The 72,089-nt window shown below is 42.9% G+C and overlaps 1 pseudogene; it reads right to left on the reverse strand.

Annotated features, from left to right (window-relative positions):
* Positions 1 to 28,903: 28,903 nt before the first annotated feature.
* On the reverse strand, positions 28,904 to 33,317 carry LOC133779250 (probable LRR receptor-like serine/threonine-protein kinase At5g37450; annotated as a pseudogene).
* Positions 33,318 to 72,089: the final 38,772 nt, after the last annotated feature.

Genomic DNA, 72,089 nt, shown 5'->3' on the forward strand with positions numbered 1-72,089 from the left:
TGATTCATAACACAACCAATATATATATATATGTTGAAGAATTAACATATTATATGGTGTGGATGCCAAAAATCCACAGGGAAAAATATATGATCTCGTATTGAAATAAGTAAGGGTCTGTGAACATGAAAGAATTGACCCAACAAGCAACAGAAGCTAAGTTATAGAGTTCGGGCTAGCCCAGAGCATAAGGCCTTAATGCCCATAGAAGGATAGGCCTAATTCATCAAGATGACCTCCATGCACAAGGTTCGCCTAAAAGGGTGTTCGCTATGAAAGGCCCAAGTATGCTTGTACACCCGCGAACGAAGTCACCTACCGAGGACACACAATGGGTCGATCTCGCTATGCGAGACCCTCACTAGGGCTCCCTTCGCAAAACCCTGTCAAGCATCATGTAAGACTGTCTCATAAGGCCTACGCCGCATGCAGTTGTGACCCCAAGTCACAAGGCCTCCCGCGCGTCTATGTCACCTCATGAAGACACCCAGAAGGGTCGGTCTTGCTATGCAAGACCCTCACTAGGCCTCCCCTTTAGATGCCCATCTCGTGAGGTCCTGGCACACCTCCCCTCTCACGAGGATGAGGTGTCAGGTCGTCTTGTGAAACCTAGGCGCACATATCGCAAAGCCTAGGTGCATTGCCTTCCCGCAAGGTCCACACCTCGCGCGCTTCCTTCTTACCTACATGTATGTGCCTCGCGCACCCAACCTTGCAAGGTTGTGTTGCCTCGCCCGCACACTAGCGCCTTGCATGAAACCATTTCCTCATGAGACCATGCGAGACCATTCATCTCTCGCCCATGTGGATGAGACCATGGGAGAGCCCACACGTCTCGCCCCTATAGGTTGCCTTGCAAGGACCCCTTTGGAAACAAGCACATCGTTGACGAGGCCATGCCTTACTCTCTAAGGTAGGTTTCACTAGCGTAGCGCGTCTCCCATATATAACGTAATCATGGTTGTCTCTTACAAGACATAGGGCCAAGAATATCATAAGTATACAAGACCATTGCTTTGTATTCTTTAAGATAGTTTTATTGAGTTATAGGCAAGCCTAGAAAAATGTTAACCAAGCTAGTATGTAGGAGGCCAAAAGTATGTCTAAGGTACCTTCGATTAAGTATGTGCAAGGTGTAAGCCTGGATACAGAGTACGTCAGGTCAGGTACGTACGAAACTGAGGAGGTCACAGGCATGACCCTGACATCCGTATTAATTAAGTAGTGGTGGTACGAATTAGTGCAAAGTGTGGTGGCATTACTTGCACGTCTTTGACATGTACCAAGGTCGACCACCACAACCCTTTGCACCATAACGCCTTGCTCCACTACCTTAGTAGTGTACCTATCTACTATTTTGTCCCCAGGGACAATCGTGTATCAGAAGCCATTAGAACTGCCCTATAAATAGATCATCACCCCTCAAGGTAAGGGGATGTGAAATTCATTGTAAACTCAGACTATTGAGCAATACAAATGCTTTTCTCCATTTTTACTATGCAATTTTACTTCAAGTTTTCTTCCTAGGGTCATCATTTTCTTATCAACTTTTGAGTTTTCTGACCTAACTTCGTTGACGAGTTCTCACCATCAACTTATGGTAAAAGCTCACTTCCCAAAGTCATTCACTCTTCTATATCTTTATATATTATAAATGTGAGTTTAACGAAAATTGTTGGTCACCGTTAGATTTAACACTTTTTTTATTTTTTATTTTTTAACACCATTAGTCTTAAAGTCATCTAAATAAAGTAAATAAATTAAAAAAAATAAAGTCATCTAAATAAGGTAAATAAATTGAAAATAAAAATAAAAGTAATAAATGAGCCATACTAATTTCTCATCAAATATCTTAAAATTTCATATTAAATTATTTAAATTACTCTATCAATTATATTTTCAAAACTATAACAAAAAGTTATTTATGTGTCTAAATTTATTCTTCTCTTTCTTTTATTAATTATTAATTTTGTCACTTAATGTATTTTTTTATCCAAACATATATGTAATAGTGACATGAGACATAAATATACATTTTTATTATTTTGTCATTTAGTTTTGTTGATGAGAAATTTTTTATTTTAATTTTTCTATCAATTAATTGAATAATATATATTTATATAAAAAAAAATTTATTCACTTTAAATTTTTTTAAATTAAATAATTAAAATTTGATCAAATAAAATTTTTAAATTCATAGTTTTAATTTAGAATTTCTTAATATTTTATTACATTGAATATTTTTTCTAAAAGAAAATTAGAAAAAACAATATTTAATTTTAAAACTAGAATCACCATATATAATATATAAATCAAAACATAAAAAATACCAAAATTTAAATTATGAACACGGTAATGGTAAAAAGCTAAGCACTGTTTCTACAATCATATTAAGCCCATTGATAAGACATACTAGTCAGTGTAGCCCAAAGTGACACGAAGTCCGTGTTACTAGACCACTTAAGGCACAAGGTAGTCAAACAAGCTAACCAGGCCCAAGTCACAAAATAAGCCCACATTCACATAATGGGCCAAAACAAATAACTTAACCTGCAATCGAGCCTAAATATACCCAGTCAGCCAAACGAGTCAAAGAGGAAGAAGTCAAGAGGATTGAGTCAAGAGGGAGGTTATGGAACTGGCGAGATTATAGGACGAGTCCTAGGAACGATTCAAGAGGAACATCACCTAAGAAGTCTCTATAGGAAAAACGAGAAGGCGTCCTCAGAAGGGGGAGATATCGAATAAAAAAATTGACCAATCATACTAAGCGAACTGAACCAGTCTACCGACCCATTCATCATTCTCAAGCTCCGTCGTCATCATTGTTTCTTTTAATTTTCATTTATATTTATTGATTGCTTGATCTACTCTTCTGTCTTATTGCTCTCTAACAATTCGACTGACTTGAGCGTCAGAGTCCCTTTGGCTGACACCCCACTGGTGCTCCCAATTGAACTCTTGTCTCTCTCTTTATTCTTGACAGGTTGCTGGTGCCCATTTAATCAATTGTAGGAAATCACCTCTACAATTTGGCACCCACCATGGGGCCCTAGCAATCAGACGACTGACAAAAGATCCAAGAGTTCGTTTGGAGAACCATGTATGACGTGACTGAGACACCTGATCTGGCCACCCTGCTTGTTGCCCTTATCGCCCAGATGAATGAAGAAAGTGAGAAAATGAGAAGGCTTGAAGCTAAGAATGGTGACCTGCTCATGCAATTGGAGGCCATATCCTCTCAACTACTGAGGTTCAGCCATCCCGCTTCCGAGGCCCAATTAGCTTGATCCAACCTTTGGGTGACCTCACCCCTATCTCTAACATTGATGGACCGAGTCAGATAGTTCCATCATCCTCGGTAAGGAATTATCAAACTCCACCCACCATGCCTAACATACATAATTCTATTGTCAATGCAGGCAAACAGGTAACCATGACTGAACATGGACATTCATCTGGGGCTAGACAACACTAGACTCTAGGAGCCAACCAGCCAGCCAGCCTCTATTGCTGGACAGCAATAGGCACCAAGAATTGGTCAGCCGACCTCTTAGAGCGGACTTCTGCAAACCATGGGAGTTGGTCAGTGTACCTTGGGAGTCGGACGGAGCGCTCCAGAGCAACCAATCATGCTCGGTCAAAGTAAGCCAACTAAGACCGAGCCAACACATCGGCCCATCACCAGTTCCATCCCACCTCCCAACTTTGGATTGGTTGAGATGGAAGCACTTATCCAGCGAATTCCCAGGATACCAGCTCCGATCAAGAAGAGTGCAACAAGTTGCTATGCTGATTCCTCGTTCATTGATGATATAGCAATGGTCGAGATGCCTAAGAAGTTCAGCTTCCCTCACATGAAGATGTTCGATGGGACATCTGACCCTGATGACCACATCGCCTAATACAGACAGAGGATGTTCACGGTGGCCATCCCTCGTGACATGAGGGAATCTTGCATGTGTAAGGGGTTTGGGTCTAGTCTGATTGGACTAGCCCTACAGTCGTACACTAATTTACCTAATAATTCCATTTCTACTTTTGCACAATTAACTGACATATTTGTTGAGCGATTTTCCAGTAGCATGAAACTCGAGATGTAACGCCTTGGATAGCCAAGACCGTTACACTATGTGTTTATAAAGTGCTAGACTTGCTAATCAAGTCATTTAATTAAAAGCGTGTTACTGAAACTATAGAGGAACTAGGGTTAAAATGTTTTGGTCTCAAAAGTCGCATTTTCATAAAGAAATGTTTCCTGTATACATGGGACCCCAGAAATATCAAGTTCAAAGATCGTTTACAAAAGTCATAAGGTCTAGATACAATAACAAGCCATATTAAGGCAAAACAGACAGTTGGGCAATCCCTGTCCTGATCCACTCCTCGACCATGGCGATCGAACAGCTGGCTATGTACATTCAACTCCGCAGCTCTCCATCTCAGGATTGGTCTAGCTTGCCTTTGCCTTTACCTGCACCACGAAGCACCCGTGAGCCAAGGCCCAACAAGAAAACACAACAACAGAGCATAAGCAATCAACAGACAAATCAATATCCCATATTGCATCACATATTCTCAACCATATACTCATACAATATAATCAAGTATCCAACATACTAACATATTAACTCATATCACATAACAATTCACAAATGATAACTAGGGCTAGCGCCCTCAGGCCGCTCCCTCCGTTATCCCACTGACTCCGGCCCGCTTAAACCGAGCTCAGTGAATATTAAGCTGTCCTCGGCTACCAGTGGCCAAGCCGCGCCCTGTGCGCAAATATTGTGTACGACACTCTTAGGCCGCTAACACATGTCCCATGGCATGATACCATCATTGACATAATACAGATATCGGGAGCACTTAGTCCCATCACAAATATATAACTGGGTGCAGTTTTCTTACCTTTCGATTTGCTAGCTTTGATCACTCGACTCCTTGAGCATGATCCCTTTTGAACCTTAGCGCTCACCTATACACAACCATAGGCCAAAGTCATCATCAATCCTCAAGTCCAAAACCTAGCCTCGGGGCTAATCCCGAGCCCCCGGGAAGTCCTAGTTCCACCAAACAAGGTGGTGGAATCAAACCCCAAACCCTTGGTCAAAAACCCTTGCAAACAACCCTAAAATCCCTTTCTGAAAATAGGGCAGTGCTACAGCGCTCTTAGGAGAGCGCTACAGCACTACAAACAGAAGCAAAATCCCCCAGGAAGCTTGGCCTAGCGCTATAGCGCCCAAAGGCTAGCGCTGTAGCGCTAGTCACAGACAGGCAACTTCCAGATTTCCCTTCCTGCGATTTCCTCGAGCCAAACTCAACCAAAACTTCTCCAAACCTTCACCAAAATCAAAAACAACCTTATGAACATACTCCACTCATCCCAAGCACCCCAAATACCCAGAATTCAAGCACATGCATCTCTAATCTCAAAATTCACCATAGCCACTTCTAGACATCAAAACTCAGCAGAAACCAGTTAAACATCAAAGTTAGAAGCTTAGAATTCATACCTTTAATGGGATTTCAATTTCAAGTCAACCTCTACACCTCCTTAGCTTGCTCTTCCTCACCCTTTGGCCTGAATTCCCTAAAGTTCCCATCAAATTCAGCTTATGCACCATAGGTTAAAAACTAAAACCAGAAACTGAAGAAGCTATAAGGTCTTACCTCAGGTGATGGTGTGTTCTTGCTAAACCCCTGTCAATTCTTCAAGCCTAGCTTAGGATCCTTGATGCTCAGCCTAACCCAGCTCTCCTTTGAGCTTTGCTCCAAGAAAACCCAAGAAAAGTGGTGAGAGAACCACAAACCGACCCTAGAGAATACAACTCTGTTTTCCCTTCCTTTTCTCTTTTCTTTCTTTTCCTTCTTTCCTTTCTTTCAGACTTCTATATTTTTCTACAACTTCCACTAACATAAAGCCTCAGTTTTACTTATCTCTATCTGCCAAATGACCACAATACCCTCCCCTTTAATTCCAAGTCCTTTAGTCCACTTAAGGGCATTTTAGTCATTTCACCCCAATTCCCGCTAACTCCTCGAGTGTCTCTAATATTTACCGCTTAATTCCCGATACCTAATTATTCACCAGTAATATTCCTCGATGTCAAAATAGACCCCAATATACTCACTAAATTCCCATTTATACCCCTAGGCTCACCCCGAGCCGGGTATAAATCCCCGCCATGACTTTTTCGCTACTTTGCTCACTAGGATCGTCTCGAGTCACATATCATAGATATATCCACATAATAATGTGGTCTCGACAATTATCACATATATCAATACAGTTATGTCCGTAATGGCCAAAATTACGATTATGCCCTTCTAACCTAATCACGGCCTACATGCATACTAATACACATAGTCATGCATCTCAAATATTCAAATAGTCATATAACATGCTTTAAATCATAATCATGCATTTTACTCATTAAAGTCACACATAATTCTCATTATGCCCTCCAGGCACACTAATCAAGGCCCTTAAGCCTTATTAGCGAATTTGGGTCGTTACACGAAAAGTCTGCAAAAGACTTGTATGTCAAGTCCAATGACGGGGTGAGCCTTTACGAGATTATGTAGGCCGCTTCAATAAAGAGAAGGTGTCTATAATAAATTGCAATCAGGACACAACCATCTGAGCCTTCTGCAACGAACTCTGTTATAACTCGGACCTATACAGAGAACTTACCAAGTACCCTTGCAAGACAATAGAAGACGTCCTTGCCAAGGCCTGGGCACAGATCAAGTGGGAGGAGGACAAAGTCCACTATTATCACTCTTCACCAAGGAAGGACACTTAAAGAGACTCAAGGGTGGATAGACGACAGAGTGACAGACGATTTGAGCCATACCCATATTCTAGCAAACCAGAGAACAGAAGAAAGGAGTACAACCGATAGTCTGAGACACCTCTCCGAGACAGACCAAAGATACCATAATATAATCTTTCGATCTCACCAGCCAAAGTCGTTGGCGTATAAAAAGGACTCAGGGAAAGAGTAAAGTGGCCTGAAAGAATGAGAACTCCAGCTGACCAGTGAGACAAAACGAAATGGTGTGAATTCCACAATGACCATGATCACCGGACAGATGAGTGCATTGCCTTGAGACTCAAAGTATCCAAGCTATTGAAGCGCGGTCACCTGACTGACCTACTCACAGACAATGGCAAGTGAACATTCCAATAGGGAAAAGACAAATCAGCCGGCCGAAGAGAAGTAACCCCACCAAATCCACCTACTCATGAATGGAAAGTGAATGTAATAACAGGTGGCTCTAAAGTTAGCGGAGTCACCCAGTCAATAGCCAAAAGACATATCAGGTAGACTAGTTGGATAAAAGGGGAGTCCAGTGGGACAAAGAAAAATACCACCAACCTACCAACCCAAACTATCAGTTTCTCAAGAACAAAGTCAACTAGACTCCTAAACCCACATCACATGCTCTTGTTATTGCACTTTACATTGCTAATTGTCTTACTAAATGTATACTTATTGATAATGGCAGTTCAACCAACGTTTTGTTTTTAGGTGCTCCCATGGAAATGAGGATAGATGAGTCAAAGATCATAAAGAAGACTACCGTCCTCATCAGTTTCAGTGGAGAGCAAAAGAACACGGTAGGAGAGATTGAGCTACATGTCTATGCTGAAAGAGTCAGCCTGTGTACAAGGTTCCTAGTGGTAGTGTAACGCCCTACTTCCTTAGAGCCGTTACCAAGTGAGTTTTTTTTTAAAAAAACTTTGTGGAATTAACTCGCTAACCAAGGTTTTTTTAAAACAAAAGTGTGACTAAGCAAAAGTTAGGGCTGTAATCTTTTGAAAACGCTTGACTTCATTGAAAACTTCAAGTATCTATTATTTGGGATCCCAAAATAAGGTTTGAAAAATGTTTTACAACTTAAAATAAGTTTACAGTTGATTGACTATCAAATTACAGATTAATACAACCATTTAGAAAATGCCCCCAACCAAAGCAGTCGGGTAGGTCAAACATGTACGCGCCGCTTCATGCTCTCCGTACTCATGGCTGGTTGACTTTATCTTTCCCCTTACCTGCAACACAGAGCACCCGTGAGCCGAAGCCCAGCAAGAAAACTCAAACAGCACATAGCATATGCATAATATATAATCAACCTATCAGATAATCCACAGATAACCAAGTAGTCCATCAGACTAAACAAACACGGCCATGCCGTTCCAGAAGCATTACCCAGGTCTGGTATATCGGTCCTCACCGTAAGGATATCCCATGTATCCATTGGGGTCCCACCCTGACTGTAAGCATTCCACGTGATAAGTATTACTTCCGGCCCTGCTGCCGTTCTTGGCTCATTTGCCGTTCTCGGCACATTTGCCGTTCTCTCTACTATAATCACATATAGTACGATTCAAATAACATTCAAACATATAACAATTCAATCAAAACTATACCATAACATGTAATACAATTTAGGGTCGTGCCCTGTATTAACACTATGGGTCCATGCCCGGTCCTACGGGTGCTACAGTTTTCTTACCTGTATCCCGAGCTTCACAATGCACCAAAGTCACGAGCACGGTCCTCTATCTCGAGCCTCTCCAAAAACCTAGTCACAACACATATAAAACACTCTTTAATATTAACCAATCCAAAACCATTTCCCGGGACCATTCCCGCACTCTCGGGACCTCTAATTCCTTAAAACAATACCTAGGAACCATCCCCCGAGTCCCCGGGCAAAAGCCCTAAAAACCCAATTTTTGGCTGTCAAAATTGGCCTAGGGCTGCGGCACTCCCTTCAAGGGCCGCGGCGCCCAGCGGATTGCCCTCCTCCTGATGCAACCTCACGCCGCGGCGCCCAAGAACAGGGCCGCGACGCTCCTACGCGAACCCAGAAATCTGGGTTTTTCCTTTGCATTTCCTCGAGCCAAAACACTCCCAAATCATCCCAAACTCACACCTAAGCCCCAAAACCAACTCAAAACTCCAAATAGACCATTCAACAACCCATAAACATCATAACCCAGCTCAATAACACAATCACACTCAAAATCCACCCATTTGATTTCAACTTCAGAAATTTAAACCCATAAACCAAAGCTTGAAAAACTTAAACCATGCTTCAAATTTCCTAAACCACAACAGAAACAAATCTTAAAATTGCATAGAATCCTTACCTTAAGTGGAGAATTCACCCTTTGCTTCCTTGATTCATCTCCAAGTCTCCAAATTTCAGCTCCTTCTCCTCTTCTTCTTCTTCTTGCCCTAGCTTTTCTTCTTCTAGTTTTTCTTTTCTTCCCTTCTAATTTTATCAAAACCAAACAATGACAAGCCTAAACCGAGTACCCCATATAACCCAGCTGCAATTTGTCTAAACCCCTTGCCAAATGACCATTTTACCCCTCCTTACCTATCCTTTCCTAACTAAACCTCAAGGGCTCACTTGTCATTTCCTATCCATTACAATTCTACCATTTCTCCATCTAAACCTGTTACTCTCTATGGTTACTAACAGTTACATAAGTTACCATATTACCAGTTACCATAATCTCTCAAGAACTAAGTTACAAAATCCCCGAAATACCCTTAGGCTCCTCCCGAGCCGGGTATAAAATCCCGTTGTGACTTTTGAGTTAACTAGCTCTCCAGGACCGTCTCGGCACGTGCATCACAATAATAACACCACTCTCACGTGGTACAAATCACATAATACAATTATCACATGTATGCCCTCAGCGGGCTAAAAGTACCAATTTACCCCTATCATACAAACGGGGTCCACATGCATATTTATTTCACCTAAACATGCATACTAACCACATATTCATTTAAATTCACATAAATTAATGCAATATAACAATTATTGCCCTCCGGCACACTAATCAAGGCTCCAAGCCTTAATAGCAAATTTTAGGTCGTTACAGGTAGACTCACCCTCAACCTACAACGTTATATTAGGCCGACCATGGATACATGAGATGGAAGTCGTACCATCAACCTACCACCAATTTTTGAGGTTCCCAAGTAAGTGGGGAATAAAGGAAATCAGGGGACAATAGATGGACTCAAGGGTGTGTTACCAGACCACCATGAAGGCCAACCTACCCAATTATAGCAACTACAGTAGAAAATACTTACTGACTCCGAGCCAGACCAACAAGACATGGAGGAGCTGGACGAAGTTCAGATCCATCCAGACTTCCCGGACCACAAAGTCCAAATCAGATCACAATTGGACCCTGACATCAGAACTAAACTCATCGATTTTCTTTTTTCCCATTATGATTGTTTTGCTTGGTCCCATGCGAACACGACTAGAATTGACCTCGAGATTATTGTTCATAAACTACAGGTTGACCCAGACTACCCCCCAAGGAAACAAAAAAGAAGAAAATTTTCCCCTGAAAGGAACAAGGCCATCAATGAAGAAGTGTAGAAGCTCATTGATAACGGGATCATGAGGGAGCTGCATTACCCTGACTAGCTTACCAATGTTGTCATTGTGAAGAAAAAGAATGGAAAATGGTGAGTCTGCATCGACTTCACAGACCTCAACAAGGCATGTCCTAAGGATTCATTCCCATTACCACTCATAGACATGTTGGTAGATGCCACAGCCGGTCATGAACTCCTTAGCTTCATGGACGCATACTCAGAATACAACCAGATCCTGATGCACCCAAACGACCAAGAGAAAACAACCTTCATGACCAACTTGGACATATTTTGCTACAAAGTTATGTCGTTTAGATTGAGGAATGCAGAGGCAACTTACCAATGATTGGTGAAAAAGATGTTTGCTGACTTGTTGAGGATGGAATTCAACATTGACGACATGCTCGTCAAATCCCTCATTGCAGAGGACCACATCAATCATTTAATATTCATAGAAAGTATAACATGAAATTGCATCCAACTAAATGCTCATTTGGTGTAACTGCAGGAAAGTTCCTTAGATACCTGGTAACTCAGAGGGGAATCAAGGCTAACCCAGCACAAATAGAATCAATCCAAATGATTCCCTCTCCAACATGCATAAAAGACGTACAAAAGTTAACTGGACGTATCACTGCACTCAGCCGATTCATCTCGAAGTCTTCGGAACGATGTCACCTATTTTTTAACAGATTGAGGAAGTCAAAAACCTTTGAGTGGACGACGGAGTTTGAAGAAGCGCTGACCAAATTGAAGCAATACTTAACCAGTGTGCCTCTATTATCCAAACCAAAAGATCATGAGATGTTGTTCGTCTATTTTGGGTGTATCTAAAATTACATTCATCGTAGTATTGATTAGAGAAGATAAAGGTAAACAACTCCCAATTTATTATGTAAGTAAATCTTTGCTTGATGCAGAAACACTATACAATCAGCTAGAAAAATTGGCATTGACATTCATCCACACAGCAAGAAATTTACGCCCATACTTTCAGTCCCACCCGATAATAGTACTGACTACATTCCCTCTCAAGACCATTTTGCACAACCCGGAGCCATCAGGTAGACTAACCCAGTGGGAAATAAAGCTTAGCGAGTATGGCATATCTTACCGACCATGAACCTCATTGAAGTTTCAGGTATTAGTTGATTTCCTTGCCATTTTAGACCTAGCAATCACATGCAGGCAGAAAAAGAGCTCTACTGCCTAACCGAGGGACAATCAGCAACCATTTGGAAACTCCTTGTAGAAGGATCAAGTAACATAAGAGGAAGCGGGATCAGACTTGTCTTGATCTCCCCTCAAGGCGAATCAATCGAGCAGGCAGTTAGATGAGGATTCAAAGCTACAAATAATGAAGCAAAGTACGAAGCGATGATTGCTGGACTCGGGCTAGCCAAAGCAATTGGAGTCGGACAGATAATTGTATTTAGCGACTCACAACTTAGTAGTTAACCAGATGCAAAGTAGCTACCAAGCTCGAGATGACAAGATGAAAACATACCTCAATAAAACCAAGGAGCTACAATCAGGCTTTGACGAGTTCACCATCTGCCATGTACCAAGGGGGGAGAACAATCATGTAGATGCACTAGCCAACCTTGGATCATCCATCCAGACAACCAACCACAAGGAAATACCAATAGTTTATATTTAGTGGCCAGCCGTCTGGAAGGGCAAAGAGGAGCTGATTAATGACATCTGAACTGATCTAACATAGATGACTCCAATACTAGAGTACCTGGAACAAGACGCGCTACTGCAAGACAAGAATGAGTTGCGGCGAGTCAAGGCTCAATCAACCTGCTTCACCATCATACAAGGTAAACTCTATAAATGGTCATTTTTTGGTCATTATTTAGATAAATTAACCCTGAAAATTCAAAATTGGTTGAGTTACATGAAGGTGAGTGCGGAAAGCATTCCAGAGGGCAAAGCTTGGCACACTGAGCCCTAACACAAGGGTACTACTGGTCGACCATGAGAGCTAACTCCTCTGACTATGCAAGACGTTGTGATAAGTGCTAGAGGTTCGCTCAAGTGTCTCATCATCCTCTGGAATGCTTAGTGGCAATCACTTCCCCATGGCCTTTCATGAAATAAGGAATGGACATAGTTGGCAAGCTCCCAACTGGACCAGGAAAGAAAGTCTACATGCTCGCTGTAACAGACTACTTCAGTAAGTGGATCGAGGTAGAATCATACCATCAAGTGAGGGACAAAGAAGTGAAAAGATTCATTTGGAAAAACGTGATATGCCGATTCGGGGTACCTAAGTAGATCACAATAGACAACGAATCTTAATTCATTAGCTCTGACTTCCAAGACATCTGCAAATTTTGGAACATCAAACTCAGGTTCTCAACACCAAGGTATCCCTAAGAAAACGGACAAGCAAGGTCATCCAACAAGACAATCACGAACACTATCAAGATGTGCCTTGAGAAAGCTAAGGGAAGATGGGCTGATGAGCTTCCAGGAGTCCTATGGTCTTAACGAACCACTGCAAGGACTTCAACAGGAGAAACACCATTTTCACTGGCTTACAGAATGGAAGCATTCATCCCTACCAAGAGTGAAGTTCCAACAACAAGATATGAGTTGACAACCAACATAAAAAACTGGGAGAATAAGTGCCATGAACTAGACATCGTTGACGAAAAAAGGGAAAAAACACTCTTGAGAATCTCATCCTACGAACAAAGTGTTGCTAGACATTACAAAAAAAACATCCGTACTCGAACATTCAAAGCGGGAGACTGGGTATTACGAAGAGTGTTCCAAAAACACTAGGGAAGCAGGAGAAGGTAAGCCCGCCCCAACTTGGGAAGGTCCCTACCTAGTAACTAAGGTAGTCGGGCATGGGGCATACAAGCTACAAACACAAGATTGCCGAGACATCATCAACAGCTGGAATGTTGTCCACCCAAAATAGTATCACCTCTAACTATACTTGGTCTTCTTTTATCTACATTGTTCAACGCTCTTACGAGACCATCATTCAAGCTACATACTGACACTATCATGCAAGAAGTGTCAGAACTAAATTCGAGCTTGATCCTTGAATAAGGTATTTAGGCAGATCTACGAAGTGCAGACCAAATTATATCCAATTTCTTTTTTAACCAGTCATCAAGCAACGTGGTCAAGATGATGAGCTAGCATGACCATACATTTGTCTAAGGACGAGAACAAGCATGTTAAAAATCTAAATCTAAGTCTAACATAATTTGCATATTATACTTAGACTATGGGACAAAGATAGAGTAAATAACAAGTCAGTCAACCATCCAGAATGAAAGGAAAGGATGAGCTAAGTCATTCATCCATCCGGAAAAACCGAACAGCTATCCAAACAGTCATCCGGACAAGGTAAAATACAAAAAATTAAGATAATAAAATTAGTCAACTAATAATCTAAAAAGAAAAATACACGAGTACAAGATTGTTTTGAAGCAAAACATAAAAAAGCTTACAAAGCATCAAGACTTTGAACTACTCAGAATTGTTAAAACTACTACCAACATATGTAAAGATAAAAGATACGACGAATCATACAGAAGTTCATACAGTCATCCAACAAAATTCCTCTACAAAACAGTCATAATAAGAAATTAGTCATCCACAAGTAAATAATTAGTAGACAGATGGTCGAGAGAGGCAGCCAGCCCGTCATCTTGAGCTGCCTCAGCAGCCTTCATCCACTCAAACTCCTCATAATCTAAGATGGACTTGGAGATATTCCATTCCTCAGCCTTCCCATTGCGATACTCCATGGCCATGTGCCCACGAAGCTAGGTCTCAGTTTCCAGAGATGAGACCTCCAAATGGTCATCCAACATGGCGACCCTCGCCTTAGCCCCCTCAAGCTCAGCTAAGGTAGCATTCAGGCGGACAACATCAGTTGCGTTAGTATCAAGATGAGTCTGCAGCTATTCTTGAACGCATTTAACTTGGTCCTAGGATGCCTCTAATTTGGTGCAGAATTCATGACGTTCACCTGTCACCATCTTCAACCACTTTTGAATCCCTGTCAACCCAACCTTGGAATACATCAGCCCTTGAAGGCCCTATCATACACACAAACAAACAAACCAAATCAAGTTAGCAAGTGAGCCAAGACTTACAATCATAGTAGAAGATTTGAACAGAAGTGTGAAAACCAATCATACCTGAAATGAGTGGGCGATAACCGAGTCTAGCGATCCCTCTAACCCAACCGCATCCATCCTACTCCTATCCTCAGGCCACAACATCTTCCCTAACTCCCCAATGTGAGGCCCCATGTCAGAGTAAGCCGCAAAAAATGAGGGGAAGTTAGTAAGCCTCAAAATTCAAGACATTTCTTGAGGAGCACAATATGGGAGTGGACTCCATTCTTAGGAAAAGGAATACCATCAGGAAATGGGGGAACGAAATGCCACAAAGATGATGAATGTAACACTGGTTCAGACAGAAGGTACCTCCACTTATGATCTAAGTCGGAAAGATAGCACACCTGAGCGACTCAGTCAGCTGTCCCCCTTGAATCCCAAAGGTACCCAACGGAAATCTACCTGCAAAATGTAAAGAGCAAGTCTATGAGACAAAGAATAAAACTTTTTCACAATCATAAGCAAAATAAAACAACTACTCACATCCAGGAGTCCAAGCAAATGGAATCTCCAAGTCAGCTGGTAACCCCAACTGGTCGAGAGAAACAAAGAAATAATGTTGCTTCCATCTCTTATCACCAGTCTTAATGTGGGGAATTAACTGCCCTTTATCCCCCCTATAAGTCAACTGGTACCTACCCTTATCATGAACACGCTCTTTCAAATAGTAAGCTTCCAACAATTCTGCCACCCCCAAAAGTGATATTATGCCTTTCACAAGTCACTTCAAGTGCCATTTTCACCCTCCAAGTGTTAGACATCAGCTGGCTAGGGGAAATCTTATGATAAGAACATAACTCTAATACTAGCCTAGGGATAGGGAGTCGAAAGCCCTCCTTAAAAGGGAGTTCATATAGTCAAACTAAGCCTGCCAAGCTTCAGTCAGCCCACTCACAAGGGTCAGGAGTATGAAGATCAAAATAAGGAGGGATGTTAAAACGTTGATGAATAATTGGTAGCTCATCTAAATGAACTAAAGAATGAGGATTGGAACTTGTAAGAAGAAAGCTAGGTTTGCCACCATCTATAGGCTCACCAATGTCACACCCTACCCTATTATAGTTTTCTCTAAAAGTATCATCGCCATAGCCTGCAAAGTTCATGGGGCTAACCTCACTCTCTAACTGGTCTCTAAGGTCTTCATCACTAGATCAGTAAAACAGTCAACTCGAGATGCTAGCACAACTATCATGATTGCTGAAAGACATAGCGATGATCACCTAAAACAAAATCTTAACTAAGTTCTGGGAATTCACGAATAATACATAAACAAACTTAATCAAGCACATCAAGACTTAGATAATTTTACAAAAACAAGATAGGAACTATCCAGTCAGTCAACAATGCACATTTTCAAGAATGAAAAATGATTCATGTAGTTAATCAGACCCGCTTCTAGCAAAATATACCAATGAAAATAACATGTATATTTAACAAGTCAATTAGACAAGCATGGCATCCAGAGAAGCAAAAAAGACATACCATCTAGAAACAACCCCTAATTCCCTAATTGTATTTTGAAGATACTGGGTCGTTAGTTTTTTTGATTTAATTTCTATTTTATATATTATATTTTATTAGCTTAAAAACATTATAGTTATAATTTAGAAGTAACACACGTTAATAGAATAGTATACATAACTAATAGAAGTATGACTTTTTTTTATTAATTTTTATCTTAAAAGTATTATTAAATAATTTAACAGCTAATATAAATAACTCTTTTAAATTTAAATTTAAATTTGAATTATTAATTATTATTTCTTTTTTATAAATATATTTGCATAATACATTAAGTAAATTTATTAATTCATATTAAAATAAATACAAATTTAATTAATGCCAAAAAAATTTGGGTTGTATTAAGACAACGTTTCTATTAGAATTGTCTTCTAGTGTTAAAGGTAGATACGTGACAACAGTCTCTATAGAACAATCATCTCATGTAATCTTTGGTTTGAATGGCACGATGGTTCTAGAGAGTCTGTCGTCTCATCTCTACTTTTAACATGAGGCGACTATTCTACTAAAAACGTCATCTCACGTGCGTCATCTAAGTACAGTTTTTAGTAGTGCAAAACAACAAAGTTCACATATTTTACTACCTACTCGGATCAAATATAAACAAAACAGAAGGCGAATCGAATAAAAACTACAACCTCAAATCATAAATCCTATCATGCAGACTAACAAGAATGCAAAGAACGAACGAAGAATATTTGAAGGAAGAAAACATACCTCTTGGAACTCTCTTCGACCTCTCTTAAGCTCCACTCTCCCAATGCCTCCAAAGAATGACCAAAGGTGAAAACAACATCCTTATTTATAGAAAGAAAAATACAGCGATGAGTGACAAGTGTCATTCATCAAAATCACTCATATTTACAATATGCAAAAAATTTCAAAGGCAAGTTCGGTCTTATCGGGGCGCCAGGTCAGTCGACCAAGGCTTCCATCAGTACGACGTAGAGCACACACACTTCTTTTAAGGAGATAAAAATCCCTCAAAACCCTATTTGGATAAGGCAAATATTAGGTATTTAGTACCTTATAAAATCCTACTTAGGATGTCATAGAGTCAACCGACCTTTTACATAATGCATGGACTAAGTAAGCCACTCGGCCAATTGACAAGCTGAAGGCCACAAATGTCTGACAACACACAAGCATGCATCATAAGTGCCTGACATACGCATGTGCGCATAGGCACGCTCTGCACATAGCTGGCCACCCTTCGTGCACTCCACTCAGCCCAGGCAAACTCCACTCAGCCAGCCGAACAATTGTGCGTGGGCCATTCAACCCAGGCGCGCCCCCTTGCGTGCGCCACTCAACCCCGAGTGCGCGATAGCTTGTGAGTGCACCATAGGGCCTCGAGGAGTCAGACGGCCTATCGCACAACCTCTCGAGCACCATTAGGCACACACGCCCTACAAGCATGCCATTAGGCACCACACAACAAGGAAGCAAACCAGTCGCTCAGAAGGCCATGGACGTGTATAGGCAGGCCACACACCACACGCCCCGCGCACCTATAACGCCCTAGGTAACCAAGACCGTTACACTATGTATTTGAAATAGTGCACGACTTGCTAATCAAGTCATTTGAATAAAAATGTGATCCTAAAGTCAATATTAGGTTAGGGTTAAAAGATTTTGATCGTAAACGGTTAATTTTCATTAAAATAGATGTTTGGAACATGGGATCCCAAAAATAGGGTATAAAAGTTAAATTTACAATTTTCAAAAGTGATATACAACCAGTGGCCACTCTAATGGCAAAATACAAGTTTCTGGCTTCTGTCCTTGTACTTCTCCTCGGTCGTGGTGATCGAGCGACTGACTATGTACACTCCACCCCAAGAGCTCTCCAACTCATGGTTGATACAGTTTCCCTTTGTCTTTACCTACACCACGTAGCACCCATGAGCCAAGGCCGAGCAAGAAAACCAAGAATAGCAAACACATGTAGCAATAAGAATATTCAATCAAGCTTATCTCATTTATACATAAAACACAGTATGAATATTCAATTAATCAATAAAAAGCACATAATCTCAAGTTCTCAAACAATCAACGTTGGCACACTTAGGCCAAGCCCCTACTGATCTAGCTGGCCCCGAATCGCTTAGGCCGGGCTGTACTCAGTACGCTTACCATTAACCTCGGCTCCCTTAGGCCAGTCATTCTTGTATATCATATGAATTTTACAAACACATAGTACAAGCAATCAATAATTGGGAATCTCAGTCTCATTCACAACCACACAAGGGTGCAGTTTTCTTACCTTGAATACTGAGCGAGAGATACAGAACGGTCCCGAGCACGATCCTCAGTCCTGAGCCTTGGAAATAAACCTAGTCATAGTGGCCAATGGGTAATAATCAATTTCTAATTCAAATAAATACTTAGGAGACAAAATCTATCCTCTGAGACCTCAATTTCTACTAAACCGGGTAGTAGAATTTATCTCGAGCGCTTAGGTTCGAACCCCCGAGCCTCACCAATTCAAGAAACTAACCTAAGGCAAAAATCCCCAAGCGGGCCGCGACCTGACCCTAAAAGTCGCGGTGCACCCCCAGGCAAGAGGCTCCAACTTCAAGCACCAAGGGGAGGCGGGCCGCGACTTACCCCCTAAGGTCGCGGCGCACCCTCAAGAAAGAGAGCCACCTAGGGTGTTCTGGGTTTCCTCTTCATTCTTCCCAGCCAAATTTCCCAGAATTTTAATCCTAACAATCCACCCAACTCAAACCAAGTTTAGCTACAAATTTAAGACTTTTAATCACCCAATTTAAACACCAAAATCTTAACAATCTTACAGAAATACTATCCCAAATCAGTCAAAATTCATCACTAAAGGTCCCAAACCAATTGATCATAACACCCATATTTCTAACAGAAACCCAACAAAATTCTTACCTTAGTGGTTGCTAAACCCTCAGCTTCATGCCTTCAATTCCAAAGCTTAATTTCCAAGGTTTCCCAACTGAATCCCCCTAGTTTCCAAGCTTCAGCTCAGCCTTTCCCTTCAATCCCCCTCCAAAAATTCTCAGCTTAGGGCCTTAATTCCTTTTGTTTTCTTTCTTCCTTAGCTTCAAAGCACAAGTGAGAGAGAAAGGGAGAAATCATGAGATGGGGAAAGAGATGAGAGTTTGATAAGCTTTCCTTAAGTTTCTGGTTACTTCCTACTCCCCTATGCATAACTCTTAGCCCCTAAAAACATTATAATGCCCCTTGAGGCTTATTAATCCTCTAAGGGTACTAAGGGGTAAAATGGTCATTCGCCTCCCAGTTCCCGCTAATTCCTCAAGTGTTCCTACTATTAATTAATTAACCAGTCATGTCCAATTTATTAATAATATACTTATTCAATATCTATAAGTCCCCAAAATATTCTCTAAATTCTAAAAAATACCCCTAGGCTCCCTCCGAGCCAGGTATTAAACCTCGTTGTGACTATTTCGCTAATCTGCTCACTAGGACTGTCTCGAACCATATACTGCAAATATATCCACATAATAATGTGGTATCAACAATTTATCACATATAATCACATTTATGCCCTCAACGGGCCAAAATTACAAATATGCCCTTATAAGCTAGAAAGGGCCCACATGAATATTTAATCTCATAAACATGCATATAATATATCCATACAGTCATATTAATCATGCATGCCACATAATCATGCATTCAACCATTTAAACACACATATACCAATTATGCCCTCCCAGCACACTAATCAAGGCCCTTAAGTTTTATTAGCGATTTTGGATCGTTACAGCACCCTACTCGCAACCGACCAGGCCCGCTAGTACCGCGCTCAGCTGGCCAAGCGGCCAGCAGGCACGCGTCCGCCCAGGCGCACTCAACATGTAGCTGGCAAGGCCCATGCATGTGCATAGGTGTGCATCACGTGCACCCAGTGACTCAGCCAGCGGGCCCATGCGTGCACAATCTGTATTAAGCTTTCAGATTCAATTCTCTATCAGTTTTTGACCAATTGAGTTGAGTAAATTCTGATAGAATTTATTTTTCCCTACTCTTTGATTACAATGAATTCTATACCAAAGAGTAAGGGACAAACTATAATTGTAAAAAACTATGCACTAATTCTACAAGAATATTATGCCCATTGATATAGACAGACTAGTCAGTCTGGCCCAAAGTGACATGAAGCCCGTGTTACTGGACCACTTAAGGCCTAAACTAGTCAGACAAGCTAACCAAACCCATGTCACAAAATAAGCCCACATTCACATAACGGGCCAAAACAAATAACTTAACCCGCACCTGTGCCTAAATATACCCAGTCAGCCAAACAGGTCAAAGAGGAAGAAGTCAAGAGGAATGAGTCAAGAGGGACGTTATGGAACTGTCGAGATTCTAGGACGAGACCTAGGAACGAGTCAGGAGGAACATCACCTAAGACGTCTCTGTAGGAAAAACGAGAAAGAGTCCTCAGAAGGGGGAGATATCGAATACAAAAATTGATCACTCATAATAAGCAAATTGAACTAGTCTACCGTCCCATTCATCATTCTCAAGCTCCATCGTCATCATTGTTTCTTTTACTTTTTTTTTATCTTTATTGAAAACTTGATTTACTCTTTTGTCTTGTTGCTCTCTAACAATCCATCTGACTTGAGAATTAGAGTCTCTTTGGCTGACACCCCATCGGTGCTCCCAATTGAACTCTTGTCTCTCTCTTTATTCTTGACAGGTTGCTGGTGCTCATTTAATCAATTGTAGGAAATCACCTCTACAAACACTAAATTTTAAACTAATAAAAAAAATCAAATAACTTACTATAAAACTAGAATGTATCATATTTTTATATGTAAAAATTTGTATCTAATGGATTCTTGGTTTAATGATTTTTTTAAATAAAAAATAAAAATTAACATATATATTTTTTAAATTATAGACAATGTTTTGGTTTAATTTTTTTAATACGTTTGTGTCATTCTTTTGTAATAGATGATATTTTACTTATTTAAAATTAAAATGATAATTAAAAAATATAAAAAAATAAATTAATACATTTTCTAAATAAAATTAAACAAACTTGCATTGCACATTATTTTAGTGGTTATTTTATAGGTATGTTAACTTCCAAAATTAAAAGGAAAACAAAATCATTTGGATACCATTTTTTAGCTAAGTTTTTCCCATTTTGATTAAAATGACAATTAAAGAAATGTGAGGTTGAAGATTACGTTAGCGTGGCAGTGGGGAGGAAATATTAGTGACTAATAAATGTATAGTTCAATCTGTTGACCCTGATTCTGGCCAACTGACACGGAGTCAAATTTGATTGATGTGGACAAACACGTTGGAAAGAATGTGATGATGAAATAATAAAGAACACAAGAGTTTATAGTGGTTCGGCCCCAGAATCTGGTAATAACCTACGTCCACTTGAATTGTTATTGATATAGAATTCAAATGAGTGATCAAAGAACTAGGGTTCAATGAGTTTCACCAACCTCTAAAGAACAAGACAATATATCAAATGATCAGAAAGTGAAAAAGAAGAAGAAGATAGGGTTATTTCTGGCTGACTATGAACGAAGATTCAATGGAGTTTGTGCGAAAGTGAGATAAGTGTCAGAGATTTTCTAAAATCCCATGCGCAGCTCCAAACGAGTTAAAGCAGATGCAGAGTCCTTGGCCTTTCGCAGTATGGGGTATAGACTTAATTGGATCCCTGCCAACAGGAAAAGGCGGAGTGAAGTACGCAGTTGTAGCAGTCGACTACTTCACCAAATGGGCCGAAGCTGAACCCCTCGCTACCATATCGACCAAGAAAGTTCTTGACTTTGTCATCAAGAACATTGTTTGTCGATATGGTTTGCCTCGAAAGATTGTCTCAAACAACGGAACCCAGTTTGACAATGACTTATTCACAGACTTCTGCGAAAGGCATGGGATTATTAAAAGCTTTTCTTCAGTCGCGCATCCACAAGAAAACGAGCAGGTCGAAGCAGTGAATAAAACGCTTAAGGACACCCTGAAGAAAAGGCTTGAAGATGCTAAAGGAACATGGCCAGAACAGCTGACTGAAGTCCTCTGGTCGTATAGAACTTCTCATCGAATAGCGACAGGTCATTCCCCGTTTTCCTTAGCATACAAATATGAAGCTATGTTACCTGTCGAGTTAGATCCCCCCACACATCGACGCATTACATACGACCAGAGCCAGAATATCCAACTAATGATGGAGTCCCTAGACTCAATTGAAGAAATTCGAGAATGAGCCCAACTTCGAGTTGCTGCGTACCAGCAAAAGGTCGCCCGGTATTTTAACTCAAAAGTAAAAGAAAGGAAATTCAACGTCGGTGACCTAGTGCTACGATGAGTTTTCTTGAATACCCGCGACCCCACTGCTGGAGTGCTCGGACCAAACTGGGAAGGACCTTACCAAATTGAAGAAGTCCTTCATCCGGGCACCTACAAACTTGCACGCTTAAATGGAGATCTCGTTCCACGCTATAGGAACGGTGAACACCTGTGCAAGTACTACCAATAAACAGTCCTTCTTAAAGGACTGGCTTGTATTAATTTTTACTTTTTACAAGTTTCGAAAAAGGGTTAGCCACGTTGTATGGCTAATCGCTTATAAGTGTAAGATCTTTTTCAAGATCACTCGTACAGACATGTTTAGTCCATTTTTAATACGAGATTATAAGGGACTGTGCGCAGCCAGTCATTCTTGCCAACCATTGTAAATTTATTTTTACAAGTATTTGTTCATTACGTGTGTTGTTTTGCTGTATTATAAGTGTTACGTTTCCTACCGAGCAGCAATGTTCACACAGGTCGTGGTCAAGGCAAGTGACCAAGGACCTAAAGCTCCTCGATCACTTGAGGGGCACATAAGGTACATCGATAGCAAAGCATACCAAAGGGTATGTAAACACATGAACAAAATGAGTGAAAGCATGCTACGATACTTAGAGTATTTTTCAAAATTTATGTTTTGTTAAATCAAGCCAAAGTACTATGCTAAGTTCGGTCATCCGAATAGATATTATAATAAAAGAAACATTATAATATCAATAAGGCAATCTTTTACACCGCGAGCAGTATTGCTCGGATGTAATTGTTCAGTTATAAGTAAAAAAGCTGCCCTTACAGCAATAAAAATAAATTGTCTTTACAAACAGACCCGTGGTCCATAAAAACAAAATAAAAGAAATTTTTTTACTGAGCAGGATGGTCTTGAGGATTAGGGGGAGTGCCCTGGTCGGCAGGAGGACCAGCTTCAGCATCAGCAGCAGGAGCCTTAGCCTTAGCCTTCTCCTCTGCCTCCAACCGGGTGGCGCACTGCGCCATCAGAGTTCTCTTCAACCGCTCGGAAAGATAGTTGAAGTTGGCCTCCTAGTTGTGCTTCCAGAAGTCGTAAAAGCAGAGGAGGGTGTCCTCCTTATACTTCTTCAAGTTCATGGCCCCTTCCTCCTCAAGCTCCTGCACTCGCCCCTCGAGCTCCCGCACCCGCTCTTTGAGCTTCTTCGTCTCATCCCTGCTGGCGGTCAGATCAAGTCCAAGCTGCTTACACTCTTGGGTGACAAGTACAGAACTTTCCCTCCATTTCCCCCGTTCCTCGTTGGCTTTCTTCAAGGCATCTTGGGCGTCCTAAAGCTCCTTGGTGAGAGTGGCTTGGTCATCGCACAATTGTTCATTCAGCTTGGACAGCTCCTTGTTCTCCTCGAGCAGCTTGTTGTTCTCATCCTCAAGTGCTTGCTTAGCCTGGGCAAGCCTGGAGTCGAAGTTCTTTCCACGAGAAACCAACGTCCCAGCACGGCACCAACTAGCAGTTAAAGACAGCAGCCCCTGAAGACAAAGAATGAGATAAAGTAAGGAAAAGAAGTCAGACATAAATGATGAAGTAGCAGGAGATGACTTACGCTGACTATCTCATTCAACCCTCTGTTGATGATTTGGTCGACCTCCATTGAGGCAGTTTCAGTGATGGCGGCCTGGCTGCGTCTGTGCTTCGAGAGCTTATATATCCTCTCCCTGGCCGAGCCAACCATGAGGCTGGACAGGGAGCCTTCGGGCAAGTTGTCCAAAGTCTCCTTGTCAGCAGCCTTAGAAGAAGGCTGTGGATTAACAGTTGAGGGAGTCGACTGCTCGGTGGGGGGCGGAGGTGTCGTGTTCTCCTTGGAAGGTGCGGTGGCAGGAGCATCTTCTGTTCGAGCCTTCTTCAAGGGGGTCTTGCTACTTTCCCCTCAAACCCTCTTGCTATCCTTCTTCGGGACAGAAGAGGCGGCGGCAGCCTGATAGTGCGCAAAGACGTCCTCGGAGTCCATACCTGCACCAAAGGAAACAACTTGAACAGTAAGATTAAATGGTCATAGGGGGAACAGAGATAAAAGTAAAAGGATTACAAGTAAAGTATTCGGGCTACAACTACTGGTCATAGCATTATTTACTGAACTACCTAGTTCCTGGAAGAAATCTGAGTTTAAAGAGAGAGCATTCCTAAATTTTCCGTCCCCATCAAATAGATGAGAAGGAATCGACAAATTATTTAAAAGCGAGATTATTGTACCGTTTACATCCGACGAATCGTCAGAAAGTTCGGTAGGCTCGACAGCCTTTTGTTTTCCCTTGCCCTTGGGGACTGAAGGTTTCTCCGCTTGGGGGGGGGGGGACGGCAGGTTCCCTGATCGTAACCCCAGTTGGCCGCCTCCGAGGAGGAGGTGCCTGAGGTTGCTGCTCGGGTTCCTGCTCAGGTTCCACGTCAGCTTGGACACCGCCCGCCGAGGGTTCATTCGTCGCAGATTGGGAGCCCCAAAGGCCGACCAGCCTAAGGTTAGCCTCGTTGACTAAGTTTTTTACACTCTTATCAGCATTCAGCATGCTGGCTAAGAGTGTTTCCCTTGACTCCATCCCTGGAGTAGGGACTGGACGTAACCAGGGGCCTGGAACACAATGGATGTCAAGATATTATGACAGAAAAGCACTAAGTAAAGAAGCTACTCGCGTAAGAATTTTTACCTCCTCGGGTGAAGGCCAGGTTGTCCGCAGCAAGGTCAGGAGTGAGGAAGTATTCATGGTGATACTTCCCCACATTAGAGATATGGGTGGTGTCGGACAAAAAAGTGCGTCCGGATTCCTGATGGCAGAAGTATAAAAACCCCATACCATCTTGGTTGGGGTTGGACTTAAGGTCAAAAAGAAAATTGACCTTGTGGGGGGAAGGTACTGGCCATTTTTTGAGCTTATAAAGGATATAGAGTGTGGCCAACATTCTATATCCGTTCGGGGTGATTTGAAAGGGGGCTACTCCGAAGTAATTAGCCATCCCCTGAAAAAATGAGTGGAAAGGCAGGGTGGCACCTGCCTCAATGTGGAACCTCGACCAGGCGCTGTAAGCCCCGCCTGGCAGGTTGGCTCGCTGGTCGATAGATGGTTTAACTAAGGTCACACCCGTCAGATTGTATCTGTTTAAATAGTTGGCAATCATCCGCAGTGTCACCGTACTTTGAGGGACGACGTGCCACGCAACGGCTGGCTGGTCAACATGGCGAGGGCAGGCACGCCCTTGGACATTGGTCTCTGGAGCGAATTCGCCTCGACCACTGGTCGAGGGGGCATCAACAGAAGGCTGGCCTGAGGAGTTAGGGTTTTCCCTTTTTCGAGCTTTTGTTTTTGTTCGGGCCATTCTTTGATTGGGGACTGGAGGACGGTTTGAGCTAGGGCGAGAAAAAGGGATTTCTGGTATCAAAGTAGATGGGTTCTCTTCGCCTTCAAGTAGTTGGGCCAAGAGGTCGTCTTCAATAGGTCTTTCTCCCCCCCAAGGGTCTTGCATATGAACTGCAAACAGACAATGGAGGAGATAAGACACAGTCTGCGAAGTAGTGTGGAAGATTGGGATAACGTTGCTCATGTCTAAATAACTAGCAGCATCCTACTCCTACGCTAATTTTGGCATTAATAGTTTGAAAAACGGATCAAAGAGGAAAAAAACTGTTTTCTGAAAGAGAACTGTTTCGATTCCTAAAGGGCGGGAAAATACCCAGTTTTTTCACCTAGCTAAAAGATTGAACTTTTACGTCGATCTTACGCCCTAAGCCTATGATCCTAACTATCAAACTAAGTCTTAACCTATACAAAGCATAAACACGCTCTCTTACCGAGCAATGGAAGGTTTATACAAAAAAATCCTCATAAAACCCTATTCAGGAACACAGAAATTACAGAACCTAGAAACGGCATGCATGGTATAATGAAAAATTTAAAAAGACAAAGTGATTACCTGGGCGAAGATGGAGATTCGGAAGAGAATGAAAAAGTTCGAGTCGGAAAGATCCTCGGCTAGGCGATTGACTGGTTTCGAAGCTCTGTATTCTGAAGGCAAGGTTCTTGAAGTTCTTGACAAAGATGGTAAGAAAAAAATTTATAAAGAAGAAAAAGAAGGTATTTATGGGGACCGAGGTATGGCCAAAAAGTAGCAATCATTATTTTTAATTCTCGAAATGTGGGGAAGTGTATAAGTCGTCAATTTGTTTCTTGAAAACTGAAAAGGCTTGATTAGACATAATTATGTCACGATTTTAAAAAATGCACGGGGATCCTGACAGACATCGTGGGGATATGAACGGTTGTTTCCTTAAAGTTTCTTTATTGCTGGTTGAACTAAACAAACTTGGGGGGCAAATGTTATCCAAAAAACAAGCATGGATGACATGGCAAACATTTAGTACACGTGGCTAACATCTGGCAGAATTCGTGCTCGACCATCGACCAGGAAGACATCTACTGTCACGACGTCCAATCTCTTCATACGACCAGACTGGTCGTACGCATGCTATACACGGAAAAGATCCTATGCAGTTATGATAGTATCCGAAATTATCTCCCATGATTTCCTGAGTATTCGATTATTTAGGAAATAATATCTGTCACAAATTAATGTAAATCCTCCTTGAGCCTATAAATAGAAAAGGAGGGCTCAAGGGAAAGGGATCTTCTTCTTCTTTTTCGCTTTCTGATCATTTGATATATTGTCTTGTTCTTCAGAGGTTGGTGAAACTCATTGAACCCTAGTTCTTTGATCACTCCTTTGAATTCTATATCAATAACAATTCAAGTGGACGTAGGTTATTACCAGATTCTGGGGCCGAACCACTATAAACTCTTGTGTTCTTTATTATTTCGTCATTACATTCTTTCCAACGTGTTTGTCCACATCAAGCAAATTTGACTCCGTGTCAGTTGGCCAAAATCAGGGTCAACACAATCCAATTGTCAAAGAGAAATTTGAGTTTTTATGCTTAATGAGGGGTTCTAAGTAAAAAAAATACAAGGAATTTAAATCATTTTAAAAAAATGACAATTCTTTTGACAATATCCAAAATACCCATTCCATAATTTTTCCCATCCACTTTCTCTTCTCTCTCCCTCAACCTATTCCTCTCAACTCTATCTCTAGAAAAAAAATCCATGCGTAACGTAAAATATAAGATAACTCCATGTAATAGAAAGTATTCCTCACTTAGGACACTAAAATACTGCATTTCGAACTGATCTGGACATGATTTTTTAGGTTTTTTTGCGATTTTTTTTCAGTTATGAAATTTATAGAAAATCGACGTGGTTCGATGGTGCTTGATGTCAGCTCGATAGGGCCTTCAAAATCAATATTTTCATGAAAAAACCGATGTTTCTCGATTGTAATTCGATGATGGTTTGATGGTGCTCAATACGATTCCTGCAAGTTACGTAATTTTTTACTCGGGTGTTTGTTTGGGGTATTTTTTTTTTTTATATTGAGTATTTTTCAAGATCTACACGTTTGAGATGTGTATATATACATTTGGGAAATGTAAATTTTGAAAAAAAAAATACAAAATGCAAAACATATCTCATGTTCAAGAAATGTTTTGGTATGTTTTTAAGTTCCAAACTTTGAAAATTATGTATGTGAACATCTAAAACGTGTTGATCTAAAAAAAAAATACCTAAAATAAAAAAAATACCCAAAATGGAATCCGAAGTGAAAAATTATGTCTTTTACAAGAATTACATTGAACCACCATCGAGCAACGTCGATTTTTTCATGAAAATCTTGATTTTGAAGACCCCATCGAGCACCCTCGAGCAAAAATCAAGCAAAGTCAATTTTCTACAGATTTTAGAGTTTCAGATCTGAAAAATAACTCAAAAATCATGCCCAACTCAATGGTGCTCGATGCCAACTCGATGGGGTCTTCAAAATCAAGATTTTCATGAAAAAATCGACGTTGCTTGATGGTGGTTCGATGCAATTCTTGGAAGAGACATAATTTTTCACTCGGGTGTCCGTTTGTGGTGATTTTTTTTTTGATTTTGGGTATTTTTTTGAGATCTACACGTTTTAGATGTTCACATACACATTTTCATAGTTTAGCACTTGAGAACATACCAAAACATATTTTGAACATGAGGTATGTTTTGCATTTTGCATTTTTTATCAAGATTTACATTTCCCAAATGTGTATATACACATCTCAAACGTGTAGATCTTGAAAAATACCAAAAATAAAAAAAATCACCCCAAACGGACACCCGAGTGAAAAATTACGTATCTTGCAAGAATCACATCGAATCACCATCGAGCAACATCGATTTTTTTCATGAAAATCTTGATTTTGAAGGTCCCATCGAGCTAGCATCGAGCACCATCGAACCATGTCGATTTTCTGCAGAATTCAAAGTTCAAATCTGAAAAAAATTACAAAAAAACCCAAAAATCATGCCCAGATCTGTTCGAAATGTAATATTTTAGTTTCCTAAGTCGGGAATACTTGCCATTAATTGAGTTATCTTATATTTTACCTTACCCATTGATTTTTTTTTTCTAGAGAGAGAGTTGAGAGGAATGGGTTGAGAGAGAGAGCGGGAAGAGAGAAGAAGAAGTAGATGTAAAAAATTATGAGAGAGATATTTTGGGTATTGTCAAAAGATTTGACATTTTTTTTTTAAATGATTAGAATGTCTAATATTTTTTTTATTTAGAATACCTCATTAATCATAAACTTCTCAAATACCCTCCAAAGGACCAAATGATAGAGAGGTATAATTTCTGTAAGTTAAGATGAAGCCATTATAAGTAAAGATATACAAGTAAATAGTTAGGATGACCATTCTTTTTAACTAGACAAGCAATATCGATGCCACTTTAAATCAAGAATTATACAGAGAACTAAAATGCTCAAGTTTATGTATCTCCCCATCGGTCCCGCTTAACTACATAAACAATGAAAAATTCACTAAATATTGTACAGGACCAAAAGATAAAAAGGAAGAAGAAAGAAAGAAAGTAGGACTTAAATATAGATGTTTCTTTACTGAAGAGCAACTTATTTCATGGCCAGTTAGCGAGGGCTGATGTCTGGGAAAACACCACTCACAAGGTTACTTACATCATAATCAGTTAAAACATACATATTCCTGTCATAATAGAGTGATGATGTTTGTCCAAATCCAGCTAATGCTTATGAAGAGGAGGCATTCAAGTCCGAATGGTTGGTCTCAGATTGCGAAAGCATTGAACATAAGTTCTCCAACTCTCGAACAACCTCCAACATTGTTGGTCTCCCCTTTGCTTCCTCTTCACAACACTTGAGAGCTAACAGTATGAATTTCTTCACACACTCAAAATTGTAAGAACCCATGTCCTTGTCTATCATGGATGTCATATTCGCGGATTGACATGCTGAGTTCACCTATATATAATTAACAATTACATCAAAGAAAAATAGTACATTATATTTTGATTTAATGACAAGAATGCAATTCAACAACATTATCATCTAATCTTATTTCGTCCCAGCCTATGGAAAGATGCACGAGCTGGATTTAGACTGGTTTATTTTTCTAAACAATCATGGTTTTACTTCAACATAATCATAAACGAAAAAGTAGATTCTCTCACTCAGAACAACTAAAAAAGTGCAATAGTGGTTGTGGAAAGTATCATAGCATAATTGACCCAACAATACCCTAGCTGCATTAGTTTATGTGAAAAGTGAAAATGATGCTGCTAATTTAACCCCAGAAAAAGGTCTCAATAGAGATATAAATCTTATGCCACAATTCCCACCTACATCTATAAGCCAACCATATAGTGCTTGTTATTATTATATCATTTGAATTGTTTGGCCTCCAATGCATACAAGGGACTTCAACTTCAACTTACATAAGAAAAAGAAAAAAGACATTTCAAGAAATTCAATTGTACCTCTCGAACAATGTTTCTTCCATAAGAAATGGGCAGCATCCCTGTTAAAAGTTCAAGAAATACAATTCTGATGCTGTACACATCACTCTTCTCGATTAATTTGTGAGTTAAGAAGTAATCAGGATCAAGGTAACCCTGTCAAGAAAGAAAAGTTTAGAAAGGTTTTAATGATCTGATTCACTTGTAGTAAAACAAATGGAAAGGAAACTAGCACCAAACAGATAATTTCCACTCTTATATAGTAATCTATAAATCATTTACAAATTTCACTCAATGTGTAGACTTTATATGCTAGTGAGTTGAACAAGGCAATCTCAATTGCATAAAACTAAATCATGGAATTTAAAGGTTCTTAAACTATAATGACTCGAGTATGGAAACAAATTTCTTTCGAAGGATAGTTGATTATTTAGCTACAACACTGTTAAGAGGTTCTGGCAGTACTACTTACGGGTGTGCCCTTCACAACTGTGGATACATGACCACTTGTCTCCCCTTTGCCATCGAGCACCAGTGCAAGCTTTGAGATTCCAAAGTCAGAAACTTTTGCTAGTAAATTTGGAATCCAACAATATGTTGTTTGAATATATGTCACGGTGGATTATTGGTTGATCTGATTCAGAATGAAGATAAAGAATTCCCTTTGCAGAGTCCAATGCAATTTGCATTCTCTTAGCAAAAGTAAGAGAACTTCGGAACCTAGCTATTGTGGCAAAATAAACAAAACCGATAGTATAATAAGATACATGTAGTTAGAGCAGACGAATTAATTAATCCTACCTATGTATGTATGTAAGTTGAGTACCAAAGTTTCGCAATAAATCAGATAATTAAACTAAGGATTTCTGTTAGACCACCAATTCGCCATTGAGGATTCCAATCAACTGTACTTAATTTCAATTAATTGTTAATATTTTTAAACTATTCCTAGATAATGAAAATGCTTATCATCTTCAGAAGAATATGTTATCTCCATTTTGTAACAGAAAATAAAATTTATATCAAGAATCTGAGAACCCTTGTACTAAGTATTGGAAATGATGGATAAAAGATGAACTTAGTTCAAGAGTGATACAAGATTTACTAGAGAGAAGACTGTAAAGAGAGCCATTGGCCATAAACTCATATACTAACATCTGCAAGAGAGAACAGTTAGAGTAATAACATGACTGTCATAATAAGCACACATGAAGAAATAGTACTCGTGAGATAACACATGAATAACATAGAGAAGTCATTTAATCATAAAAAAAAACAAAACACTAATTAGAGAAAGATCTTTATCAATATTAGTAGCACAATGAAGTTTGATAGACTTAGTGATGTTATTTAAAGCTAGCATGTTAATTACATTTTTATCTAGTGAACACGTATTGGTAGTATGAAAATCATAAAGTTATGGTATTATATCAATTGAAGTTTTACCTACTCCTCCTCTTCTTCACAAAAGCCAACCAATGAAACCAAATTTCGATGATGTACTCGGGAGAGCAATTCTATTTTTGTGAATAATTCTCTCTCACCCTGTAAGGATCCTTGTTGAGCTCGTTTGACTGCCACGTCTGTACCATCTGCCAAAATGCCTTTGTAAACTTTTCCATACCCTCCTTGCCCAACTTGAGAAGTTATATTTAAGTTGTCTGTGGCAATTTCAAGTTCAACATAATTGAATCCTTTTACACCATCAAAATGGCAAGAGCTTTTTGAGTTGCAGAAAGAAATAAGATTAATCATCTACAAATCGTTTACCCAAATTCCCTGCAAATAATTATGAGCCATTAAAATTGACTTACTATATTGTATTTTCACAACTTTATCTTCATTATTTCTAGAAACAACATATGCAATTGCCCCAAGTACAGTCATTCCACAAGATATAGCTCCTAAAACAATTCCGACCACAAGTCCTTTTCTAATACCTGATTTTGACTGTGTGACAATGATAACTGAAACAACAAGAGCTAAGATCATGACAACATACATCACAAAAAAGTGACTCAATTCACTCAATTATTGTATCCAATTATTCTTCTGTGCAACAATGATTCAATACCATTGTCACTTAAGCCTCTTAGCTATTTAGGACGTAATCAATTATTGCATGCACATGTTCTGTGTAAGATCAGAAGAGAACGATTTGAAGATCATATTACTACCTTATGTTTCGTTATAATTTATTTGGGATTAGGAATAGTCCTTGACTTGGAAATACTAGATTATGATTCCTTTATATCGTGAGATTTTTCCACAATACCTATTTTTTTTTACACAATCCATCCTAGCAAAATATGTAAAATCTGCCCACAAACCAGCCCAATGAAGTAGAAGATAAAAGAGCAAAATATAGTTTAACTTGATTGAAAACAGGGTAAGAAAGAATGTGAAAGAAAATAAATATGCTCATCTTTGATGAATTAATTATATATTGAAATTAACTGTCAAAGACAATATTTTCTAGACATACCATCTTTATAAGGTCCAAGGAGAGTAAAACCTAGGAGATCATACGGGCCAAAGATATCACTTGAAGGAACTGCAAATGTAGCAAACTGGTTCATAACATGTTGAAGCTTACTTATATTCAACTCATTAGAAGTATTGCTATACTGAGGGAAAACTTTTAGAAGCATCTGTAGCCTAGGACCTTCTTGCCATATGAATGGACCTATATCAAGTTGATAAGGATCCACCAAAAGCTTATCAGCTATGTATTTCTTAAATAGACCAATATATGGTCGAAAATTCGATATGCTAGGACTTCTCAATCGTATCCCAACTCCCATTGGTGCAGCACAAAAGCAAGGAGTAGGAGATCCTAGAACATACTCATAAAACTTTTTTGGACACGATTGAGGTCTGCAGCCATCAATCAAGGGAACTACTAGAGTTTCTTGGAGGCTCCTCAAGTTCTTTTTCTTCTTGCCCACAGAATCGAACTATGTCTAGTTCATCTGCTCTTGTACAAAGGGGATTACCTTGAATCCTACAAAAACGAATATTCATATTCTAGTTAGTTGTTGCAGTTGACAAGTATAAAAATAATAATTACTTGATATCATTAAAATACAAGAGCTAATAAAACTTATCAATGCCTGAAGGAAACCATCTCAATCACAAAAACCATGTGTTAATAAAATGTTTTAAACCAATCATATAAGCACTTGGGCTTGTGATGGAACTTAAACATTATAATAAATATATGAATATAGTCACTTCTTTTTCTCTCTGTTCATAAAAAAGTGAAACTACAGTCTACTACATAAAAATAGAACTACTAGGAACTCACTATATCTATTTTGGTAGTGATCACTTGTGAAACTTGATATATAATAGGATTGAGGTAATTGTAAACCATAAGCAACATATTTTATCTTTATCTATTATGAATAGCAGAAGCAATAATTTAAGATTTATGGTTAGTATTGTTAATAAAACTAGCTCTGAGTACTTATTTTCTTTCTATTGATTCAAATTTATTTTATGAGTTTGACCGTATATAATGTTAGAGTTATTATGTGAAGTTTATTTTAGTCTTTTATGTTATTATATTATCTTTTGTCTTTTATAAGGTTTGGCTGATTATTTTATTGTAAGAGAACATTTTTATCTTCTTTTGCAATATACTTAGCTCTTCCCTTTCTCTTTTCATCTATCTCTTTATCTTTTTGCTTTCTCTTTGAGTTCTATAGATTGTGTAATCTTTGCATAATTATCATGGTATCAGGGCATAGTGTATAGAGTTGAATTTCTTAAGCGTAACCATAGGTACCCATTGCCACGATTTGGGTCGGAGCATCATTGCAACAACCTGCTATGTGATTTTTGTGTTCGTCTATAATTTTAGGGTTTCATCAGATTGTGAAATTTGGGAATATATTGACTGAGTTGGTTGTTGGAAGTTTTTTTTGTGTCTATAATGGCTAGTAATAGAGATGATTTCCTTCAGCCAATTAGTGTGAGGTTAGATGGAAATAATTACTCTTATTGGAACTATGCGATGAAAAAAAATTGGAAGGGAAAAAGATGTGGGGTTGTGTTTCTGGAACTGTGATTAAACCTACAAATGACAAAGCAAATTATGCAACTTTGCTAGAAAATTGGGAAGTGGATAATTAAAAAATTATCACCTGGATAAACAAGTCTGTGGAACACTCAATAGGTACCCAATTAGCTAAGTCTGAAACAACAAAAGAAGTTTGGGATCATCTTACAAGATTTTCTATACATAGTCTAACTTTGCAAAACAATATCAGTTAGAATAAGATATTAGAGCTATTGAACAGAAATATATGAGTATTCAAGAGTTCTACTCAGTTATGATAGATCTTTGGGATGAATTAGCTCTTACCGAATCTGAAGAGCTACGAGCTCTTGCACCTTATATTGCTCGTAGGGAGGAGCAACGACTGGTTCAATTTTTAATTGCACTTCATGATGACTTTGAGGGGCTGCGTGGCTCTATTTTGCATCGTACTCCACTTCCTTCGGTTGACTCAGTAGTCAGTGAGTTGCTGGCTGATGAAATTCGTCTCATGTCTCAAGCAGGAAAATGCATCCTCCTAGTACCTAGTCCTTCTGTTTTGGCAGTTCCTCTTAGACCTTTTACTCACCATGAGAATAAATCTCACACAAAGGTTGGGGTTGATGAATGCAGTTTTTGTAAACAAAAGGGTCACTGGAAGGCTCAGTGTCCTAAACTAGTGAATCGTGCACCACAGTAGTAGAGAAATCAGTTCAAACCACCTCATCATGCTAACCAACCAAAATTCGGTAATCAGCCGCCTCATTATAGTAGCCAACAACATTTGGCAACCACCCATAATCTCGACCATACCGTCCTCTGCAATTTAATGCCACTGCTACTGTACCTCCATCTGACTCATATGATTTTGGGGCCTCATCTTCCAATCCTGCTCTTGCTGCCCTCTCAGAACAATTTCAGAAGTTTCTTAGCATGCAGCCACATGCCACGTCAGTCACTTCTTTGGTAGGTCAACCCCCTACTAGTCACCAAATTTTTGCCTTAAATGACTAAAATGCTCCTAGGGCCAACCTTCTCTCTCAAAGCCCCTAAGGGCAGGTTTGTCATTTGCCACATACCCCATTAATCAGAAATAATGTCTCTCAATTCTCGTTACTCCCAATGTCCTCAAATAATTACCAAATAATTTCCCATTACCTGCTCAATCCAAGTAATGTAAATAGTACCAAATTACCCCTAGGCTCACCTGGACCTGGTATTTGATCCCGTTATGACTAAACCGCCAACTTGCTTTCTAAGATCGCCTCGTGCTGAGTATCTCCAATATATCCACATAATAATGTGGTCTCACACACATATCACATATATGGGCATATATACAAATATGCCATCAATGGGCCACAACTACGAAAATGCTCTTCTAATAAGAAATGGGCCCACATGCATGCAAATACATCCATATAATAATATTACTCACATAATCTTGCATATAATCACATAATAATATAATAAACCAATTATTGCCCTCCTGGCCCCCTAAGCAAGGCACTAAGCCACATTAGGGAATTTGGGACGTTACAACTATCCTCTCCTTACAGAAATTTCGTTTACCTGAACAATTCGGGATACTAACTCTGCATATCTGACTCCAGCTCCCAGGTTGCTTGCTCGACCTTGCTGTTCCTCCGTAATACCTTAACGAAAGGTATATTTTTGTTTCTCAGGACCTTGTCCTTCTTGACTAGTATCTGGACTGGTTGTTCCTCTTGGGAGAGACCTGCCTCAAGTTCCAGATCCTTGAAACTCAACACATGATTCACATCTGATACATACTTCCGAAGGGCTGAAATATGAAATACATTGTGTACGGCCGACAGTGTCGGTGTTAAGGCCAACCTATAGGCCACCTGAACAATCCTCTCAAGGATCTCAAATGGTCCTACAAATCTAGGGCTCAGCTTGCCCTTCTTCTCAAATCTCCTCACCCCTTTCCATGGTGAAACATTAAGGAAAACATAGTCTCCCACTTGGAACTCCACGTTCCTGCATTTGGGATCAACATAACTTTTCTGCCTGCTTTGAGAAGCGAGCATCCGAGCTCTGATCTTCTCAATAGCCTCATTGGTCCTCTGAACTGACTCAGGACCCAAGTATCTCCTTTCTCCTATCTCATCCCAATGAATGAGAGATTTGCATTTCCTACCATACAACATCTCATAAGGAGCCACTCCAATGGTCGACTGATAGCTGTTATTGTAGGAAAACTCTATCAAAGGCAGATACTTACTCTAGGACCCAGCAAAGTCCAGCACACATGCTCGCAACATGTCCTCTAATATCTGAATCATCCTCTCAGATTGTCCAACTGTCTGAGGATGATAAGCAGTATCGAACTTAAACAGTGTACCCATGGCCCTCTGCAAACTTCCCCAAAACATGGAAGTAAATGTGGGGTCCTGATCTAACACGATCGACCTCGGAGCCCCATGAAGTCGCACTATCTCTTTCACATAGAGATATGCATACTAGTCAACTGTATACGTTGTCCTCATTGGTAAGAAGTGAGATGATTTGGTGTATCGATCAACAATAACCCACATCGAATCATGTTGAACCACTGTCCTTGGTAACCCCACCACGAAATCCATTGTGATGTCCTCCCATTTCCACTCTGGGATGTCCAGATGCTGTAATAGCCCTGCTGGTCTCGGATGCTCAGCCTTGACTTGCTGTCATGTCAAGCACTTAGCCACATATTCTGTCACATCCCTCTTCATCCCAGGCCACCAACACAACGATCTCACATCCTCATACATCTTCGTGGTGTCTGGATGCAAAGAGTAAGGAGTAATATGAGATTCATCCAGAATCTCCTGTCTAATAACAGTGTGCATCGGAATACAGATCCAACCCTTGTATCTCAACAAACCCATATCTAACATTGTATAGTCCCTAGACACTCCGGCTAGGACACCCTCTCTGATCTTTGTCAGTTGTGAATCACCCAACTTACCTTCCTTTATCCTTTCTAACAGCGTAGACTGTAGCGTAATGTTGGTCAACCGGCCCACCAGTAACTTTATACCAGCTCTGGTCATATCATCTGCCAACTCTCTGGATATCAGTCTCGCACTATATATCTTTCCCAGACCCTTCCAACTTAAGGCATCTGCCACCACGTTGGCCTTCCCTGGGTGATACAATATTTCACAATCATAATCCTTCACCAATTCCAGCCAACACCTCTGTCTCATGTTCAGGTCTTTTTGTATGAAAAAGTATGTCAGACTCTTGTGGTCAGTGTATATCTCACACTTTTCCTCATAAAGGTAATGCCTCCATACCTTTAATGTAAAGACCACTTTTCCCAACTCTAAATCATGAGTGGGGTATCTCTGTTCATATTTTGTCAATTGATGTGATGCATAGGCAATCACCTTCCCCGACTACATAAGAACACAAACCAAACCCTGATGTGAGACATCACAGTATATCACAAACTTCTCCAGTTCTGTTAGGAGACTCAAAACTAGACTTCTAATCAATCTCTGCTTCAATTCTTGGAAGTTATTCTCACACTTGTCTGACCAAACAAATTTTTGATTCTTGCATGTCAGTTCAGTCAATGAAGTAGCAATCCTTGAGAACCCTTCCACTAAACGCATGTAATAATCTACCAATCCAAGGAAGCTCCTAATCGCTGAGGCATTCCCTTGGCTCGGTCAACCTTGTTCCCATCCCTGCTGACATGCTGACAACATGACCAAGGAAAGTCACCTGAGGTAACCAGAACTCACATTCTTGAATTTAACAAACAACCTATGTTCCTCCTGTCTCTGTAGAACCAACATTAGATGTTGCTCATGTTCTGCCTCTGACTGAGAATAAACCAGAACATCGTCGATAAAGGCGATCACAAACTGGTCCAAGTAATATTTGAACACCCAGTTCATCAGATCCATAAAAGCAGCTGGGACATTAGTCAACCCAAAGGACATGAATAATAACTCATAATGACCATATCTGGTGTGAAAAGCAGTCTTCGGTATATCTCCCTCCTTGATCCTCAGTAGGTGATAACCAGATCGAAAATCTATCTTTGAGAATACCATCTTACCCTACAATTGATCAAATAAGTCATCTATCCTTGACAGAGGATACTTATTCTTGATTGTTAACTTATATAGTTCCCTGTAGTTAATACACATTCTCAGAGAACCAACCTTCTTCTTTACAAACAGGATTGGTGCACCCTATGGTGAGAAACTGGGTCTAATAAAACCTAAGTCTAACAGCTTCTGCAGCTGTACCTTTACTTCTTTTAACTTTGTTGGGGTCATTCTGTAAGGTGCCCTAGACATTGGCTCTATCCCTGATGCTATCTCAATAACAAATTCAATCTCTCTATGTGGCGGAAACCCTAGTAATTCCTCTGGAAATACATCCAGAAATTCACAGAACATTCTAGTCTCCTCTGGTCCCACTGGCACGACCTGAGTGGTATCTACCACACTGACTAAGAATCCTATGCAACCACCTTGCAATAGATCTCTAGCCCTCAATACAGATATCATAGGTACACGGGTTCCATGCACAGTGCCAACAAATACAAAAGGATCATCACCTTCAGGCTCAAAGGTTACCATCTTCCTTCTGCAATCTATGGTTGCCCCATACTTCACTAACTAGTCCATACCCAAAATCATATTGAAGTTGGTCATAACCAACTCTATCAAATCAACTCTCTGCCCTCCACTATCACTGGCAATGATCTGACCCATCTCCTAGATACTACTAACTCCCCAGTGGGTAATAAGGTCCCGAACCCCACAACATAATAAATACATGGTCTACACAATCTATCATTAACTCTACTAGCAACAAAAGAATGTGTAGCACCAGAATAAATCAAAACAATATAAGGGGTTCCAACACTAAAAAACTGACCTGTGACAACTGAGGGACACGCCTCAGCTTCTGCTTGTGTCCACGCGAACACTCGAGCTGGGGTCAAGTTGTTCGCTTTTCGTGGTTCTTTCTTTCTTGCCTTCGGGCAATATTTCTTTAGGTGTCCCATTACCCTGCAAAAAAAGCAGGCCTTTGTCTGACACTCCCATATATGGCGCCTCTTGCATCTGGCACACTCTGGAAAAGTTCTCCAACCTCACTGCTGCCCTAGTGGCCTGTTATAATACCACGTGGTCTCCTGTCAGGGCCTGGAGTTGGAAAGGCATAAGGAGCCTTTCTTTTCTGATCACTAGGGCCCCCGCCCCTACTTGAACTCACAAATGGAGGTCCTGCCCTCCTACTATCTCTCCTGGCCGCGTTCTCTCTCTAGATTTTGTTTTCTGTGCTCTCAGCTGTGAGCACCTTTTCAACAATCTGTGCATAGGTAGTCACTCCTGACATAGTAGTGATGCGAATGTCCCGATCTATCATAGGTTGTAGCCCCTGGAGAAACCTCTCCCTTTTGGTCCCATCAGTGGGAACCAGTTCCCTGGCAAACTTTGCCAGTCTATCAAATTTCAGAGCATATTCAGTCACTGATGAGTTTCCCTTAAAGTAATATGCTGAACTCTTCAGCCTTTGCTACCTTGATGACATCATTATAGTACTTTTCATTAAACAGAGTCTGAAACCCTTCCCAATCTAGAGCATTAACATTTCTAGTTTGGGATATCACTTCCCACAAAATTCGAGCATCCTCTCGAAACATATATGTGGAACAAGCCACCCTCTCATTACCAACCACTCTCATAAAATCTAGGATGGTGGTAACCATGCTCATCCACTATTCATCCTTAGCCGGATCTGCACTACCCTCAAAGACTGGAGGGTGCTGTTTCCTGAATCTTTCATAAAGAGGTTCCCATTTATTCCCAGCCTTTGGCGGCTGATGAACTATTGGCATCGTCACAGGTGTTGCCTCTGGTAAAATGTTCTCTACAGGAACTAGTTGTTGTCTCAGGAGGAAGATTTCTTCTTCCTGCCTCAATACCCTAGTTTGCAAACCAGCAAGCACCTGCTGCCAATTCTCAGGAGCTGGCGGTGGGGTCTGACCCTGGTCATTATCCTAACCCTGTCTATCATTCTGGCCTTGATCTTCCTGGCCAGTTGATGATTCAATTTGACTTGGAAGCATACTTCCAAGCTTATACCTTGTTGCAATAATCAATTCGGCCAGTTAGGTAGTGATAACTAAACCTCTTGCTGCCTCAAGATCCAAGATCAAGGATATAACCATTCATATTCAACAGTCATGCTAATAAGAATGTCAATTTATATTCATAGTTAGGTATGGTGCTAATAAGCACGTTCTGATATTCATAACAATTAACGATGCTATTAAGCATTTTTTGGCATACATGTATCTATGACAGCGCTAATGAATGTGTCCTGACCTACATATCCATATTACAATGCTAATAAGCGGTTCATTTGCATTCACAAGCAATGTCAGTGCTAATGAGCACATCCTTTTATATCATGTAGCAGTCAAGGGCCAGACCCTATCAGTATATCTTATGCTACCTAATAAAGCATGCAGATAAGGCATTTATATCCTATTTAAGTAGTTAAACACTTAACCACATAAATAGTTACCACACCCTGAGTCGAGTATGTCTTCAGTGCCGAGTGTACATGCCCAACATGTCTTCAAGAACACCTAACCTTGGCATGCTTTGATACCAAGTTGTAATGCCCTGGTTAGCCAAGACCGTTACATTGCGTGTTTTAAATAGTGCTTAACCCGCTAAACGAGTCATTAGGCTTTAAGCATGCATCTAAATGTGATTAATTGTCCAAGGTTAAAATTTCAGTTAAAAGAAATGGATAATTTCATTAAAAACATTAAACTGTACATGGGATCCCATAATAATGTTTACAAAGTTGTTTACAAATCTGAAATGGTCATTACAATTCAAAAGTTACAATCTCCCGTCCTAAGTGGCGAAAATAGGGTTAAACCCCAGTTCCTTTGAGAAACCTTGGCCGTGGTGGTCAAGCGGCTGCATATGTACACGTCGCCACATAAGCTCTCCAACTCATGGCTAGTCCAACTTTTCTTTCCCTCTACTTGCACCACATAGCACCCGCGAGCCAAGGCCCAACAAGAAAACTTAGACATGCTCATAAGCAGTGAATAATACATTCCATATCATAACATACATGCCCATCAGTAATAACCCTACTCATGCATGCATACCATTCATATAAATGACTATAGCGTCATATGGGACCAAATGCCCTAATAATTGATTAACAGAATCGTATCGGGGCCCGTTGCCCAAGTACATGTCTAATAAATCATATTGGGGCTCAACGCCCTAGGACCAATAAGTCACCCTAGGGCCATTTCCCTATCCTTTGTATAACAAGCCTTGGAGTTGGCCTAGCGTACTTGGCGCATTGTATAACAAGCCTTGGAGTTGGGTCAGACAAGCGTATTAGGCGCTTTTGATTAGGTCTAATCAAATAGACCAGCGCTCAACGCACTATTGCTGCCCTTGACTCATAAGTCAATGCTTTACGACCAGCGCTCAGCGCTATTGTCGTCCTTGACTAATAAGTCAATGCTTTTCTCAAGTATATAATGCTAACATGCATTCATCATATAACAAATATCTTTATATGAAGCATTCAACATCCTTTAATCAATCATCCATAGGCATAATCAAAATCATGCACATTTACAGGGGAAAATGCCCAATCAAAACTATATTCAGCATTCGGGCCAAGCCCTAATCATGTATGTCACATAATAGGTGCGATTTTCTTACCTTAGGTCTGAGTATATAGTTTAATAAGAACGACCCTCGAGCATGATCCTGATCTCTGAGCTTCTAGCAGTAACCTAGTCATAACCAAATATAGAGTCCCGTCAATAACGAGCAGATAAAGGCTTCCGGACCAAGTCCTAGCCACCGGGACCTCGAATTCTACCAAACCGGGTAGTAGATTCGATCTCAAGCCTTAAGGTTTGAAATCCCATCATTAATATTGAACCTAGCCAAAATGCTCAGGTGGCCCGCGACTTGACCCTACGGGTCACGACACGCCTCTCAGATCAGTAAGCCCTCTGCCTGGGCTTCAGGACGCGGGCTGCGACTTGCCCCTTAGAGTCGTGGCGCACCCGTGAGGCAAAAACCCATCTGGCCATGGGTTCACATGGGTCGCGGTGTGACCCTACGAATCCAGAATTCCCTGTTTTTCCTCAGCCAAAAGCTCACCAAAAACCATATCAAATCCTCCCCAAAGCCAAAACTACATCCCCCAAATATTATCAACACACTACCAGCATCAAAACTCAAGCTTTAACACACTCAAAACATTACCAAAAACCAAATTCCTAACCTTAAACTCTCAAGCTTAAGAACAACCAAAACCATAGCAAAATACCAACAAAAAACAGAGTTTGTAATCCCTTTCCTCAGTTATGAATTGAACCCCCTTTAGCTTCTGCAATTCAATCCTAAACCTTAAGCCTTGAATCCTTGAGCTTGTCCCAAAACCTCAAGTACAATTGAGAGAGAAATCGAGAGAAAGAAGGAGAATAATCAAGAGAGAAAAAAGAGTGTTATGTTCTGTTTTTGCTTCCTTCAGCCAATGGAAAAGGTGAATAAGTCACCAGATTTTTTCCTTAAATGATTAAAATGCCCCTAGGGCCAACCTTCTCTCTCATAGCCCCTCAAGAGCAGTTTTGTCATTTCCCACATACCCTGTTAATCAAAATTAAAGTCTCTCAATTCCTGTTACTCCCAATGTCCTCAAATAATTAAAAAATAATTTTCCATTACCCGCTCAACCCCGGTAATGTACTAAGTACGAAATTACCCCTAGCCTCACCCTAGACCTGGTATTTGACCCCGTTATGACTAAACTGCCACCTTGCTTCCTAAGATCGCCTTATGCCGAGTATCTCAAATATATACACATAATAATGTGGTCTCACACATATATGCACAAATATACAAATATGCCCTCAACGGGCCACAACTATAAAAAATTCCCTTATAATAAGAAACGGGGCCACATGCATGCAAATACAAGCCTATAATAATATAACTCACATAATCATGAATATAATCACATAATAACACAATAAACCTGTTTACCGAGTTTTTCGGAAACGAATAACTAACAGAATAATAAAAAGATAAGAACTGTAGAAATGCTGAAATGTAACTAAACAAACAGTGTTTTTACGTGGTTCAGGCGTTAACAAGCCCTAGTCCACGAGTCGATGTTATTATACTTGGAAAAGGTTACAGTAAGATGGCTGGTGCACAAGAACTTCACACACTCACAGTGTTTCTCTCGGGTTCTCTTGAAGAAGATGAAGCTAGAGAGATTTTAGTAGAGTTTTTGCTATATGATTTTTTCGTCCCTCTTCTTGTAAAATGAAGGGGTCTTTATAGCTAGGGTTTTGGATTAGGGTTTTTCTCTACGTACCTGAGTCTTAATTACACCAGCCATAAATAGGGATACAATTACTGTAGTCGCATGGCTACAAGACTCTATGTGGGTATATTTACGTGAAAGTATGGGGAACACACAAAGTCAGCCGTCTTTTCCAAGTTGTCAGCGGAACAGTAGGCGAAAAGGTACCCTTAGGCGTGCTGGGATGTGTGCGGCTTTGACCTGACGGGCGTGTCAGGCGGGATCCTGTGTCAGGCGGATATCAGTCCAAATATGCCTCCTCCAGGACTCGACCGTTTGGCTTTGTTCCGTGCGAGGCACGGAACTGCTTCCGCGGAGACCACTCGGAGAGCTTCTCCTGGAAGGAGCTTCCCCGAAGGATACCCCTTCGGGAGTCCGGGAGAGTTGACGAGTTTCCGTATTGTGTTTGCTTGGAAGAGTAATCCGGACACTAAACGGGAGAGGCGAAGCCTTTCTGTTCATCCGCGAGCTCTGGTCACCTACCGTGAAAGACATCGATAATTCTGCTTCCCCGAGGTCATCAATCTAAACGCTATCCGGAAATCTGGATAACATTTACCCCCCAAGGTCACGGAGCTTTGAGAGAACCAGGAGCTTGTACAATCGGTTTCTTAGACTAGGCGAGGGGGCACCCTCTGTGTTCCCGGAAGGGTTCCTTTTTCCCGCCTGAGTGTTAGTATGAAAAAGAAAGGGAATTTCTTCTGTTTGAGATCAAGTACTCAAGTGCGGCAAGGACCACGTGTCATTCTGGGAATGGTTCTGCGACCAAGACGTGTGCGTGAGGCGACTGGTTGAGTATGCGTGCGTCAGTCATCTGACTAATGATTTGACGGTTTTTAATGGTACTCAGGGCCCGAGGTGGTGTAATGATGGGAAATAAATACTTTATTCCCATCCGAGGAGTCATAAATAGGATTGTCGCTTCCTCTCCAGCCGTTGAATCTGATGCACACGGAATGGGAAGATCGGGACCGTCCACTTGAGGAATTCGAAACGGCTTCTTTCCTGCTATAAAAACGAGGGAAAGGACCTTTCTTCCTCTTTACGCTTTCAGATTCTCCATCTTTAGGATTTTCAGATTTCCAAACCTTCGAACTCTCAGGCTTCCCAGCTTACGTTCCCCCGAACTTGCCATTTCTTTTGGTAAGTATCTGGAAACTTTTCTTTTTGATTTGGCAGTGGGTTTATTCCCCGAAGTTCCTGGTTTGAATCGCCGTTCGTCTTTGCAGCTTTTACTTCTCGCGATCGTGCTGTGCAGTGATCCCGTTACTCCTTCAACCTCCAACTACCCGAATATCAGTAAGTATTTCTACTTTGCTCTTTCCTCCCAGACCTTAGGTTGTTGGTAGTTGTTAGAGTAGAGGTTTCTGCCATTATTGCTTATGTGCATGCGTGAATAGGGCTTTGGTAGGCATGTGATCGATTGTGAGTCGATAAGTAGCCTTTTCTGCATGCTTTGGCGATTTGCGTTTGGAAAGTCGTCCCTTGTTTTGCTATTTTAGGGCATAAGCATGAACGCCTTTAGGGTGTCTTTCTCTGGAAAAACACTTCTTTTGCTGGGCTTAGGCTCGGGGTCTGAGTCTGGTTCCTTGCTGCCCTTCAGGTGGCATGGTGCCAATCCCTCGGTAAGCTCGGTGGGAGCCTCTCCAAGCAGTTTTCGGGGAGGGTCTCCCCGACGCCTTTGATACCACTAGGGTATGACAAGGGTGCTGACTGCTTAGAGTGTTTTCTTCTTTCTTTTCTTTTGTCCAATGACGAACATCTCAAAGGAACAACTCCTTGCTGTGGGGGAGGTTGATTCTGCCCAAGAGAAGGGCTCTCCTGTCGCTGGTGGAAAGGGGAAAGGAAAGGCGAAAGTGGTCGCGGCTAGCCCACCAACCTCCAATAGTTCCATCTGGGAGATGGACCAAAAGCCGAACCTTTTCAGGAATTATGGCATGCTGGAGCTGTATTCCTCTGAGGCAGGCCTGAAGAACATCCCAGGTCTGATGTGGCACCGTCTGTCGGTGCTGGGCGAGTCAGCTAGCCAGAGTCACGAGGGCTTTGGTGCCTGGAGCTGGGCACACATAGTGTGTGGGGCGCACTTGCCCCTAAGGAGTTACTTCGCCAATTTCTGTGTGAAGGCGGGGATTGCCCCCTTCCAGTTAATTCCTCCCAGCTACAAGCTCTTAGCAGGGTGGTTCATCTTCTGCAAGTCCCGGAGACTGGAAGCTCCTACCCCGGAGGAGGTGCTGTACTTTTACGGGTTGAAGTCTCAGCCTATGAGGGGTCATTCAGACAAGGTGGGGTTTTACAGGCTAGAAAGGCACCCGGACGTGATGTGCCCCACTTGTCATACCGCGAGGGTTCCAGACCTCCGGGAATACTGGTTCCTGACGACTGGCTTCCCGCTGAAGAGGGTGCCAGCCCTATCTTTGGACTTCAAAATCCCTGGTAAGTGCTCCTTCCTCTCCTTTTCAACTTTGTTTCTTTGCGTTGGATTTTCCTTTTGGGAGGATCTCTAACGCTTGTATTTGATTTTTGCAGAAGTCGTTCCGCGGACACCTCGCTGCGCGGAGATGATAAGGAGGTCCAAGTTCTACGAAGGGCTTTCTGAGGAAGAGTTGAAAGTGGAGGGACTTGTGACCTCCGAATCGTTGAGGGAGTATGGGTTACTCGCCTCCTTCCAAAATATCGAGCCAGTGAGTGGCAGGGGGCAGACTCAGGTGTCGGCTGACATCCGGGAGCAGATTGCCCTGGAGCTGTCTAAGGTGATCACCCAAGCAGCCCGGGACGAAAATACTTTATCTCCTAGTTGGGCGGAGAGGTTCCCCGACCCCCAGCCGGAGGAAGAGGAGATCGAGGCTCGCCACGCCGCGGCTTACCCTAACGAAGGGGCTCTGGGGGCTAGTACCTCCGGGAGAGGTAAGACTAGTTTTCGATTGATCCCCACCCCCAGCCTGTCTGAGGTTTCCCGGACCTCTCAGATGGGGTTTGATCCCCGTTTCCTTAGGCTAGATCCGCGTAGGATACCTTTCGACAGGTATTGCGATAGGGTAGATGAGCTCCTCTGGTGTCTGAGTGACGGTAGTCCGCCAGAAGGTGTCATCATGGTTGACCCTTCTTCTCTCAGCATGTCATTCCCGGACTTCATGGAGTACGGGAGCTTCCTGGAGCAGGAAGCGATGTTTTGTTTTGCTCGGGGAAGGCCATCCACGTTTCTCGTGCATGGTCGTCCCTTTCAAACTTTTCTTTTTCTTGTTTCTTGTTCCCTGCTGGCGGGCTTGCTTGTGCTTTTATGTTGTTGATTGTCTTGTCTTCTGCTTATCTTCTTTCTCATTGCTTGTTGGTTTGTTAACCTTGCTTTGTACGTTTCTTGCAGAGTATCCCGAAGCCAAGATGTTGGGGAGGGTTACTTTACTTATTAAGAAGGCTGCCACCAGCCAAGACCCGTCCACGGGGAAAGGACGGAAGACCAAGGCTGGTAGGGGAGGTAAAGCTGCCTCCCCCAAGAAGACAAGTGGCGAGGCGCAAGCGTCTCCGAGGGTAGAGAAGTCCCCTGCTGACGGGCCTTCCGAGACTATGATGGTCTCGAGTAGCAGCAGCGACGGGGAAGGGCTTGTGTTCCCCGTGAGGACAACTGGGGTGAGCAAGCGTCCCGGAGAAGATGCTGAGGGCGCTAAGAACAAATGCCTTAGACACTCTTCTCCCGGTCGAAGGCAACAACAACAGCAACGACAGCAACCACAACTACAACAACAGCAGCAACAGGAACAAGAGAGACAATCACCAACGCCGCAGCAGCAGCAACAACAACATCCAAACCAGCAGCAGCAACAAGGGAAATTACTTCTGCTGCCGCAGCAGCAAAAGCAACAGACCGGGGCCTTAATACCCCGTCTGCCTCCTCCTCCAGCCCAAAGGGGGTCCACCCTTCCAGGGTCTCCTTCTTCTCAGACAACCAATCTTCCCCTGCCTGGCCTGAAGTTCCACTTTTCGCGGAAGCCAACCAGTTTCCCCGCTGCTCTCCTGGAGGGTGTAAGACGGGCCGATAGTTTTTTGAAGAGGCGGTTAGAGGCGGAGAAGGCTATTACTCAGGGAAGGGCAGACAACTTGTCTGCCGTGAAGAGAGCTGAGCTGGCCGAGGGGGTGAGATCTCTTCACCCGGCCGGAGCGGTTCTGGATGGTCCATGTAACGCCCTACTCCCTTAGAGCCGTTACTAAGTGAATTTTTAAGACAAAACAGTGCAATGAACTCGCTATCCGAGGTTTTGAGGCAAAAGTGTGACTAATAAAAGTTAAGGCTGTAATCCTTGAAAATGCGTTGACTCAATAAAAACTTCTAGTTTTAAACAATTGGGATCCCAAAAATAAGGTTTAAATACCATTTTCATCTTGAAGTAAGTTTACAGTTGATCAGTTATAAAATCATAGATTATTACAGCCAATTTCAAATAAACCCCCAACCAAAGCAGTCGGGCAGGCCAAACATGTACGCGTCGCTTCACGCTCTCCGTACTCATGGTTGGTTGACTCAGTCTTTGCCCTACCTGCAACACGGAGCACCCGTGAGCCAAAGCCCAGCAAGAAAACTCATGCAGAACATAACATATGCAGTTAATACAGTTTATCATAACAGATAATCCACAGATAAACAAGTCAATCAATAGACTAAGCAAACACGGCCATGCCGCCCCAGAGCCTTACCAAAGCCCTGGGGTATCGGTTCTCACCGCGAGGATAACTCATGTATCCCTTGGGTCCCACCCTGAATATAGCATCCCATGTGCTAGGTGTTACTTTCGGCCCACGGCCGCCCCGGCCTACGCCGTACTCGGCACTTGCCGTTCATTTCATCATAATCACACATATAGTACATTCAAAATAATCATTCACACATCATGATTCATTTAAGGTTAAACATTTGCACACAACACAATCTGGGGCCATGCCCTGCAATCATCTCATCATGCAACATGCAATATAGGGCCATGCCCGGCAATCACACTATGGGCCCATGCCCTATCCTACAGGTGTTATAGTTTTCTTACCTTAGTTCCAAATGCTTTAAATAGAAAATGACGGCCCCCGAGCACGATCCACTTCCCGAGCACTAGCTTAACACCTAGTCACAACCAAGATAATGGATACCAATAAGATTAATCTCAAATGAGTTTCTAAACCAAGTTCTAGTACTCGGAACGTTGAAATTTACCAAACATTGTAAAAGACTCAACCCCGAGCACCCTAGGTTAAATTCCCAAGCCCAAATTCTCAAAATCCCAAAATTCCTTAAGCGCCGCGGCATGGCCCAACCATGCCGCGGCATGGCCCCCAAACAGAGCCACAAAATGCCCAGAAACAGGTAAGGGCCGCGGCCCTACATGGACCATGCCGCGGCCCGCCCTCCATCCTCAGCACAACTAAGCCTTCAAGGGCCGCGGCCCTCCAAGAACCATGCTGCGGCCCGACCCTTCGAACCCAGAAAAACCCACCATTTTCAAGCTTAAAACCTCACCTTAAGCCATCCCAAAACTCCCAAATCAAAACCAATTAATAATCACAACATTAGGATGGTTTAAACAACACAATTCCACCAAAAATCCAACCTAACACTCACCAAGATCCCAATTCCAAATTTCTGAAATTTCAAACCTAAAACTCAAAACCAACCATGGAAATTCTCAATTTCAACCATCAAACTTTAATTTAAACCTTACCTCAGTTGTAGAATCATTTCCCAAAGGATCCCATGACCTATCTTCAAAGTTTCAAGCCTCAAACTCCACCTTGAACATCAAAATCCATAAACATTCACAACCCAACAAAATCTCAGAAATTTAACTTGAGAAAAAGAATTAATTGCTTACCTTTACCCTGATTTGTTCTTGATTAACTCTTGAGCTAAACCTCCAAATCCCACAATCAATTTTCAGAAATTCAAGCTTGATTTCTCCTAAGATTTCTGTGGATTCATGAAAGAAAGAGGAAAGAAAGAAGAAGAAGAGAGGGTGGAGGCTGGGTCGGTTTCTCTAAGTCTCCAAATGGTTTATTTGTTTTGTTTTTATAACTTAAGCTGGTTACCTCAAGGTTCGGGGTACCAAAATATCCCCGAGGAAAAAATGGTAAAATCCCCCAGTATTCCCGCCTAGACATCCTAACCTCAAATATATCTCCAATTATTTATTTTCATAACCCAACATCAAAATACTCCTTGACTCGCTCAAAGTCAAACATAATGCCCCGTTGTGACTTTTCCCCGCTATCCAGCTCTAGGATCGCCTCGTGCCGAAAGTTACACATCACGGATATACCCACATACCACTGTGGTCTCAACAATCATCACATATTAATACAGTTATGCCCAACATGGCCAAAATTACAATTATGCCCTTCTAACACAATCCGGGCCTACATGCATACTAATATACATAGTCATGCATCTCAAATAATCAAATAGTCACATAACACGCTTTAAATCATAACCATGCATTTAACTCATAAAATCACACATAAATCCCAACATGCCCTCCTGGCACACTAATCAAGGCCCTTAAGCCTTATTAGCGAATTTGGGTCGTTACAGTCCAGCCTTGGAGAAGAGGCTGGTGCCTAGGCTCGGACGTGCATTGGCGCCGTTTGGAGCTGAGGTGATGGAGGACATGGCCCTGAGCTTATGCGAGCTCAATTATGAGAAATGGGCCATCAGTAGCAGCAAGGATCCGCTGTTGCTGACACACGCTATGAAGCAGCAACTGTCCGGGGTAAGCCGTCAGTTGTTATTTTTTGGGATCACCTGTCTTTTGGTCCGGCTTTAGCTCATTCAGTTGTCTTTCCTTGCAGGCCTCTATGATCGCGGAACGCTCGTTCCGGGAGGTTGGTGCAGCTCTGGTTCAGCTGGAGGAGAGCCAACTAGCTCGCCAGGCCTTGGAGGCGGAGAAACAGAAACTGACCCAACAGGCCTTGGGGGCTTCGGAGAAGATTGATCAGGCCCGGCGCACGGCTGAAGAAGAGGCGGAGAAGAAATATCTTGCCAAATATCAAGAGTACCGGGCCAAGGCAGAGAATGAGTTTAGACAGCGGTCGGATGGGATGAAGGCCGAAAACTCCAAGCTCCGGGAAGAGCTGTCCCAAGCCAAGGTGGAGAAGGATACCCTGGAAGCCCGCTTGCAATCAAAAAACGATCTCTTCCTTAAGCGGCAAGAGGAATATTCCACTCTTCAGAGTAAGCTGCACGAGGAGGAGCAACTCCATAAGAGGAGCAGGGATCTCGTGTCTATGCTGCAGTTGGGGCTCGCCGAGAAGGATAAAGAGATCGGGGCCTTGCAATTCACTGCCAGGGGGCATGTGACCGAGAAGCAATCCGTGCTGAACCAAAATAGGGAGCAGCGCAAGGAGATTGATTCTCTTAAGGGGGAGCGGGATGCCTCCAAGGCCGAAATGGAAAAATTGAGGGCCCAACTAACTGTCGTGGAAGCACAGCTGGCAACCTCCGAGGCGGAGCGCTTGAAGGAGAAGGAGGATGCTGAGGTGATACTGAACAGGACGATTAATATATCGCATGTGGTCCTCATGCATCAACTCTGGAAAGTGAACCCGGAGGTATTAGGCTATCTGGGAGATGACGCCGAAGCCATGAGGGAGAAGCTACTCGTGTGGGATCAGGGCCCAGAGGCGTACGTCCAAACTTACAACATTGACGAACGTGCTGAAGCCCCTGAGGCGGGAGATCCCGGAGAGGCGGGGACCTCTGAACCTTCTCATGACCAAGTTCCTCCTTCCAATGAGCCGACTCCGCCAGCCTCAATTGAAACCGATGCCCCCGAAGCTGCGGTCGTGGAAGCTGTAGTTACCCCCAATGCTTGAAGGGGTTTTATCTTTAATTATTTTTCCTTTTGAGTTTTTCATTGCGGACATTTTTGCCATAATCATAGCATTCTCCTTTCTTTTCTGCCGAGTTCTTTATTTATCTTTGCGCTTAGGGTAGACATTTATACGGTAGAAACTGTTGTAGGGGCGTATGGGGTTTTGGTTCCAACAGCCAAAACCTATGCACTTCCCACTTGAAGCTTTAACGGATGACGTCTTTTCCCATGTAGTTTCTAGGTTACGAAGGTTTCCTGGTTCCAATGGCCAGGCTCCTTTCACCGTATTTTAGCTTTCCTGAGGCAAATAGCCAATCCCGGGACTTGTAGTTATACTGTTCGCTGGGATTGCTAAGGTGAGTCGTTCCATTGTTTGGAACGGGAGTTCTTTTGGTGAGCGTCGCTAGACTTAAGGTTAGATCTTTGCGAAGCAAAACTAACTGTTGTTGCGAACCTCATGGTGGCTGACTTCAGGGACCTGGCATGGAGCCCTGCGAGGCAAGGCTTATTGCTGTCGGGGAAATCGCCACGCCCACCAGGTGTGATCCTGGAGCAGGGGCTTTGCGAAGCAAAGCCGGCTGTGAGTGGGGGGATCGAGCATGTCTACTTCTGGAGCTGAAACTTGCAATGGCCATGGAGCTTGCCATGCATTATTTTGTGAGATCCGGAGTTGGAGCCTGCGAAGCAAGGCTTACAACGGTCGCGGATCTTGCCATCTTTCGCCTCGCTGGACCCGGAGCTGGAGCTTGCGATGCAGAGTTTTACAGCGATCACGGGTCTAGCCATCTTTCGCCTTGCGGGACCCGGGGCTGGAGCTTGCGAAGCAAAGCTCTATAGCGCTCGCGCATCTTGCCATCTTTCGCCTTGCGGGACCCGGAGCTGGAGCTTGCGAAGCACAGCTCTACAGCGCTCGCGGATCTTGCCATCTTTCGCTTTGCGGGACCCGGAGCTGGAGCTTGTGAAGCAAAGCTCTACAGCGCTCGCGGATCTTGCCATCTTTCGCCTTGCGGGATCCGGAGCTGGAGCTTGCGAAGCAAAGCTCTACAGCGCTCGCGGATCTTGCCATCTTTCGCTTTGCGGGACCCGGAGCTGGAGCTTGCGAAGCAAAGCTCTACAGCGCTCGCGGATCTTGCCATCTTTCGCCTTGCGGGATCCGGAGCTGGAGCTTGCGAAGCAAAGCTCTACAGCGCTCGCGGATCTTGCCATCTTTCACCTTGCGGGATCCGGAGCTGGAGCTTGCGAAGCAAAGCTCTACAGCGCTCGCGGATCTTGCCATCTTTTGCCTTCCGAGACCTGGAGCTGGAGTTTGCGAAGCAAAGATCTACAGCGATCGCGGAGAATTCTGCAAAGGACTTGTCAGGGAGTTGGGGGTGTTTTGGCGTAGCTCTATGAACGTGCCTCAACCCCCAGTCCCGTCCATCGCTGGGCTACACAGGAGATAATTCTCATGATACATAATGGCAGGCATTTCCATGGCAATTTTCACATAAGCACATAATGCACATATGACACGTAATGCAAGCATGTTCATGGCAACAAATAAACCTAAGCTTAACAATTTAAACATTTCAAACAATTTAAAAATTTCAAACACAATGCTAGCACATAAGTGGTGTTCTGTGTACGTTTTGTTCAAGGGGCGTATGGCTATGCCTTAGCCATGTATACCCCCCAAGTGAGCGTGGGGTCCGGACGTCTCCGGACCGCGTGGTCACTTGTTAAAACGCAGCTTTGAACACAGGGATAAAAAGTGCAGTAGAAGTGGAGTGAATCTTCCCGTGTTTCATTAAATTAGCCTGCTAGGCGTGAGTTTTACAACAGGGAGGATTATTTCCACATTTTTCACTTTTGCTATTTTCACCAAGGACTTCTGACTGGATGGCCCGGGGCCTACTGGTAGTAACGGCGGAGGTGCTCCGCGTTCCAGGCGCGTGGGACTTTAGATCCGTCGAGTCTCTTTAAGTGATACGTCCCATGGCCCACTTTTTCTTGGACTTCGTAGGGGCCTTCCCAGTTGGGTCCGAGGACTCCTACTCCCGGATCCTGCGTAGCAGGAAATACTCTCCGTAGGACAAGATCCCCAACTTCGAATGTACGGCTCTGGACTCTCATGTTAAAGTGTCGGGCTATCTTGCCTTGGTACATTTTTAGTTGGACCTGCGACTGCTCCCGGAGCTCTTCGATCATGTCCAAGGACTCCTGGAGGAGGGCATGGTTCCGGGTAGGATCGTAGGTGTCTTGCCTGTGAGAGGGGATCATAGCTTCTACTAGGATGACGGCCTCGCAACCGAAGGTCATGGAATAAGGCGTGTGCCCCGTCGAAGTTCTCTCTGTTGTGCGATAGGCCCAAAGTACTCGCGGAAGTTCTTCCGGCCAGTGAGCCTTACAGGCTTGGAGTTTTTTCTTCAACGTGGTCTTTAATATTTTGTTTACAGCTTCCACTTGCCCATTAGCCTGGGGTCTGGCGACTGCGGAAAAGCTTTTGATAATTCCATGCGAAGCACAGAAGTTCGCGAAGTGTTCACTGTCAAACTGTTTTCCGTTGTCGGACACAATTTTCCGTGGAAGCCCAAAACGACACACTATATTCCTGATGACAAAATCCAGTGCTTTTTTAGATGTGACCGTGTTCATAGGTTCAGCTTCAGCCCATTTGGTGAAGTAGTCTTCCGCGACTATGGCGTACTTCACTCCACCCTTTCCAGTTGGGAGGGAACCTACTAGGTCAATGCCCCAAACGGCGAACGGCCAGGGGCTGGTCATTAGGGTAATTTCTGTAGGCGGCGCTCGCGGAACCTTGGCGTACCTCTCGCACTGCTCACACTTCCTGACATAATCCACACAATCCTTCTTCATGGTGGGCCAGAAGTATCCTTGTCGAAGGATCTTTTTGGAGAGGCTCAGCCCGGAGGTATGATCGCCACAGAAGCCTCCGTGAATCTCATGGATGATGGTGCTGACTTCGGTTCCGGCAACACACCTAAGGAAGGGTATGGACAACCCCCTGCGGTAAAGCTTTCCATCCATAACCACGTATCGGGGAGCTTGATATTGGAGCTTCCTTGCGTCAGCTTTATCAGTGGGGAGCTCTCCGGTGGTGAGAAATCTGAGGATGGGTCCTATCCAGGAGTGGGAATGGTCGATGATGGCGTTTATCCTTCGTGTCTCAGTACTGGGGACTTCTAAGTGCCCGATGGGGACTAAGCCATACTGTTCAATCTCCGGGTCCGTTGCAAGCTTGGCCAGCGTGTCCGCGAGTGAGTTCTGGTACCGGGGGACCTAGCGGATTTGGTAGCCTTTGAAATGCTGCAGTAGGTCACGAGAGAGAGACACGTAGGCAGCCATCCTTTCGCCTTTCGTCTGGTATTCCCCGGATATTTGGTTTACCACAAGTAGGGAGTCGCTGTATACTTCGATTTTTTGGGCTCCGACTTCTCTGGCCAGTCGTAATCCAGCTAACATGGCTTCGTGTTCTGCCTCGTTGTTGGATGCTGGGAACGTGAAACGGATGGCGCTCTGGAGCTGATGCCCTTGGGGAGATATTAGGATGACCCCCGCTCCAGCTCCTTTTTCATTTGAGGCTCCGTCTACATAGACCTTCCAGGTGGGAAGTTCCGGGACAGGAACTTCCGGGAGGTCATTCATTCCCGATCATTCCACAATAAAGTCCGCGAGAGCTTGACCTTTTATGGAAACTCGTGGTTGGTAGTGGACGTCGAACTGGCTCAGTTCCATGGCCCACTTAAGCAATCTGCCAGAAGACTCGGGTTTCTGCAGGACTTGTCGGAGAGGGTGGTTGGTGAGTACTTTGATGGTGTGCGCCTGGAAATATGGCCTCAGCTTCCGTGAAGCGATCAGCAAGCAGAGGGAGAGTTTCTCGATCATCGAATATCTGGACTCGGCGTCCAATAACCTCTTGCTTACGTAATACACAGGGAGCTGGATACGGCCATCTTCCCGGACGAGAGCGGCACTTACTGCGTGCTCAGTCACAGCTAAGTATAAGAACAACGCCTCTCCTTCGACAGGTTTGGACAGAATGGGAGCTCGGGTTAAATGTTCCTTGAGGTGTTGGAAGGCTGCTTCGCATTCGGGGGTCCACTCGAACTTCTTGTTTCCTCGCAACACATTGAAGAAGGGGATACACTTGTCAGTGGCCTTGGATACGAAGCGGCTGAGAGCAGCTATCCTTCCGGTAACGCTCTGGACATCCTTATGTTTCCGGGGGGAAGGAATATCTATGAACGCCTTTATTTTCTCAGGGTTGGCTTCCACTCCGCGGGAGCTGACAATGAAACCGAGGAACTTCCAAGACGAGACCCCGAAAGTACATTTCTTTGGATTTAGTTTCATCCCGTACTTTCGGATCACGGCGAAAGCTTCCTCAAGGTCGTCACTGTGGTCCCCGGAGGTCTTGGAATTTACCAACATGTCATCCACGTACACCTCCATGTTCCTCCCCAGTTGGTCCTTGAACATTCTGTTTACCAGACGGTGGTACGTCGCCCCAGCATTCTTCAAACCGAAAGGCATGACCACGTAACAGTAGACACCCTTGTCCGTGAGGAAGCTGGTGTGTTCCTGGTCCACGACATGCATCTTGATCTGGTTGTATCCGGAGTACGCATCCATGAAGGATAAGAGTTCGTACCCGGAAGTAGCGTCTACCATCTGATCGATTCGCGGGAGAGGGAAACAATCTTTCGGGCAGGCCTTGTTTAGGTCCGTGAAGTCAATGCACATTCTCCAGGACCCATCGGGTTTCGGGACCAGAACTGGGTTGGCCAACCACACGGGATAGTGCAACTCCTGGAGAAAGCCTATGGACATCAATTTGTCCACTTCAGCTTTGACGGCTTCGGCTCTCACTGGGTCCAGCGGCCTCCTCTTTCGGCGAATTGGAGTTGCAGATGGGTCTATGTTGAGTGCGTGGCACGCAACATTGGGATTAATCCCCGTCATATCAGCGTGGCACCATGCTAGGATATCCTGATTATCCTTCACAGTGGCTACGATCTTATCTCGAACGGCCGACGGCAGGTTTTTCCCCACCTGAATGACCTTGGTGGGTTCTCCCGGGTTGAGGATCACCTCTTCGACTTCCTCCATCGGCTCTATTGCTTTCTCGATTCCCACTCTTGGGTCGAGTTCGTCAAAGTATGCCTCCTGAGCACCCCCAGTTTCTGGCAATTCTTCCGCCAAAGGAATGGCAGCAAACGTCTCTTGGACCGTGTAGACGGATCGGACGGAGATGTTATAACAGCTCCGTGCACTTCTTTGGTCTCCTCGGAGGGTGCCAATATGCCCATCGTCGCATGGAAACTTCAAACATAAGTGGCGTATCGAGGTTATGGCCCCACAATCGATCAGGACCGGTCGGCCTAAGATGGCATTATACACCGTGGGGCAGTCGACCACCACGAATGTGCTATGCTTGAAGGCACAAGCGTCGCTTTCTCCTCTGAGGGTGACTGGAAGTTGAATTTTCCCTAATGGCATGAGTGCGTCCCCATTGAAACCTTGAAGCTGGATGGGGCATGGGGCCAGGTCTGTCTCGGTCAATCCGATCGCGTGGAAGGCCGCTTTGAAGAGGATGTTCACGGAGCTTCCGTTATCGACCAAGATCCGTGAGACCTTCTTATTGGCAATCTGGGCTTCCACCACGAGGGGATCGTTGTGGGGGAAGTGCACATGTCAAGCATCTTCCTCCGTGAAGGTGATGGGAAGATCCATCATTCGGGGACGTTGAGCAGGTGATTGAACCAAGGCGCACATCTCCTCGGCGTGCTCTAACTCCCTCAAGTACCTCTTCTGGGAGTTGCGGGTACTTCCGGCAAGGTGTGGTCCTCCGGAAATGGTGGCGACGTGTCCGTCAACGGATGGCGGAGCAAGGCCGGGCGGATATGGGTTGCCTGGTCCTGGAGCCAACAAGGCAATGGGCGCCGGAGCGGGTGGAGCAGGAAGTGCGGGGAACTGAGACCCGGGAGTTTGGGGGTGACCGGCTCCAGGAGCGCTAGCGGCCCCCCTCGGTCCCGGGGAATATGCAGCTCCGTGAACTATCCCCTGTCTGGGATAGATAATGGGTATCCTCACCCACTGACCAAGGTGTCCCGCTCTTGCCAGGGACTCGATCTCATCCTTCAGCTGAAGGCACTCGTTCGTGGTGTGCCCCACGTCTCCGTGGAACTCACACCTCTTATTGGAGTCTCGCGGACGTCTTCCTCCGTGAGACACTTTCGGGGGCTTCCTGTAGTTGACCATATTACAGGTCGCCCGATAGACATTTTCTCGCGAGTCTATCAAACTGGTATATTCCGTGAACTTGGGCTCATAGTCCTTCCGGGGTTTCTTTGAATGGTCTCCCCGGTTGGAGTTTCTTCCGCTTCGTTTGCTCCGCGATTGGCTCAAATTTCGTTCTGGGGCTTCCGCTTGCGGCTGCGGCATGCCAGGAGCGATACTACATCCGGTTTGTACTGCTCCGTACCCGGAGAAATGGGTTTGACTCGGCGTCTAAGCAGACGCGGAAGGCCCATACACACTTGGAGTGAATCGGGCTCCTGGAAGCGTGAGGGCTGGTGCGGGAGCTTGCGAAGCAAAGCTCGGCGCAGTCACGGAAGGCGTTGGAGCCGGGGGAACTCCAAAGGCCTGCTGGTAGGCATCCTCAAGGTTGATGATTCCCTGAGCTTTTGACATGAATTCGGACAGCGTTTCTGCCCGTCTCCTTTGCATTTCCCCCCATAGCAGGGAGCCGACAGTAAGGCCCGATTGAAGGGCGATCAGCTTCATGTCATCGCTGACCTTGGTTTTTCCAGCAGCTTCCATCATTCTCTGAATGAAAGCTTTGAGGTTCTCAGTGGGTTGCTGCTTGATGTTGGTTAAGGAACCAACCTCCATGTCGTGGTCGCGGGCAGTAATAAACTGCCTCCTAAACGCGGACTGTAGCTCCTTCCAACTGTGGATTGATCCGGGAGCTAATCTTTTCCACCAGTCCTCCGCGGACTTGGTAAGGGTGAGTGAGAAGCACATGCATTTGGCGTCCTCACTGACACGCGCCACTTGCATCATTTTATTGTATTTAGCTAGGTGGGTACGCGGGTCTGTCCTCCCATCATATAATTCTATGTGAGGCATTTTGAAGTTATCCGGGAGGGACGTTTCCGCGATCCTCCAAATACATGGTTCCGGGTCTTCCTCCTCAGAGTCTGACAGGGCCCCACTTTGCTTCCGGACCAGCTTGGTCAAGGCAGCAATCTGTTCCTCGAGCCTCTTCGTATCACTTTCCGGGAGGTCACGTCCCCAGAGCTTGTCATTAATATGATTTCGGAGGTCTTCTCCGCGAGGCCGGGCCTTTTCTCCTTTGGCCTTTTCATACTTGGCCTCCAACCTTCTTCTTAGGTCCACCGTGGACCAGCTATCTTCGGAGTGCGAGTTCGCAGCCCGACCGTCCTGATTGACGGAATCACTGGGGCGGTTGTTCCTTCCCCTAGGCCTGGGTGCCTTAGCACCGGGCCCTTTAGGCACAGAGTGCCCCCTTGGGGCTGAAGGACGTCTGGGCTTAGGAGCGCCAGAGACCTTCTGCGCGCGGGGGGGGGCAGTCGGCCTGGCGATTCACGCCTTTAGGAGGTGCAGGGGCGTCAGCGTGCACAGGCTCTCCAACTTTTTCTTTGCCCTTGTTAGGGGCGGCTTTGGATGGTCCAGCAGCGGCTGGATCCGGCATGGGGGCATCAGCACCACCTAGAACAGAGGCATCCTCGTCCGAGTCGCCTAGATCTCCGAACTTACTTTGGAGGCGTTCCATCATGCGTTGCATTCTTTCGGAGACACGCTCCTGCTCAGCAAGCTTGGCCTTAGTGGCCACCAGTTCTTCGGCTACTTGGACCAGTTCTGGGTCCTTCTCATAGTAGCAGCCGTCCTTGTAATAACCGTCTTGGACATACTCTTCTTCGTCTTCTAAGTATGTTGTATCTTCGGTACTGACCCGATCCTGGCGGGATGTCGGGTCTTCACCTTGGTAGTCTAAGGGTTCGCTTTGCACCACATCTTCCATCACGGTATCGGGGTTGACCGTAGCATTTTTGTCAACAGCGGATTTTCTCGTAGTCACCATCTCTTTAGCACGAAGTGAATACAAAAAACGTACACAGAAAAAGAGCTGACTAACAACTTCCTACAGCTCTCAATGAAAGCACCAAAATGTTTACCGAGTTTTTCAGAAACGAATAACTAACAGAATAATAAAAAGATAAGAACTGTAGAAATGCTGAAATGTAACTAAACAAACAGTGTTTTTACGTGGTTCAGGCGTTAACAAGCCCTAGTCCACGAGTCGATGTTATTATACTTGGAAAAGGTTACAGTAAGATGGCTGGTGCACAAGAACTTCACACACTCACAGTGTTTCTCTCGGGTTCTCTTGAAGAAGATGAAGCTAGAGAGATTTTAGTAGAGTTTTTGCTATATGATTTTTTCGTCCCTCTTCTTGTAAAATGAAGGGGTCTTTATAGCTAGGGTTTTGGATTAGGGTTTTTCTCTACGTACCTGAGTCTTAATTACAGCAGCCATAAATAGGGATACAATTACTGTAGTCGCATGGCTAAAAGACTCTATGTGGGTATATTTACGTGAAAGTATGGGGAACACACAAAGTCAGCCGTCTTTTCCAAGTTGTCAGCGGAACAGTAGGCGAAAAGGTACCCTTAGGCGTGCTGGGATGTGTGCGGCTTTGACCTGACGGGCGTGTCAGGCGGGATCCTGTGTCAGGCGGATATCAGTCCAAATATGCCTCCTCCAGGACTCGACCGTTTGGCTTTGTTACGTGCGAGGCACGGAACTGCTTCCGCGGAGACCACTCGGAGAGCTTCTCCTGGAAGGAGCTTCCCCGAAGGATACCCCTTCGGGAGTCCGGGAGAGTTGACGAGTTTCCGTATTGTGTTTGCTTGGAAGAGTAATCCGGACACTAAACGGGAGAGGCGAAGCCTTTCTGTTCATCCGCGAGCTCTGGTCACCTACCGTGAAAGACATCGATAATTCTGCTTCCCCGAGGTCATCAATCTAAACGCTATCAGGAAATCTGGATAACAAAACCAATTTTTGCCCTCCTGCCCCCCTAATCAAGACACTAAGCCACATTAGGGAATTTGAGACGTTACAATATATATATATATGATAAAAACAATAAGGAGTGACTATAAATATCATTATGCATGTTTCATAAATACAAGTCATAAGCATTCCGTACAAATAACTAGCATGTTCAATACACAAAATAGCAAACTCCCACTAAACTAAACAACCTAGGCTTCTAGTAATCCCATGCAGTAGACGTGTTCTCCAAACACACATATAGGTAAGCCTTTTGTAAGTGGATCTACTAACATGCTAGTGGTAGGTGTGTAGTCAATGGTAATGAGGGATTCATCAACATTCTCTTTAATGTAATAGTACTTTATATCAATATTCTTTGAGTGAGAAGTACTTCGAGTGTTCTTAGAGAAAGCTACAATTGTGAAATTGCCACTGTATAATTTCACTGGCCTCGAAATAGAGTCTACAACACCCAATGCTGAAATGAAATTTCGCAACCATATTGCTTGACAAGTAGCCTCATAGCACACCAAATACTTTGTCTCCATCGTAGAGGAAGTTGTGAGTGTCTGTTTGACACTTTTCCATGAAACAGCTCCTCCAGCCATCATATAGATGTAGCCTGAAGTGGACTTTTTATCATGCATGCATAATTGACATCACTGAACCCAACTATATCAAGAGTGTCAGCTTGTCGATAAGTCAACATATGATCCTTAGTATCCTGAAGATACCTCATGACTTTCTTAGCCATTTTCCAGTGACTAAGTCAAGGATTACTCAAGTATCTACCCAACACGCCAACAACAAAAGCAATATCTGGGTGTGTGCATACTCGAGCATACATTAGGCTGTCCACAAGTGATGCAAAAGGAACAATTTTCATTTCATCTCATTCTCTTTATCATTTTGTGGACATTGGGCCTTTTAGAACTTGTCACCCTTCACTATCGGCGCCTTCCTAGGAGAACAAGAATGAATATTGAATCTTTTCAAGATCCAAACAATGTAAGTCTTCTGAGATGAATGAAGAATACCATTAGCCATATCCTGAAGAATCTAAATCCCAAGCACACAGGAGGCCTCACCAAGATCCTTCCAATCAAAGTGGATGAACAACAGTTCTTTTGTCTCAAACAATAGGTTAGAATTATTAAATGCAAGCAGGATGTCATCAACATACAACACTAGAAAAATAAAGTTGCTCCCAGTGAAGTCAACTCATCTTTCATTGCATTTATCCACAGCATAGATTGAGGACTATTCATAGATTCTTGATAAGTGACTGGCCAAAAGTGTCTCCCACATCAAACTCATGTTCCTACAAATAGACAAGGTAGTCATTTGGAATAGCAGGTTTGCGGTCTCCTTGTGATCTCCTCACCACAACTTCATCATCCCCAACATCAAGATTTTCACCTTGTTCATGATTTTGAGGTTCATCATGAGTTTCTACTGGAATCTTTCCAATCACAGGGTCATCAATAGGAGTAGAAACAACATGTACAGGGATTAAAATGTGTTCTTCCCTGAAATAATTTCTCTTTATCCTTGACTTGAACCAAATTCATCTTCAAAATAGACACCTCTATCTGATTCTATGACTCTAGTGGTGTGAGACAGACAACAAAATCCAGAACCCCTTGATCCAATGGTGTAGCCTACAAAATAGCCACTAATGGTTTTCAGATCAAATTTCTTAGATTGTGGAATGGAGGGCCTCACTTTTGCTTTGCACCCCGAAACATGAAAATGACGCAAGCTTGGTTTCTTACTTGACCATAGCTTATAAGGCATCTTTGGGACAGACTGCTGGGTACTTGATTCAAGATATAAGTTGCTGTCTTTAATGCCTCACCCTATTAAAACTCTGGCAAACTAGAATAGATCAACATACATCGCACCATGTCAAGAAGAGAGCGATTTCTCCTTTTAGCGATTCCATTCTGTTGGGGTGTTACTGGCATTGTATATCTTTCATCAATGCCACTTTCCTGTATATACCTAGTGAAAGGCCCGGGATGCCTTCCATTTTCATCATAACACCCATAATACTCTCCACCTCTATCAGAATTAGCTGCTTTGATTTTCTTCCTCTTTTGAAGCTCAACATTTTTGTCTTAAAAATATGAAATGCATCCAAAGATTTATACTTTTCACGAATGAGCTCTACATGGCCATATTGGGAAAAGTCATCAATGAAGGGGATGAATTATTAATAACCACCCATGGTAGGTGGAATAAATTGTCTACATATATTAGTGTGAATTAAGTCAACTAATCCGGTGCACCTATTTGCTTTACTCTATCTAACCTTGGCAGTTAACTTTCCTTTAATGCAATCAACATAGACAATGAAATCTGAAAAATCCAGATCTTGAAGTACCCCATCAACACAGGCAGTGAGCTTGATTGTCCATTCCCTTTAGGTCTAAATGCTTTCTTCATAGGAGGCTTTGAGTGAACTTTCTCTTGTGATGATTGTTTGGTTTGTTTGGATTTGTCACCATGGTGATGCTTCTTGCCCTTCCTTTTCTCATGTCCTCCTCTTCCTTGGCAAGAATAGAAGACCTCTCCCAAAAAATCCATTGCTTTTTTTGAGCATTGTAGCTTGATCTGATTGCATCAAACTGAGATTGAATGGTCTTCATCACCAACCATACCATGTAATCCTCACCAAGGTCCATACCCATGACCTTAAATTTGTGATAATAGCCCATGAGCCTGTCAATGTGAACCCTGATGTCACTTAAACCATCATAAATGGCAACAGTAAAATCATTTGCATTTTCAAACTTAGAAATGCTATCACAAATGGATTCATCCATGTGATATCTCTTGAGCATCAAGCAACAACAATTGGAGTGTTCCCAGTCCTCATAGGATTTCTTATCCTTCTCAGTAGAATCATCAGCAGGCTTAGATGGTGCATCAACTCTGAAGGCCAAGTCCACTTTCATGAAAGTCAAGTTCATCGTGATATATTCAACCCACTGCTTGGTTCTATTCAACATCAAGATGAAAGGGGATCTAGGAATGCTTAAAGTTGAATGAGAAAAAAGAGCAATAACCATTAAATGCATGTCATAACAGGGTCATATAATATGTGCTCTTTTCTCACAAATTAATGATCACAAAACAACAAATGGTCATTATGTATGCTAGAGTTCTTAAACAAAGAAAAGATGGAACTCATTCACAAGTAAGAACAACCTATTAAACATAATAACCAAATGCATTAATTTACTATCGATAGGATAAAAAAATTGTGATTCAAAATTTCTAATAGATTTTCTTCACCATATTAAGAATCCTTACCAAGCAATTATTATCTATAGGATAATTAATTATTCATATGTGTTTACCTGTGAAATTGGACAACCGTCGTATGTATAGTATACGACACCTTTTGAACGAAATTAATATAATATACGACATAGTACAAATATCTTAAATAAACACACAAAAATTTTATAGTGGTTCAATCCTGTTATGATGAACAGTAATAACCTAATCCACTTAGTCTTTGGTATTGAATCACTTAATAGAAAATTACATGTATGAACTAAAGTATTCACTCCACACCAATTTGCCTTGAGTTTCTCCCTAGAAAATATCTCTCTCAAAATCGTTCCAAGAAAACATCTCCTTTATCAAGCCCTGGGTTTTTTATTTATAGTGCCCAAGGGTTGTTACATGATCAGTAATACTGGGGAACATGGTTTGGTACAAGATTATTGGGTAGTGGAGATACGTGTCCATTTCCCCATGATTATGAGATTGTGGGTCTTCTTATTATTTCTCTAGATCGTAGTTGACGATGCACGATTGAAACCTTCAGGAAAACGCTAATTCTTGGTTGGTCTATGAGACATAGGTGCTAGGCCCGATGACCCTTTAGAGCTTGGGTTCTGGGCCTAATGACCCTCTGGGTGCTAGGCCTGCTGATCATCTCAGTGCTAGGCCTGATGACCATCTGGTGCTAGGTTTGTTGATCTTCTAGGTGCTAGGCCTGATGACCTTCTGGGTACTGAGCCTGCTGATCTTCTTGGTGCTAGGCTTAATGACCTTCTGGGTGCTAGGCCCGATGACCTGGGTGCTAGGTCTGATAATTTTAGCTTGAACGAGCGTGAACTTTATCCAGCAAAGTGTATTTGGGAGTTTAGACCGACCACCCTATGAAGAATAGGGTGGGCCGACCACCCCATGCGGTTCTTGAGCATGTCAGGTCGACCACGTCTAGGGGTTGGGGTCAGTCCGACCACCTCTAGGAGGCTAGGGCTAGGCCGACCACACCTAGAGGGTTTAGGTCTGGTCGACTTCCCTATAGGTCCGTATCTATCCTTTTTTTCTCATCAGTATTTTTTCAATACTTGTCATTTTTCCATGACTTGTGATGCCACGTGCCACTTTCTCATTCGCCACGTCATCTCTTGAATTTTGAGGGATAACATTTCCCCCCCCCCCCCAAGTTTATCGTACTGTGTTCAACATTATGGTAAACTTGATCTAGCCCAAGAAACATATCATAGCAGTACTCTAAAAGCAAAGTCCCTCGGGACATTACGTAGTACTTTTTATCAACTATCGATAATTTGCTCAGCACGTATTTTTCAAGGATAATTGTAATTTTCTAAAAATAATTATATTTTTCAAGGAATTTTGAAGTCTTAAAATATAATATATTTTTCAAGGATATTAATTCCTAAAAATATAAGCTATTTTTCAAGGAATTTGAATTCGTAAAAATATAAGATATTTTTCAAAGAATTTAATTTTTTTAACAATACTAGATATTTTTGAAGTATTTTGAATTCCTAAAAATATGGTTAGCCTGAGAGGCTATAAGTAAAGACTCTCTCATCACATTCTCTCTCCTCATCTTCGCATCATTTAATTTAAATGTGCTTAGATTTAGTAGAAATACTTTGAATTTTTGATAAATCTGTTTGAATCTCTTGCTTTGCTTTACTTTAATTCACAACAACTAACTTGTCTGAACCAAACAATTATTTTTAATAAAAAATTAGCTTCATCCTTGCCTCGTTCTGCATGATGCTTTAGGGTTTAGCGGTTAGTAGTCCGACCACCTTTAGATTCACTAGCCTAGGGCGACCACTCTTGAGATTCACTAGCCTGGGCAATTTTCAGGTTTGTAAAACCCTAGGCCGACCACCCTTAAGTTTCATTGGTCTGGGCGATTTCAAGGCTTATAGAAATTAGGGTTTGGCGATTTTCAAGGATTCGCATTTAGGCATAGGCGACTTCAAGGGTTTCAGATTCAGGCATAGGCGATTTCTAAGTTTGTAAATTCTATCATGGGCTGAGCACCCCTAGGGTTTCCCTTGCCTTGTGTGATTTCTAGGCCTACATATTCCATCATGGGCCGAGCACCCCTATGGCTCCCTTAGCTTGGATGATTTCCTGGCTTGTGAAGTTCATCATGGGCCGACCACCCCTAGGGCTTCCATCATGGGCCGACCACCCCAAGGGCTTCCTTAGCCTGGGAGATTTCTAGGGTTCCCAAGTCTGGGTGGTCGGCCCAACCATAAGCCAACCACCCAGGACCCTAAACTTGTTTTTTTCTTCGGTTTCTTCAGTTTTTCCCCTTAGTAATGCATATGCCCCCAGCTATTGGCTTCATTATGTTGATGTACTAACTTTACTCTTTATATTTCCTTTGTAGTAGATGTCCAACTCCACTTCGTCAGATAAGTCTATAAGAGATCGCACTCCACAATAGTTCTTGGAAAGGGTAAAAAGGATTTTCCCTCGCTCCGCTTTATATTTATTAAGTAAGGAAGATTTCTGGAAAAGGTATAGCCCAATGGCGAGAGTAAAACAGATAACTCAGCAACCCTCCGAAGATAATCCTCATACTGCTAGGCAGACTTTTGACCTCTCTGGCGTTTCTATTACTATCCTTGGTCAAGATGACAGAGCTGAGGACCCCCCATTGGGTATGTGCACCTGGACACGTTTTGCCATCAAGTCTGGCGCCCTACTTTCTCTTCATCCATATTTCTGGAGCATGGCAGATTATTTTGGTATGAGTCCCCCTTAGCTGGCTCCCAATGCGATCTTGGTGTTATCTGCATTGTACATTATCTATCATCGTAGAAAATGGGCTACTCTAGTACCTCATGAGATCCATTACTTATTTGATTTGAAGACAAACCCTTCTCAGTGCAACTCAGGGTACTTCCACTTCCACCATTATACAAGTGAGGGTACAGACACCTTCTTGGAAGAGATCTCTAGAAATAGCAAGGCGTTTAGATATGTCGACAACTATTTCTTCACTAAGGATGCAGAGGCCAACTACTCCAAGTTTAAACACGTCGAGTCTTTTTATAGACCACTCCCGACCTAGGCTATAATTGTTAGGGTTAAGGCGTTGATTGCCATGACCTCTGAGGAGAGGAATGTTAAGACCCTCGTTACTTCAGAGAACCTTAGGAAGGTCGGACTATTTCCTTCTACTATCGCCGATGTTCCAGATGAAGATGTTCCTAAGCCCATGAATGCCATAGACTCCCCGAGACCTATTCATATCGAGGAGGAACCCTCTTTGCCCGTGCTAGCTAGACACGAGGGTAATGAGGTGGGTGCATCCGTGCACTCACTGCTTGCTTATGATTATTTTGATGAAGCCACGTTCAAACCTGAATCTCATTCAGAAGGTTCTACACTTTTATAATCTTTACTTTATGTTTCATCTGTATTTGATATCCCACTAATATTTGATCTTCTATTGCAGGTTCAGATACGTTCGGCTTTGTTCACACCCAACAAAGGTCGACTCCAACCGAGACTAGCCCTTCCGTCCAAGCGGCCAAGAGGGCCAGGGTTGGGGCTGAGTCGATAATGGAGGTTCCTCTTGAGGTGCCTCCTCTGACTCCTTTGGCGTCTAGTCCTATCGTAGAGGTAGAGCCATCCTTGCCTATGCCGGTTTCTCCCAGTATTATTGATGAGGGTGCCTACTCTTCTGCGCCTACTCCCTTATCTGAGCCATACCAGTCTGCCATACAGAATTTAGGTGCCATCATGGACCAAGCGTCCCATCTGGAGCAGACAACAATGACTTTTAATGGGATTAAGATTGAGGACTTGAGCACCATCCTCACGAAGTCACCCCTTGAGATTCAGAGTGTAAGTCCTCTACAATTTTCTTTTTGTCTGGTTAGGTTGTGTGCCGATGTTGTCTAACACCTGTATGTTTTTTGCAGGTGTTGATGTTGGTTTCCCATGTCCGTGATAGGTCTGTAGAGTATACCTCTACGCTTTCCAACCTTCATTCTGAGCTTGAATTTGTCCACCATGAGGTGCTGGACCTTAGGTGCGTTCTTGGCTCTAGGGATGCTGTCATTTCTTTGAAAGATGAAGAGATCAGCATTCTCCGCAGTACTATGGAGCTTAAACAGAAGGAAGTGACCGAGTTGACTCTTAGGGTAACCCAGATGGAGGGGAAACTTGCCGATCAACTCAAACAGTTTGAAGTTGAGAAGGAGAAGCTAATTTCTGACATGGATCAACTGCAGAAGGATGCTCTTGTCGAGAAGGAGCAAGAGATCAAGGCTGCCCAGGACAACGCTCGAGAGGAGTATTCAGAGACAACTTTCTCTTGCTTCTACTTGATCTGGAAGTCCAACATAGATCTGAACTTGTATTTCCTTCCTGAAAAGATGCGAACAAAGGAGCTTAGGAAGTGTCTAGATGTAATGACCCAACTTATTCTAGACTTTGGACCATTAAAACTACTTATACATAGACACTATTCTTAAGGAAAATTACATACGAAATAGTCATAACTTTATTAAAAATGTAAAACAAAGGTTAAAATACATAAAATTCGGGTAGGATATGGGATCTCATTGTTTGAAAATAAAATAAAACATAACTTAAATCTTAAAATTCATTACAAATAAAAGTGCGAAAAATACATATAAAGCATAACTGTAATGACTAAAAACAACTTTGTCCTCAAATCATTCGCGCAGTCCATCGAATCCATTCTCCCTCAATACACAATCCCAAGCCGCCAAGAATCTTCCCGCCGCCATAACTATTTTCCTGCACATATAAAACAAAGGAATAAGCCTAATGCCCAGTAAGGAAAATCTACTAAAGCATGCAACATAGACATAAACATAAACTATAAACTATAAACATATACTATAACATATATCATAATTCTAACCCATGTACATGGTAACTATTGGGGTTTGCTAACTAAGAAACTATAAGCCTCGAACTACAATGAGGTTTGCTAGCTAAGCAACTATAAGCCCCAAAACATAAAAGTATTGGGGTTTGCTATTTAAGCAACTATAAGCCCCAAAACATACATATATTATAACATATAAAAACATATTATAACATAATCATTTAAGCATATAATAACTATCCTATTTTCCTTACCAAATACCGGGATGTGAGAACAAGGTCGGGATTTTGGAACATTCCTAAAAACCATTAATGAGAAGGTGAGTATTTCCAAAAGAAGGAGATGAAAATGAATCTAAACCATCGGGAAGAAGAGCTTACCGAAATGAAACCTCAGGTTCAAAGAACTTAATTGCCTAACCATGAAGGGAAAACAATGAGTTAGGGTTTGAGTAGAGAAAAACTATAAAAACTAATGAAATATATAGAAATGAACTAGGAATAGGAATACCTTTGAATGCACTATGACCGAACTACACCTCAAAATCGAAATACACACTATTAACCTTACTTCCCAAGTGTTTAAGACTCTAAAGTAAACCTAGCTGCTTGAAGGCTCTGAACTCAGCTTGAAGAATGAAAGAAATGGCTGGGTACTAGGTCCTATTTATAGAGTTCAAGAATGAAAAGATATTCTTTTAGCTTGAATAAAAATAATGAGCATTTGAATATTCGTTCAGCAGAGGCTTAAGACTTGGTCAAAAAGATTCTGGTCTTATCAAGAGGTTATGGAATAAAATGAGCTTGGTTTCAAAATTATTAAAAAATAATGCCCTAGAGCCGATATATGGCCCATGGTAGGCGATATATCGGGTGGGCTTATGTTCCTGAGGCTCGTCGAAGTGTTCGTGCGAAGCTACGTGTTTTTCGTATTCCCCGAGTGGTGATATATTGCCCCCAGAGCTGCGATATATTGGCATACGCTGAAATATTATACACGTAATTGCACTTTTTCAGCCTAATTTGAATTGAGTATGTTATCCAAAAAGCAGACATGGGTGACGTGGCAAGCGTTTTTAACATGTGGCTGACACCTGGCAGAAGTTTTGTTCGACCATCGACCAGTGAGATTCCCCTGACGTAACATTCGGATTTTATATACGACCAGCCTAGTCGTATACTCCATATATTTTGAAATAATCTTGTACAATTGTAATCATATCCGAGATTATCTCCTATGATCCACGATGATCCGATTATTTAGGAAAGAATATCTGTAACTAATTCGTGTAATCCTCCTTGAGCCTATAAATAGAGAGAAATAGCTCACGGAAGGGACTTTTGGTTGATTTAAGTTTATACTTTACAAGATAATTAGAGCTATTATCTTACGATTGTATTATTCATCTCTCTAAGGCCTGTGAAACTCAGAGAACCCTAGTTCTTTGATCACTCCTTTGAGAATTAATATCAATAATAGCTTAAGTGGACGTAGGTCATTACCAATTCGTGGGGCCGAACCACTATAATTTGTTGTGTCGTTTACTGTTCTTTCCATTAGATCTATTTCAACACCTTCTGTCACATCAAGCATTTGACTCTGTGTCAGTTGAACAAAATCAGGGTCAACATTCTGGTGCTTTCATTGAGAGCTTGAGACGAGGTTGTTGAAGCACTAATGGGAAAAACAACAAAGAAGACTGGGCAGGCGGCTGGCGCTGCACCATCTCAACCTCCTCCTCCGAACATGGCTGAAAATGAGCCACACTTGGAATTTGATGAGGAGGACCTGGACTCCGAAACGCTGAGAAATACCCTGCGGGTATTGTAAGATGAACTGGCCAATCTGAGGGCCAGTCAAGAAAGTGCTGCGGAGACTATGGCGCGACAGCAGCAAGAAATAGAACGTCAGTGCCAAGAGCTGAGTGAAAGACAGGCGGAGATGGACCATCGTCAGAGGGAGGCCATGGCAGCCCTCGAAGCAGCCCTACAACTGGCTAGGAATCAGGCTGCACCTGCCTCACAGCCTAATCAACCCTTGAATGGGCCACCTCAAAGGGGTCCCAATCCTAGCCCTCTGATCCAGCCAACGAGCCCTCAATGGCCCAAGCAGCCACCAATGCCTCAGGATGATGTCCCACCAAGTGATCCTGAGATGCAGCCTCCATCCCAGGATGGTCGAGGCAATCCCCCGCAGCTAAGGCAGAAGAGGGCCGGGCAGCAGCCCCGCAGTCCTAGATGCCAAGGGGGTGAAGAGATGAACCCACCGAGCAGGGGACATCGTCCTTCTGGCAACAGAAGGAACTCGGAGATAAGCTCTGCGGTTAGGGGGCCCCCACGGCATGATAATGCACGGGGACCTACCGACCAGCGCAGGCCTCCCCCTAACGCTCGGGAAGTTCCAGCCCGAGGAGGCAGCCGAGGGGACAGTCGGTCCCACCATAGCCAATCAAGGTTCAGAGATGGCCATGGATACAATGAGGCTGACTCAAGCAGAGGGAATGTCGGTCGGAGAAATGAAGAGAGAGGTGGAGGCAGAAGCCCACCACCTAGAGAAGACCAATAAGCGAGACGTAACGCTGGGGGGGCAGCCCAGACAAAACAACATCTTTAACCGGCTCGGAGCAAGCGAGCAACGACGAAGAGACGAAGACTTAAGGGATGTACTCAACGACCGCCGGGAACGGCACGACGAGTACATTCCCCCAGCAGCAGAGGCCCTGACGATTCCTGAAGCCGTGCAAGCCCAGATAGATGCCCTGAACCAAGCAGTGCAACAGTTGGTCGGGGGAAGAACGTCTCACATCAAGTACGACAGAAGAAGGGGCACTCCTTTCGTTCAGAGGATAGCTGTAGTAGAGACTCCCAGTAAGTTTAAGATGCCCACACTTCCGAACTTTGACGGGTATGGTGACCCGGTATCTCATGTCAATAAGTTTGAGATACAGATGGACATTCAGAAAGTATCCGAAGACGCTCGGTGTAGGATCTTCCCTGCAACACTTTCTGATGCTGCACAAGAGTGGTTTTTTAAATTCCCTCCTACAAGTATTGTATCTTGGGAGATGTTCGTAAAGGAGTTTTATGGACAATTCTATGCGGGTCGTGTGCACCCAACTGAGGCGAACTAGCTGGTTGAGAAACGCCAGCAAGAAGGAGAACCACTGAAAGATTACGTCCAACGCTTTATGCGAGCATCTGCTGGAGCCAAAACAGTGGGAGACGAAGGCAAAATGATGGCCCTAACTGCAGAAGTTA

Source organism: Humulus lupulus, chromosome 5 (assembly GCF_963169125.1).
Source record: "Humulus lupulus chromosome 5, drHumLupu1.1, whole genome shotgun sequence".
Lineage (NCBI taxonomy): Eukaryota > Viridiplantae > Streptophyta > Magnoliopsida > Rosales > Cannabaceae > Humulus > Humulus lupulus.